The 72,089-nt window shown below is 41.9% G+C and overlaps 1 protein-coding gene across 2 annotated transcripts; it reads left to right on the forward strand.

Annotated features, from left to right (window-relative positions):
- Window positions 1-5,199: 5,199 nt before the first annotated feature.
- ptdss2 (phosphatidylserine synthase 2) lies at window positions 5,200-55,354 on the forward strand. 2 transcript variants are annotated; one of them, XM_014123837.3, is made up of 13 exons: window positions 5,200-5,288; window positions 7,258-7,603; window positions 29,700-29,801; window positions 31,221-31,303; window positions 44,219-44,286; window positions 45,394-45,528; window positions 46,130-46,180; window positions 46,355-46,468; window positions 47,012-47,130; window positions 47,347-47,461; window positions 47,805-47,950; window positions 48,060-48,245; window positions 53,295-55,354. In XM_014123837.3, the coding sequence occupies exons 2-13, from the start codon at window positions 7,362-7,364 to the stop codon at window positions 53,446-53,448; spliced, it is 1,515 nt and encodes a 504-aa protein (XP_013979312.1). In that variant the 5' UTR covers window positions 5,200-5,288; window positions 7,258-7,361; the 3' UTR covers window positions 53,449-55,354. The 2 variants fall into 2 exon arrangements, with proteins under 2 accessions (XP_013979312.1, XP_013979313.1); XM_014123838.3 differs by lacking the exon at window positions 53,295-55,354 and adding an exon at window positions 48,834-49,354.
- Window positions 55,355-72,089: the final 16,735 nt, after the last annotated feature.

Genomic DNA, 72,089 nt, shown 5'->3' on the forward strand with positions numbered 1-72,089 from the left:
GCCTTTTGCACACACTGTATATAGACTTTTTTTTTTACTGTGCCATTGACTTGTTTATTGTGTTATTGGCTTGTTTATTGTTTATTCCATGTTATTCCATGTGTAACTCTGTGTTGTTGTCTGTGTCACACTGCTTTGCTTTATCTTGGCCAGGTCACAGTTGTAAATGAGAACTTGCTCTCAACTAGCCTACCTGGTTAAATAAAGGTGAAATAAAAATAAATATCTCCCTCACCAACTTTAAACATCAGCTATCTGAGCAGCTAACTGATCGTTGCAGCTGTACACAGCCCATCTGTAAATAGCCCATCCAATCTACCGACCTCATCCCCATATTGTTATTTATTTACTTTTTTGCTCTTTTGTACACCATTATTTCTTCTTGCACATCATCATCTGCTCATCTATCACTCCAGTTTTAATTTGCTAAATTGTAATTACTTTGCCACTATGGCCTATTCATTGTCTTACCTAATCACACCATTTGCACACACTATATATAAATACTACTCAAAAAAATAAAGGGAACACTTAAACAACACAATGTAACTCCAAGTCAATCACACTTCTGTGAAATCAAACTGTCCACTTCGGAAGCAACACTGATTGACAATAAATTTCACATGCTGTTGTGCAAATGGAATAGACAACAGGTGGAAATTATAGGCAATTTGCAAGACACCCCCAATAAAGGAGCGGTTCTGCAGGTGGTGACCACAGATCACTTCTCAGTTCCTATGCTTCCTGGCTGATGTTTTGGTCACTTTTGAATGCTGGCGGTGCTTTCACTCTAGTGGTAGCATGAGACGGAGTCTACAACCCACACAAGTGGCTCAGGTAGTGCAGCTCATCCAGGATGGCACATCAATGCGAGCTGTGGCAAGAAGGTTTGCTGTGTCTGTCAGCGTAGTGTCCAGAGCATGGTGGCGCTACCAGGAGACAGGCCAGTACATCAGGAGACATGGAGGAGGCCGTAGGAGGGCAACAATCCAGCAGCAGGACCGCTACCTCCGCCTTTGTGCAAGGAGGAGCAGGAGGAGCACTGCCAGAGCCCTGCAAAATGACCTCCAGCAGGCCACAAATGTGCATGTGTCTGCTCAAACGGTCAGAAACAGACTCCATGAGAGTGGTATGAGTTCCGACGTCCACAGGTGGGGGTTGTGCTTACAGCCCAACACCGTGCAGGACGTTTGGCATTTGCCAGAGAACACCAAGATTGGCAAATTCGCCACTGGCGCCCTGTGCTCTTCACAGATGAAAGCAGGTTCACACTGAGCACATGTGACAGACGTGACAGTCTGGAGACGCCGTGGAGAACATTCTGCTGCCTGCAACATCCTCCAGCATGACCGGTTTGGCGGTGGGTCAGTCATGGTGTGGGGTGGCATTTCTTTGGGGGGGCCGCACAGCCCTCCATGTGCTCGCCAGAGGTAGCCTGACTGCCATTAGGTACCGAGATGAGATCCTCAGACCCCTTGTGAGACCATATGCTGGTGCGGTTGGCCCTGGGTTCCTCCTAATGCAAGACAATGCTAGACCTCATGTGGCTGGAGTGTGTCAGCAGTTCCTGCAAGAGGAAGGCATTGATGCTATGGACTGGCCCGCCCGTTCCCCAGACCTGAATCCAATTGAGCACATCTGGGACATCATGTCTCACTCCATCCACCAACGCCACGTTGCACCACAGACTGTCCAGGAGTTGGCGGATGCTTTAGTCCAGGTCTGGGAGGAGATCCCTCAGGAGACCATCCGCCACCTCATCAGGAGCATGCCCAGGCATTGTAGGGAGGTCATACAGGCACGTGGAGGCCACACACACTACTGAGCCTCATTTTGACTTGTTTTAAGGACATTACATCAAAGTTGGATCAGCCTGTAGTGTGGTTTTCCACTTGAATTTTGAGTGTGACTCCAAATCCAGACCTCCATGGGTTGATAAATTGGATTTCCATTGATTATTTTTGTGTGATTTTGTTGTCAGCACATTCAACTATGTAAAGAAAAAAGTATTTAATAAGATTATTTCTTTCATTCAGATCTAGGATGTGTTATTTTAGTGTTCCCTTTATTTTTTTGAGCAGTGTATATACTTTTTTTCTTTTGTGTTATTGACAATTATGTTTGTTTATTCCATGTGTAACTCTGTGTTGTTGTTTGTGTCGCACTGCTTTGCATTCTTTTGACCAGGTCACAGTTGTAAATGATAACTTGTTCTCAACTGGCCTACCTGGTTAAATAAAGGTGAAATAAAATAAAAAACACTCTGTAGTGCCTTGCGGTTGGAGGCCGAGCAGCTGCCATACCAGGCAGTGATGCAACCCGTCAGGATGCTCTCGATGGTGTAGCTGTAGAACCTTTTGAGGATCTGAGGACCCATGCCAAATCTTTTCAGTCTCCTGAGAGGGAATAGGTTTTGTCGTGCCCTCTTCACAACTGTCTTGGTGTGCTTGGACCATGTTAGTTTGTTGGTGATGTGGATGCCAATGATCTTGAAGCTCTCAACCTGCTCCACTACAATCCTGTCGATGAGAATGTAGTCCACAATCATCTCATTTTTTTTGATCACATTGAGGGAGAGGTTGTTGTCCTTGCACCACTTGGTCAGGTCACTGACCTCCTCTCTATATGCTGTCTTGTCATTGTCGGTGATCAGGCCTACCACTGTTGTGTCATCGGCAAACTTAATGATGGTGTTGAAGTCGTGTCTGGCCGTGCAGTCATGAGTGAACAGGGAGTACATGAGGGGACTGAGCACGCACCCCTGAGGGGCCCCCGTGTTAAGGATCAGCGTGGCGGATATGTTGTTGCCTACCCTTATCACCTGGGTGCGGCCCGTCAGGAAGTCCAGGATCCAGTTGCAGAGGGAGATGTTTAGTCCCAGGGTCCTTAGTTTAGTGATGAGCTTTGAGGGCACTATAGTGTTGAATGCTGACCAATAGTCAATTAATAGCATTCTCACATAGGTGTTCCTTTTGTCCAGGTGTGAAAGGGTAGTGTGTGGTGCAATAGAGATTGCATCATCTGTGGATCTGTTGGGGCGGTATGCAAATCGGAGTGGGTCAAGGGTTTCTGGGATAATGGTGTTGATGTGAGCCATGACCAGCCTTTCAAAGCACTTATGGCTACCAACGTGAGTGCTACGAGTCGGTAGTAATTTGGGCAGGTTAGCTTAGTGTTCTTGGGCACAGGGATTATGGTGGTCTGCTTGAAACATGTTGGTGTTACAGACTCAGACAGGGAGAGGTTGAAAATGTCAGTGAAGACACTTGCCAGTTAGTCAGCACATGCTCGGAGTACACATCCTGGTAATCCGTCTGGCCCTGCGGCCTTATGAATGTTGACCTGTTTAAAGGTCTTACTCACATCAGCTGCAGAGAGCGTGATCACACAGTCATCCGGAACAGCTGATGCTCTCATGCATGTTTCAGTGTTACTTGCCTCGAAGCGAGCGTAGAAGTAATTTAGCTCATCTGGTAGGCTCGTGTCACGGGGCAGCTCTCGGCTGTGCTTCCCTTTGTAGTCTGTAATAGTTTGCAAGCCCTGGGTTAACGTTAGGATTTAGGTTAAAGGGTTAAGGTTAGGGGAAGGGTTAGCTTATATGCTAAGTAGTTGAAAAGTAGCTAGAAAAAGTAGTAAGTAGTTGCAAAGTAATTTTTTTGGTAATAAGCTAAAATTTGAAAGTGGTCCAAGATTTGAGCATGCAACCTTTGGGTTGCTAGACGTTTATGTTATACGAGACCAGGCTGAACGATAGACAAGTTGATGAACAAATAAGCTACCAAAATGTCGGAATTTATAGGCAGAAACATATCTAAATCAGCAAAAAAAATATCCTGCACCTCCTGTCAAAAAAACGTTCCGCTGTCTCTGACTGTAGCCTACAGCATTTTTTCTATATTAGCGGGTCGGGTGTGAGCCTCAGATTTTCACTTGATCACATATAGTCCGGTGGTTGTGGATGGGTTATTAGCAATTGTGGGCAGCTGCAGGTGAACAAACAGCTGACCCATGCACCACTAGGAGGTATGGCTACACGAGAATAGCTGGAGATTAACTCCAGTTATACATTAACTCAAAGAAACTGTGTGGACGTAATTGTGTTGGGAAAGTTTGCTTTCTGTGTTGCACTGAAGAAATCCCCTCACACTGGCCCTCTGCCAAAGATCATATTTGCTCAGGTCTTCTATTTCTATTTGGTTTGTTTTACGTAGACTTTGGAGACCTCATATTAGTACCTCATTCATTTATTCTGGGACCGCAAGGCAAACAAAACAAAAAAACGTTTGAATTCATATGATATTGCAAAACTGTATGGATCAAAAGATAGGCTACATTATAGATTGACCATCTATCAGGCTATTATCAAATAAAACTAAGAGAAGAGCCAATAGTGTTAGTGGTTGGGTCAGCCAGTTGGACTGTGCAGTGGGTAAATGACCTTTGTGTTAAATCTCCAGCTCATCAGTGCTTGTTTGAATCCACACAAAAGGAAGATATAGATGGTGTGACACTTTTTGGAGATTTTTGCCAGGATTTCTGTAGGATATTCCATATTCAGTCTGGTGAACAGATGTTCGCTATGATAACCTTGTGCTATCTACACATTCAGTCAAAGATCACTCATGACAAGATCTATAACTTTTAGAAAAGTTTTTAACACTTTAGCCCAAGACATGTCATGGAGTGAGGTGGAGTGACTAAGTATAAAAGAAGACAGACTGATTTTGAGGCGCTTAATCTGTTTTAGGCTATAGGCTAAAGGGGAATCAATAACATTTGGGTTAATTTCAAATAGCTTTTGGCTATTCAGTTGTATTGTTGCCTGCCCTTAATTGTATTCACAAGAAATAAAGACAGACCTATTCTGCATTAATTGTAACCTGTCTTTTCTCCAGAATACATCTGAACACTCTTCAAATGTTCAAAAGAGAAACCATGGGGGAGATGTTTGAACCTGAAATTATGAATCACATAAAAAGAGTATTGGTGAAGCTATGAGCTATATAATATATTTGATAGTCTTTACTTATACAGATTAGAAAATCAATATCTATATAGATCTATGTCAGTAATATAGATATTCTTATTCACTATAAATATTCAAAAGAAAATCTTTGACACAGTGCAGTGGCACAGTTATATTTGAGTAAAATAAATGACGAAAACGACAAATTTGGTGACGCAATGGGATTATGTGTATGCTGATCTAGAAGGAAGTGACGACAAAAGCGGCCACCACAACATGTTCGTTCGCATCTCCTGAAATTATTTTCGAGGCAACGTTACAGGTAAGTTAGGTGGCAACAGTAGCTTTTCCACAAACTGGACGTTGCGTGGAGAGACAAGTATTTGTGGGGCACAACCTAAGAGGGGAGTCGCTTTATGTGATCAACCCGTCGTTTACAAGCCAATTATATGCGAATTTGACGACGCTCACATTTCATTTTTTTTGTTCGCCAGTCATCACTCTAGATCGATAGACGGAATGCCCATGTGTCCAGGTTGGATTAGCTAACGTTAGCTACAGTAGCTAACTTGGAGAGCTGTAGACACTGGGTCTGGTTTTATAGGCTATCATCAGTGGTTTGCAAATTGCGTAATGACTATCATTTATGTAACTATCCAGTTAGCCACAGTCTGCCGTTGAACTGATGTATTTAGCTATCTTATTTGCAGTGACATAACATTTGCGGTGTATGAACAGTTGGAATAAGTGATACATTTATTAGATTTGTGGTGGGTGGAAAATGGCTAGCTAGCGAGATGTTTTTTTTTTCTTCAGCAATGTATCAATACAACGTTATTATAGCATAATCGTTGAGACATTGGAACATTTGTAGCAAGTCATCGCGTTGATATAAATGTATACGTTGTGTGAAGTTTGCTTTTCGTGTTGGCGTGAAGTGTCTGGCCCGGGCATTTACAAGGTCAATTAGAGAGAAAAAAGCTCGCGGTATCACTGTGTTCTAACCTGTCATTCATGAAGGACCAGTGCTATCCGGGGTCCATTGGACGTCCCTACCCTAGCCCTCGATCGTGAATCTCAGTTCGATTACATACTATCCTCTCACCATTACAACAGGGGAGGTTCATTTGTCTATATCGGGTCCGGATGGGAAAGCCCCAGGTTAATTTCGGAACGGGTTCAATTTATATCTGTATTTGTGATAATGGTTTCCCTTTGTAGCCAATTCAATTGCAGTAATTCAATTTGGTAACAGAATTGTACGTTTTAATCACTTAATAGCTATCAGTAAAAACGCGAACTAATTGGAAGGTCTTAGTTCACACAAGTAAAGGTAGACTATCATTATCATCCCTGCGTGAGGGAGAGAAATGAGAAAATATCTTAAAGATATGTGGGTTTTTGGTAACAGAATTAAAGGGGATACTTCGGGATTTTGGCATTGAGGCCATTCATCTACTCCTCACGAGTCCGATGAACTCGTGGATACCATTTGTATGTATCTGTGTCCAGTATGACGGAAGTTACAGGTAGTTTCATGAGCCAATGCCAACTACCGTCAGCGCAATGAATGGAAGTCTATGGGTATATAGACTGTCAGTCATTGTGCTATCGCTTGTTAGCAATTGTGCTAGTTAGCAACTTCCTTCAAACTGCACGCAGATAAATAAAATGGTATCCATGAGTTCTTCTGACTGTGAGGAAGTAGATAAAGGTCCTCATTGCCAAAATCCCGAAGTATTCCTTTAAGGTCCAGGGCAAAGTTTCTTAAACGTACACAAGGCAAATAATTTCTCAATAACTAAATATAAGTCTTATTAGTTGGCAGGGGTCTTCAGCATTGTTATGTTTTGATGTATTTCTAGTACCTATTTAAAGGGATATTTAGGCAACGAGGCCCCTTTATCTACTTCCCCAGAGTCAGATGAACTCACGGATACTATTTTAATGTCTCTATGTACAGTAATGAAGGAACTTAGTGGTAGTTTTGCGAGCCAATCCTAACTAGCGTTTGTGCAATGACTCAAAGTATTATGGTATCTGCTATCATATTAGCCGATACCACAGACTTGACTGGAAATCTATGGCAGGGTTTCCCAAACTCGGTCCAGAAATCAAAGCCTTTGCTTATTCCTAACTTTTAGGATGGAAAATCTTTGAAATGGTTATATGCTTTAATTTCTCAAATATAGACTCCTAACTTTCATTTGACACCAGATTTAACATGCTCCCATGAACTTCACATGTGCTTTTCAATTAATGGTGTGTTTTACTATCTCAACCCGCTTCAGATGCTGACAGACTTGGGAGGGGCTGTTTTGGATGACACACAGTGAAATAACAGAAAGCTATTTCCTGAGAATATCATCTACTCAACCTAGGGATTCAGAACACAATGACCAAACCTGACTCGAAGAGGAGCAGCATGGCTCTTGTCACTGGCAGACCTGCCAATGCTGCGGAGGAGCAGGTCAATAATGGCTCATCTGACCCTTCAGTGTCCGGTTCTCCCCACCACGCAGTGACCCCGGCGACTCCAACCAAACACAAATCTGCTAAACAAGTCTCCCGAGACAACCTTTCTAGACGAAACACGGAGTCTGAAGTATTCGACGACGGAACCAACACCTTTTTCTGGTGAGTGCTGCTGATCAATGGCAGGTCATTTTATTCTCCCAAACTGAAGGCTATCATTGTTGGCTATTGACGTGACAGTGCCTGGGGCTCTTTAGAAAGTGACAGCTCTGCTTTTTATGTGGGCTATGAATTCAAGGTTAATTGTACATTTGTCACATGCCACTGGAATACAAGCTCAGACAGGTTTTTCATGCCCCCATGTATTTGTGATGGACATTGAGTATTTTTGGTGAGACAGATCTTTTGTCTCTGTTAAACTAAAAGCGACATGCCTAAAAAGTTACCTACCATTATCTCAGATTGTGAAATGTGAGTTCAATAAAAGAAAATAGAGCTTTTTTTTTTTAACACTTTGTAAAAATGAATATGGACCAGAATGAGGCTCTCTCCTGACTACCTATTGTTCCTGCAGTCAAGAATTACCATCTTCAGATAAGGTTTTTATAAGATATCTCCAGATTTATTGTTGTCTGGAGCTCAAAAAGTATTAGTAGCAGTATGCAAATCAGAGAGCCAAATGAACAGCTCTTTCACAGATGTGATTCGGATCTAAAATAAAATTATATTTGTCACATGCGCCGAATAAAACGGGTGTAGACTTAACTGTGAAATACTTATGAGCCCTTCCCAATGATGCAGAGTAAAATAAATTATAATAAAAGTAAATAGTAACACAAGGAATAAAATGCACAAGATGGAGCTATATACAGGGAGTACCAGATCAATGTGCAGGGGTATGAGGTGTTTGAGGTAGATTTGTACATTAAGGCAGGGTAAAGTGACGAGGCATCAGGATAGATGAGAGTCAAATGAAGAACGGCGTTGCAGCAGCATATGATAAGTGTAAACGTGTGTATTCAGGAAGTATTTATACCCCTTGAATTATTCCACATTTTGTTGTTACAGCCTGAATTCAAAATTGATAGATTATTTTCTCACCCCCATCTGCACACAATACCCCATAATGACAAAGTGAAAATCCTTTTCAATACATTTGCTAAAATGTCTAAAAACATAAATACAAAAATATCTCATTTAGATAAGTATTCAAACCCGTGAGTCAATACTTTTTAGAAGCACCTTTGGCAGTGATTACAGCCGTGAGTCTTTCTGGGTAAGTCTCTACACCTGGATTGTGCAACATTTGCCCATTTTATTAATTTAGAAAATCCTTCAGCTCTGTGTAAAATTTGTTTTCATTTAGAATGGACTATTATCATGCACCTGTCTTGAAACAGGGGCAGGGGAAAAATACATGTCATCTATGCACTTAAATAGCGAATAGAGGATGCTTTTCTTGTGGTTAATTTTCATGCCTGCTAGGTAGGCTATACTCATGTTGTAAAGATAAGCAATGTGATTTAATATTTGCTCAATATCAGGAAAGTTGAGAAATCAATATAGTAGGCCTAGCCTATAGAATTCTGATGGGACCCTCTTTTTAATAGAAGCCATCACTCTGTTTTCTCATGCAATTGCATAGCCTTTTCGATTACGTTTACATTGATGTCAAAGTGATTAGGGGGACAATGGAGTGCTGAGTACCAGGCAGTTGTCAAGTTTGGTAGGCTACTAATGACCATCGGCAGCATCCGAGCTTTGAGAAGTCTGATTACCGTGACTAAACGGTCACATGGAATTTGACTGCCTTCATGACTCGTGACTGGCGGTGTGACGGTAATAGTCACCGCCCTATGCCTGGCACCTACTACTATACCCCGTTCAAAGGCACTTCAATATTTTGTCTTGCCCATTCATCCTCTGAATGGTACACATACACAATCCATGTCTCAATTGTCTCGAGGCTTAAAAACTTTATTTAACCTGTCTCCTCCCCTTCATATACACTGATTTTGAAGTGGATTTAACAATTGACATCAATAAGGGATCATAGCTTTCACCTAGTCAGTCTGTCATGGAAAAAGGTGTGTTTTGTATATCTCTGTTATGCATGGGAATAATACATTTAATAACAATATGTTTACATACACCTTAGCCAAATACATTTGTTTTTGTAACCCAACCTTGATCTGTACTTCTCAAACTTTGTCCCTGACCTGTTTAGAGAGCTCCTTGGGCTTCATGGTGTCCCTTGCTTAATGGTGTGGCAGACTCTGGGGCCTTTCAGAACGTGTGTGTGTGTGTGTGTGTGTGTGTGTGTGTGTGTGTGTGTGTGTGTGTGTGTGTGTGTGTGTGTGTGTGTGTGTGTGTACGCGCACACACACACACACACACACACACGGTTGAAGTCGTAAGTTTACATGCACATTAGCCAAATACATTTAAACTCAGTCTTTCACAATTCCTGACATTTAATCCAAGTAAAAATTCCCTTTTTTGGTCAGTTAGATTCACCACTTTATTTTAAGAATGTGAAATGTCAGGATAATAAGTGATTTATTTTGGCTCTTATTTCTTTCATCACATTCACAGTGGGTCAGAAGTTTACATAAACTCAATTAGTATTTGGTAGCATTGCCTTTAAATTGTTTAACTTGGGTCAAACGTTTCGGGTAGCCTTCCACAAGCTTCCCCCATTCCTCCTGACAGAGCTGGTGTAACTGAGTCAGGTTTGTAAGCCTCCTTGCTCGCGCATGCTTTTTCAGTTCTGCCCACACATTTTCTGTAGGATTGAGGTCAGGGCATTGTGATGGCCCCTCCAATGTCTTGACTTTGTTGTCCTTAAGCCATTTTGCTCAACTTTGGAAGTATGCTTGGGGTCGTTGTACATTTGGTAGACCCATTTTCAACCAAGATTTAACTTCCTGACTGATGTCGTGAGATGTTGCTTCAATATATTCACATTTTCTTTCCTCATGATGCCATCTATTTTGTGAAGTGCACCAGTCCATCCTGCAGCAAAGCACCCCCGCAACATGATGCTGCCACCCCATGCTTCACGGTTGGGATGGTGTTCTTCAGCTTGCAAGCATCCCCCTTTTTCCTCCAAACATAACAGTGGTCATTATTAGAGGTCGACTGATTCATCGGAATGGACGATTTAGTTAGGGCCGATTTCAAGTTTTTGTAATCGGCATTGTTGGGCACCGATTATGGCCGATTACATTGCACTCTACGAGGAGACTGTGTGGCAGGCTGACTTCCTGTTATGCGAGTGCGGCAAGGAGCCAAGGTAAGGTGCTAGCTAGCATTAAACTTCTCATAAAAAACAATCTTAACATAATCACTAGTTAACTACACATGGTTGATGATATTACTAGTTTATCTAGCTTGTCCTGCGTTGCATATAATCGATGCGGTTTCTGTTAATTTATCATTGAATCACAGCCTACTTCGCCAAACGGGTGATTTAACAAGCGCATTTGCGAAAAAAGCACTGTCGTTGCACCAAGGTGTACCTAACCATAAACATCAACGCTTTTCTTAAAATCAATACACAAGTATATATTTTTAAACCTGCATATTTAGTTAATATTGCCTGCTAACATGAATTTCTTTTAACTAGGGAAATTGTGTCACTTCTCTTGCGTTCTGTGCAACAGAGTCAGGGTATATGCAGCAGTTTGGGCCGCCTGACTCATTGAGAACTGTATGAAGACAGTTCTCAACGAGAACTTCGCCAAACGGGGGAGGATTTAACAAAAGTGCATTTGTGCTTTATTTCCGCAATCGTTGCACGAATGTACCTAACCATAAACATCAATACCTTTCTTAAAATCAATACACAGAAGTCTATTTTTTTAAACCTGCATATTTACTTAAAAGAAATTCATGTTAGCAGGCAATATTAACTAGGGAAATTGTGTCACTTCTCTTGTGTTCATTGCACGCAGAGTCAGGGTATATGCAACAGTTTGGGCTGCCTGGCTCGTTGCAAACTAATTATGACATAACATTGAAGGTTGTGCAATGTAACAGCAATATTTAGACTTATGGATGCCACCCGTTAGATAAAATACGTAACGGTTCTGTATTTCACTGAAAGAATAAACGTTTTGTTTTCGAAAGGATAGTTTCCATTTGACCATATTAATGACCTAAGGCTCGTATTTCTGTGTTATAATTAAGTCTATGATTTGATAGAGCAGTCTGACTGAGCGGTGGTAGGCAGCAGCATGCTCGTAAGCATTCATTCAAACAGCACTTTCCTGCGTTTGCCAGCAGCTCTTCGCAATGCATTGCGCTGTTTGACTTCAAGCCTATCAACTCCCGAGATTAGGCTGGCAATACTAAAGTACCTATTAGAACATCCAATAGTCAAGGTATATGAAATATATATATATATATAATACAAATGGTGTAGAGAGAAATAGTCCTATAATAACTACAGCCAAAACTTCTTACCGGGTATACTGAAGACTCGTGTTAAAAGGAACCACCAGCTTTCATATGTTCTGAGCAAGAAACTTAAACGTTAGCTTTTTTACATGGCACATATTGCACTTTTACTTCACCAACACTTTGTTTTTGCTTTATTTAAACCAAATTGAACATGTTTCATTATTTATTTGAGACTAAATTGATTTTATTGATGTATTATATTAAGTTAAAATAAGTGTATATTGTTCATTCAGTATTGTTGTAATTGTCATATATATATCTCTCTCTCTCTCGTCTGATTTAATCGGTACCGGCTTTTTTTTGTCCTTCAATAATCGGCAGCGTGTTTTTTTTTTTTTTTTTGGTCCTTCAATAATCGACATCGGCGTTGAAAAATTATCATCGGTTGGCCTCTAGTCATTATGGCAAAACAGTTCTATTTTTGTTTCATCAGACCAGAGGACATTTCTCCAAAAAGTACGATCTTTGTCACTGTGTGCAGTTGCAAACCGTAGTCTGGCTTTTTTATGGCGGTTTTGGAGCAGTGGCTTCTTCCTTGCTGAGCGGCCTTTCAGGTTATGTCGCTATAGGACTCGTTTTACTGTGGATATAGATACTTTTGTACCTGTTTCCTACAGCTTCTTCACAAGGTCCTTGGCTGTTGTTCTGGGATTGATTTGCACTTTTAGCACCAAAGCATGTTCTACTCTAGGAGACAGAACGCGTCTCCTTCCTCAGTGGTATAACGGCTGCGTGGTCCCATGGTGTTTATATTTGCGTACTATTGTTTGTACAGATGAACATGGTACCTTCAGGTGTTTGGAAATTGCTCCCAAGGATGAACCAGACTTGTGGAGGTCTACATTTGTTTTCTTCTGAGGTCTTGGCTGATTTCTTTTGATTTTCCCTTGATGTCAAGCAAAGAGGCACTGAGTTTAAAGGTAGGCCTTGAAATACATCCACAGGTACACCTACAATTGACTCAAATGTTGTCAATTAGCCTGTCGGAAGCTTCTAAAGCCATGACATCATTTTCTGGAATTTTCCAAGCTGTTTAAAGGCACAGTCAACTTACTGGAATTGTTATACAGTGAAAAAGTCTGTCTGTAAACAATTGTTAGAAAAATTACGTGTCATGCACAAAGTAGATGTCCTAAACGGTGTGCCAAAACTATAGTTTGTTAACCCCTACTCGACAGCCAGTGTAATCCCGTGGCGCGATATTCAAATACCTTAGAAATGCTATTACTTCAATTTCTCAAACATATGACTATTTTACACCATTTTAAAGACAAGACACTCGTTAATCTAACCACACTGTCCGATTTCAAAAAGGCTTTACAACGAAAGCAAAACATTAGATTATGTCAGCAGAGTACCCAGCCAGAAATAATCAGACACCCATTTTTCAAGCTAGCATATAATGTCACATAAACCCAAACCACAGCTAAATGCAGCACTAACCTTTGATGATCTTCATCAGATGACACCCCTAGGACATTATGTTATACAATACATGCATGTTTTGTTCAATCAAGTTCTTATTTATATCAAAAACCAGCTTTTTACATTAGCATGTGACTAGCATTCCCACCGAACACTTCCGGTGAATTTACTAAATTACTCACGATAAACGTTCACAAAAAACATAATTATTTTAAGAATTATAGATACAGAACTCCTCTATGCACTCGATATGTCCGATTTTAAAATAGCTTTTCGGTGAAAGCACATTTTGCAATATTCTCAGTAGATAGCCCGGCATCACAGGGCTAGCTATTTAGACACCCAGCAAGTTTAGCACTCACCAAAGTCAGATTTACTATAAGAAAAATGTTATTACCTTTGCTGTCTTCGTCAGAATGCACTCCCAGGACTTCTACTTCAATAACAAATGTTGGTTTGGTTCAAAATAATCCATAGTTATATCCAAACAGCGGCGTTTTGTTCGTGCGTTCAAGACACTATCCGAAAGGGTAAATAAGGGTGACGAGCACGACGCATTTCGTGACAAAACATTTCTAAATATTCCATTACCGTACTTCGAAGCATGTCAACCGCTGTTTAAAATCAATTTTTATGCAATTTTTCTCGTAAAAAAGCGTTAATATTCCGACCGGGAGTGGTGGTTTTCGTTCAAAGAGAGAGAAAATAAAAACATCTCGTGCACGAGCCCCAGTCTGATCGTCCTCTGACAGGCCACTATCCAAACGCGCTAATGTGTTTCAGCCAGGGGCTGCCTCGATATCATTCAGCTTTTTCCCGGGTTCTGCGAGCCTATGGGAGCCGTAGGAAGTGTCACGTTACAGCAAAGATCCTAAATGTTCAATAAACAGAGGCAAGAAGCCCAAGGAATGGTCAGAGAGGGTACTTCCTGTTTGGAATCTTCTCAGGTTTTTGCCTGCCATATGAGTTCTGTTATACTTACAGACACCATTCAAACAGTTTTAAAAACTTTAGGGTGTTCTATCCAAAGCTAATAATTATATGCATATTCTAGTTTCTGGGCAGGAGTAGTAACCAGATTAAATCGGGTACGTTTTTTTATCCAGCCGTGCAAATACTTCCCCCTATCCCCAACAGGTTAACAAGACATTTGTGGAGTGGTTGAAAAATGAGTTTTAATGACTCCAACCTAACTGTATGTAAACTTCTGACTTCAACTGTATATCGACATAACCTGAAAGGCTGCTCAGCAAGGAAGAAGCCACTGCTCCAAAACCGGAATTAAAAAAGATATACTACGGTTTGCAACAGCACATGGGAAAAAGATCTTACTTTTTGGAGAAATGTCCTCTGGTCTGATGAAACAAAAATAGAACTGTTTGGCCATAAATGACCATTGTTATGTTTGGAGGAAAAATGGGGATGCTTGCAAGCGGAAGAACACCATCTCAACCGTGAAGCAAGGGGGTGGCAGCAGCATGTTGTGGGGGTGCTTTGCAGCAGGAAGGAGTGGTGCACTTCACAAAATAGATGGCATCATGAGGTAGAAAATTATGTGCATATATATTGAAGCAACATCTCAAGACATCAGTCAGTAAGTTAAAGCTTGGTCGCAAATGGGTCTTGCAAATGGACAATGACCCCAAGCATACTTCCAAAGTTGTGGCAAAATGGCTTAAGGACAACAAAGTCAAGGTATTGGAGTGGCCATCACAAAGCCCTGACCTCAATCCTATAGGACATTTGTGGGCATAACTGAAAAGGCGTGTGTGAGCAAGGAGGCCTACAAACCTGACTCAGTTACACCTGCTCTGTCAGGAGGAATGGGCCAAAATTCACCCAACTTATTGTGGAAGGCTACCCGAAACGATGTTTGATCCAAGTTAAACAATTTAAAGGCAATGTTACCAAATACTAATTGAGTGTACTGTATGTAAACTTCTTACCCACTGGGAATGTGATGAAAGAAATTATTCTCTACTATTCTGACATTTCACTTAAAATAAAGTGGTGTTCCTAACCGACCTAAGACAGGACATTTTTACTATGATTAAATGTCAGGAATTGTGAAACTGAGTTGAAATGTATTTGGCTAAGGTGTATGTAAACTTCTGACTTCAACTGTACCTGTGTGCGGTCTATATTATTTATATGTATATGAGATAATGTGACACTTAGATTGCACACAGTTGGACATTATTTAACTAATTCTGTGACTTCTGAAGGTAATTGTTTGCACCAGATCTTATTGAGGAGCTTCATAGCAATGGGGGTGAATACATATGCACGCACCACTTTTCAGTTTTTTATTTTTTAGAATAACTTTTTTCACTTCACCAATTTTGACTATTTTGTGTGTCCATTACATGAAATCCAAATAAAAATCTATTTAAATTACAGGTTGTAATGTGACAAAATAATAGGAAAAACGCCAAGGGGGATGAATAGTTTTGCAAGGCACTGTATAAACATTGCAATTCCTTTCGAATGAGCGGCTGATCATGTGCAAAGTATTAGCATTTCCATGAGCATAGTTACCAGCTGTATGTATGATGGTGAAGTGCTTTGTCTTTTCTCATGCTCTTTCTTACATGGCCCTCTCTCTTAATTTGGTTTTACAAGCTGTCATATCGGTTTAGTTCACTAGGGACCTTTCATTGCATTGGATTAGTAACCTATAACTATACTGTGTGTATGTAATTCTGTGTGATTATTTAGTTAGCTAGTAAATAAATAATTAAACCAATTTGTATCGCTGATTCATTTATGCTAGGGTTCTTGCAGATATCCAAGGATTTCGCGAAATTCAAAATGAGACTTATAGAAGATAACAATGCCTTGATGGCTGAATTGTAGGAGAGATCTTTTAGAGTTAATTCGAAAACGGTAACTCATGAAACAAACTTTTTCCTGGTGCCCCAAGATTGCTTATGTATTAATTGTTACATGAGTAATTTAATCATTGTTATAATGAAACATTGTTTTATCAATTCGATTAATTATCGTCATCACATTAATGATAGCCAAAGACACAACACTACCAAGTGAATAGTGGACTGTGAGATAGGCTAGGCCTTAAAGCTAGTCAATTGGAGTGTGCTGATCTTTGTTTGGTGCCTGCATGGAAGGATGTCCCAGCAAGCTTTTCTCCCCAGTGGTTTGTTGTTAGGCAGGAGTCATATAAGAGGCTCTCTCCTGCCAAACGGATTACAGAGGGAGAACAACAAAACCACATGCCCGCTCCATGACTCAACATCACCATCTTGTCATATCAGGCCTATGCGATCTGCATACAACACCTTCTTTATGGCATGCGGCAGCTCTCTTTACTCCCCTCCATGCTCCATGTATATTTATCGTTATCCCTTTCCCTCCCCCTCCTTCTATCACTTTACATTTCCAATTCAAGGATACTCTATTGATAGAACATTTTTGTAAATATTGCCAAAGCCAAATCGTTTGTTATTTTTCTCTCTGTCTCTCACAAACTCACTAGCTCACCTAGGGCTGGGCGATTTGGCCTAAAAATCTGATCAATTTTCTTTTCAAACTTATGGGCGTCTTATGATATGCAGTGCATTCTGAAAGTATTCAGACCCCTTCCTCTTTTCCACATTTTGTTACGTTACAGCCTTATTCTAAAATGGATTACACACCAAAAAATCCTCATCAATCTACAGTTGTGGCCAAAAGTTTTGAGAATTACAAAAATAATAATTTACAGAAAGTCTGCTGCCTCTGTCTTTAGATATTTTTGTCAGATGTTACTATGGAATACTGAAGTATAATTACAAGCATTTCACAAGTGTCATAGGGTTTTATTGCCAATTGCATGAAGTTGATGCAAAGAGTATTTGTAGTGTTGACACTTCTTTTTCAAGACCTCTGCAATCTGCCCTGGCTTGCTGTCAATTACCTTCTGGGCCACATCCTGACTGATGGTAGCCCATTCTTGCATAATCAATGCTTGGAGTTTGTCAGAATTTGTGGGTTTTGTTTGTCCACCCGCCTCTTGAGGATTGACCACAAGTTCTCAATGGGATTAATGTCTGGGGAGTTTCCTGGCCATGGACCCAAAATATCAATGTTTTGTTCCCCGAGCCACTTAGTTATCACTTTTGCCTTATGGCAAGGTGCTCCATCATGCTGGAAAAGGTATTGTTCGTCACCAAACTGTTCCTGGATGGTTGGGAGAAGTTGCTCTTGGAGGATGTGTTGGTACTATTCATGGCTGTGTTCTTAGGCGAAATTGTGAGTGAGCCCACTCCCTTGGCTGAGAAGCAACCCACACATGAATGATCTCAGGATGCTTTACTGTTGGCATGACACAGGACTGATAGTAGCGCTCACCTTGTCTTCTCCGGGCAAGCTTTTTTCCGGATGCCCCAAACAATCGGAAAGGGGATTCATCAGATGGAATGACTTTACCCCAGTCCTCAGCAGTCCAATCCCTGTACCTTTTGCAGAATCAGTCTGTCCCTGATGTTTTTCCTGGACAAAAGTGTCTTCTTTGCTGCCCTTCTTGACACCAGGCCATCCTCCAAAAGTCTTCGCCTCACTGTGCGTGCAGATGCACTCACACCTGCCTGCTGCCATTCCTGAGCAAGCTCTGTACTGGTGGTGCTCCGATCCTGCAGCTGAATCAACTTTAGGAGCTTGCTGGGCTTTCTTGGGCACCCTGAAGCTGCCTTCACAACAATTTAACTGCTCTCCTTGAAGTTCTTGATGATCCGATAAATGGTTGATTTAGGTACAATCTTACTGGCAGCAATATCCTTTCCTGTGAAGCTTTTTTGTGTGCAAAGCAATGATGACGGCACGTGTTTCCTTGCAGGTAACCATGGTTGACAGAGGAAGAACAATGATTCCATGCACCACCCTCCTTTTCAAGCTTCCAGTCTGTTATTCGAACTCAATCAGCATGAGAGAGTGATCTCCAGCCTTGTCCTCATCAACACTCACACCTGTGTTAACGAGAGAATCACTGACATGATGTCAGCTGGTCCTTTTGTGGCAGGGCTGAAATGCAGTGGAAATGTTTTTGTTGGGATTCAGTTCATTTGCATGGAAAAGAGGGACTTTGCAATTCATCTAATCACTCTTCGTAACATTCTGGAGTATATGCAAATTGCCATCATACAAACTGAGGCAGCAGACTTTGAAAATGTATATTTGTGTCATTCTCAAACCTTTTGGCCACGACTGTACATACAATACCCCATAATGACAAAGCAAAAACATATATTTTTTAAATTTTTTGCAAATGTATTAAAAATATAAAAACATACATTATTTACATAAGTATTCAGACCCTTTGCTATAAGACTTGAAATTGAGCTCAGGTGCATCCTGTTTTCAATTAATCATCCTTTCAGTTTCTACAATTTTATTGGGGTCCACCTGTGGTAAAGTACATTTATTGGACATGATTTTGGAAAGGCGCACACCTGTCTAAATAAGGTCCCACAGTTGACAGTGCACGTCAGAGCAAAAACCAAGCCATGAGGTTGAAGGAATTGTCCGTAGAGCTACGAGACATGATTGTGTCGAGGCACCGCTCTGGGGAAGGGTACCATTTAACATTTCTGCATCATTTAAGGTCCCCAAGAACACAGTGGCCTCCATTCTTGAATGGAAGAAGTTTGGAACCACCAAGACGCTTCCTAGAGCTGGCTGCCCTGCCAAACTGAGCAATCGGGGGAGAAGGACTTTGGTCAGGGAGATAACCAAGAGTCCAATGGTCAATCTGACGTATCTTCAGAGTTCCTCTGTGGAGATGGTTGTCCTTCTCCCATCTCTGCACCACTCCACCTATCAGGCCTTTGTGGTAGAGTGGCCAGACGGAAGCCACTCCTCAGTAAAAGGGACATGATAGCCTGCTTGGAGTTTGCCAAAAGCTACCTAAAGGACTTTAACCATGAGAAACCAAATTCTCTGGTCTGATTTAACGCAATGCCTTGAATGCCAAGCGTCACGTCTGGAGGAAACCTGGCACCATCCCTATGGTGAAGCATGGTGGTAGCAGTATCATGCTGTGGGATGTTTTTCAGTGGCAGGGACTGGGAGTCTAGTCAGGAAAGATTAACTGATCAAAGAACTGAGAGATCATTGATGAAGACCTCCAACTGGGGCGAAGGTTCACCTTCCAACAGGACAACGACCCTAAGACAATGCAGGAGCGGCTTCCGAACAAAATATTCCACTGATTTCAAATCTCGGTCCTCCAGAAAGTGGAGAGCTAAATATTTGCAGTTCTACTACATGATATCTTGTGGAGAGCTAAATGTCCTTGAGTGGCCTAGCCAGAGCCCGGACTTGAACCCAATCAAACATCTCTGGAGACGCTCCCCATCCAACCTGACGGAGCTTGAGAGGATCTGCAGAGAAGAATGGGAGAAACTCCCCAACTACAGGTGTGCCAAGCTTTTAGTGTCATATCCAAGAAGACTCAAGGCTGTAATCGCTGCCAAAGGTGCTTCTTCAAAGTTCTGAGTAAATGGTCAGATTACTTATGTAAATGTGACCCATTTCAGGAAACTAGGCATATGTTGCGTGTCACTACTTCACAGGAGAGCCATTTTGAATGTAAACTTTTTTTTTCTTCAGAAATGCCTTCTGGAACATGAACTTTCATGTGCCTTATAACAAACTTTTATTCCATCTGGAAATATGAATTACATTTTTTAATTGAGCCTAGTTGATTTAGTCACGGAAAAAGACAGGAATCTTCCCGCTAGCCATGATTGGCTGAGAATGCATTGACTGGACATGCAAAGATGAGTTTGGATTGATATGCCATGTATCACACTTCTGTCTATAACATGAGCTGGTCAGTATGTGTAGGTCATCCTTTCTAATGGGTATTTTTTTTGAAAGATATCATGTAGTAGAACTGCAAAAATTTAGCTCGTCACTTTCTGGAGGACCGAGTTCTGAAATCAGTGGAATCGGTGGAATTTTTTTGTATGATAGCCAAGGAGATGGAGAAAATTCTGCCGTTTTGATTGCAAAAATGCAAAGGGAGTCAGAACACACAAGGCTATTGTGTAAATCACCTGTGTCCGGATTACATCTTCAAACTAAGGTCATCCGTGACAGAGGGAGAAGCGTCTATCCGTGTAAGATATTATACTTATCTAATTTTGTCAGTCGTTTCAAGTTAAAGCGTACTGTTAGCTAGCAATCTTAACCCAGCTAGCTTTCTAGCTACCGTTACCTGTATGATCTGTGGGGTAATATTATTTGTATCTCAGATCCATTTGCATTGCTAGTTATAGCCTAATTTTAGCCAGCTACATGTCTAAACAAAACTCTACATGCAAGTAAACCGTTCACTACACCTTCGGGTTCCTGTGTATGTGACAAATCAACTTTTGATTTTACTTGATATAGTATGTGTTTACCAGAGACGTTAATGTGAAAAACATGACCTGCACCAAAGTCAAATTAGGATATAATGTTAGGCCAATGAGACAGTGTCCTAGAACTTGGACACTGTCTCATTGGCCTAACATTATATCCTAATTTGACTTTGGTGCAGGTCATGTTTTTCATATTCTCCGGTAGAATGTCCTACTTTTATTTCATCACACTCACAATCTTAAGCTTTTTTCTGTAATTGGCCCGCCATTAACTTGTAAATAATGTTGTACATTTATTTTCCTGTAATAAACAAGACAAATTAGCTAAATTGGAGACATCAGCTTTATGATATTGTAATTCTTTGATCTGGCTGACAAGCTAGAAACTAACCAAAACATTGTTTTGAAAGTTGCTTTTAGTTGCCTGGTTTGCTAGATTGACAGATACTAAATTCATTTTTAAACAGGTGGATTTATTAGTGTTAAAATACTGTGGTTATGCTATTTTGTGTTTTATACTTTTTCATAATGACAAGTTTGCTGTCGGACAACAATATAATGTTCATGATGTCACTGTGACAACTTTCGATAGATGTAGTATAAACCTGCCTTTTTAGTTTTGAAATCATAGCCTCTCAAACTTTATTTGTCACATGCGCCAGTCACGACCTTATCGTGAAATACTTAATTGCAAGCCCTTAACTCTTCTTGAACTGCATTGTTGGTTAAGAAAATATTTACCAAATAAACTAAAGTAAACATTTTTTTAAAGTAATACAATAACGAGGCTATATACAGGGTACCGAGTCAGTGTGCGGGGGTACAGGTTAGTCGAGGTAATTTGTACATGTAAGTAGGGGTAAAGTGACTATCCATAGATGGTAAATAGCAAGTAGCAGCAGTGTAAAAAAACTAATTGGGGGGGGGGGTAGTCAATGTAAATAGTCCGGTGGCTATTTGATTAATTGTTCAGCAGTCTTATGGCTTGGGGGTAGAAGCTGTTAAGGAGCCTTTTGGCCCTAGACTTTGCCCTCCGGTTCACCTACAACTTGGGTGACTGGAGTCTTTGACCATTTTTTTTGTTGGTATATACAGTACCAGTCAAAAGTTTGGACACCTTCTCATTCAAGTGTTTTTCTTTATTTTTACTATTGTTCTACATTGTAGAATAATAGTGAAGACATCAAAACTATGAAATAACACATTTTGAATCATGTAGGAACCAAAAGTGTTAATCAAAATATATTTATATTTGCCTTTCTTCAAAGTAGCCACCCTTTACCTTGACAGCTTTGCACACTCTTGGCATTTCTTCTAAACCAGCTTCATGAGGTAGTCACTTGGAATGCATTTCCATTAACAGGTGTGCCTTGTTAAAAGTTATTTTGTGGAATTTCTTTCCTCCTAAATGCATTTGAGCCAGTCAGTTCTGTTGTGACAAGGTGGGTGGGGGGTATACAAAAGATGGCCCTATTTGGTAAAAGACCAAGTCCATATTATGGCAAGAACAACTCAAATAAGCAAAGAGAAACGACAGTCCATCATTACTTTAAAACATGAAGGTCAGTCAATCCGGGACATTTCAAGAACTTTGAAAGTTTCTTCAAGTGTAGTCGCAAAAACCATCAAGCGCAATGTTGAAACTGGCTTTCATGAGGACCGCCACAAGAAAGGAAGACCCAGAGTCACCTCTGCTGCAGAGGAAAAGTTCATTAAAGTTACCCGCACCTCCAGAAATTGCAGCCCAAATAAATGCTTCACAGAGTTCAGGTAAGACACACCTCATCAACTGTTCAGAGGTGACTGTGTGAATCAGGTCTTCATGGTCCAATTGCTGCAAAGAAACCACTACTAAAGGACACCAATAATAAGAAGACTGGCTTGGGCCAGGAAACGCAACCAATGGACCAGTGGAAATCTATCCTTGTCTGATGAGTACAAATTTGAGATGGAAGAGGTGTGGGGGTGCTTTGCTGGTGACACTCAGCGACTCATTTAGAATTCAAGGCACACTTAACCAGCATAGATACCACAGTGGCAGGTAGCCTAGTGGTTAGAGCGTTGGACTAGTAATCGAAAGGTTGCAAGATCGAATCCCCGAGCTGACAAGGTAAAAATCTGTCGTTCTGCCCCTGAACAAGGCAGTTAACCCACTGTTCCTAGGCCGTCATTGAAAATAAGAATTTGTTCTTTAACTCACTTTCCTAGTTAAATAAAGGTAAAGTAACTGTTGGTTTTTCAACAGGACAATGACCCAAAACACACCTCCAGACTGTGGTAAGGGCTATTTGACCAAAGAGAGTGATGGCGTGCTGCATCAGATGACCTGGCCTCCACAATCACCCGACCTCAACCCAATTGAGATGGTTTGGGATGAGTTGGACCGCAGAGTGAAGGAAAAGCAGCCAACAAGTGCTCAGCATATGTGGGAACTCCTTCAAGACTGTTGGAAAAGCATTCCAGGTGAAGCTGTTTGAGAGATTGCCAAGAGTGTGCAAAGCTGTCATCAAGAATCTAAAATATATTTAGATTTTTTTGGGGTTACTACATGATTCCATATGTGTTATTTCATAGTTTTGATGTCTTCACTATAATTATACAATGTAGAAAATAGTAAAAGTAAAGAAAAACCCTTGAATGAGGTGTCCAAACTTTTGACTTCTACTGTAGGTCCTGGAATGCAGGAAGCTTGGCCCCAGTGATGTACTGGGCTGTACACACTACCCTCTGTAGCGCCTTATGGTCAGATGTCGAGAAGTTGATATAACAGGCGGGGATGCAACCGGTCAGGATGCTCTCTGGTGCATCTGTAGGACTATTTGAGGATCTGGAGACCCATGCCAAATCTTTTCAATCTCCTGAGGGGGAAAAGGCGTTGTCATGCCCTCTTCACGACTCTCTTGGTGTGTTTGGACCACGTTAGTTTGTTGGTGATGTGGACACTACAGCCCTGTTGACGTTAATGTGGGCCTGTTCGGCCCGCTTTTTCCTATGGTCCACGATCAGCTCCTTTGTCTTGCTCACGTTGAGGGAGAGGTTGTTTTCCTGGCACCACACTGCAGGTCTCTGACCTCCTCCCTACAGGCCGTCATCATTGTTGGTAATCCGGCCTACCAATGATGTGTCATCAGAAATCTTAATGATGGTGTTGGAGTCATGTTTGGCCACGCAGTCATGGGTGATCAGGGAGTACGGGAGGGGACTAAGCATTCACCCCTGAGGCCCCAGTGTTGAGGATTAGAGTTGTCTACCATTACCACCTGGTGGTGGCCCGTCAGGAAGTCTAGGATCCAGTTGCAGAGGGAGGTGTTTGGTCAAAGGGTCCTTAGCTTAGTGATGAGTTTTGTTGTCACTATGGTGTTGAAATGCTGAGCTGTAGTCAATAAACAGCATTCTCACATTGGTGTTTTCTTTTGTCCAGCTGGGAAAGGGCAGTGTGGAGTGTGATTGCCTCATCTGTGGATCTGTTGAGGCGGTATGTGAATTGGAGTGGGTCTAGGGTTCCGGGAGGATGCTGTTGATGTGAGCCATGACCAGCTTTTCAAAGCACTTCATGGCTACCGACGTGAGTGCCAAGGGCGGTAATCATTTAGGCAGGTTATCTTTGCTTCCTTGGGCACATGGACTATGCTGGTCTGCTTGAAACATGTAGGTATTATAGACTTGGTCAGGGAGAGGTTGAAAATGTCAGTGAAGACACATGCCAGTTGGTCCGCACATGCTTTGAGTACACGTCCTGGTAATCCGTCTGGCCCCACAGCTTTGAATTTTGACCTGATTAAAGGTCTTGCCCACATCGGCTATGGAGAGCGTGATCACGCAGTCGGCCGGAACAGCTGGTGTTCTCATGCATGCTTCAGTGTTGATTGCCGTATTTAGCTCGTCTGGTAGGTTCGTGTCACTGGGCAGCTCCCGGCTGGGTTTCCCTTCGTAGTCTATTCGTTTTCAAGCCCTGCCACATTCACTAATATTGACTAGAGGTTGACCGATTATGATTTTTCAACGCCGATACCGATTTATTGGAGGGCCAAAAAAGCCGCTACCGATTTTAATCGGCCAATTATTTTTTTTATTTTTTTGTAATAATGACAATTACAACAATACTGAATGAACACTTATTTTAACTTAATATAATACATCAATAAAATCAATTTAGCCTCAAATAAATAATGAAACATGTTCAATTTGGTTTAAATAATGCAAAACAAAGTGTTGGAGAAGAAAGTAAAAGTGCAATATGTGCCATGTAAGAAAGCTAATGTTTAAGTGCCTTGCTCAGAACATGAGAACATATGAAAGCTGGTGGTTCCTTTTAACATGAGTCTTCAATATTCCCAGGTAAGAAGTTTTAGGTTATAGGAATTATAGGACTATTTCTCTCTATACGATTTGTATTTCATATACCTTTGACTATTGGATGTTCTTATAGGCACTTTAGTATTGCCAGTGTAACAGTATAGCTTCCGTCCCTCTCCTCGCTCCTACCTGGGCTCAAACCAGGAACACATCGACAACAGCCACCCTCGAAGCAGCGTTACCCATGCAGAGGAAGGGAAACAACTACTCCAAGTCTCAGAGCGAGTGACATTTGAAACGCTATTAGCGTGCAACCGGCTAACTAGCTAGCCATTTCACATCGGTTACACCAGCCTAATCTTGGGAGTTGATAGGCTTGAAGGGGTGGGTATAATTTGTGGAACGTTCCAACAGGAATCTGTTCCAAAAAACGTAAAGTAAAAGGTTGCCAACCAACAACGCATACAAAGTAGCAACACATACAAACCTAGCTAACTAGCTGTTGAATAGGCATCAACTCACCACGTAGCTTATTCTTAATGTTTGTCCATAGTCAAACAGACATGTGAGGACAGACATTTTTCGGAATAAACGTGATAAGTGAAAAACGCTATGAAATAGACCACTCCCTACCCGGTATTTTATTCTGCCGCTATACAACTTTGTATGCGTTGTTTTTTGAAAACCTTGTTATTTACGAAGTTTTTGGAATAGATTCCTGTTGGAACGTTCCACAAATTATACCCACCCAGGTTGAAGTCATAAACAGCGCAATGCTTGAAGCACAGCGAAGGGCTGTTTGAATGAATGCTTACGAGCCTGCTGCTGCCTACCACCACTCAGACTGCTCTATCAAATCATAGATTTAATTATAATATAATAAACACACAGAAATACGAGCCTTAGGTCATTAATATGGTCGAATCCGGAAACTATCATCTCGAAAACACACTTTTTTTTCTTTCAGTGACATACGGAACCGTTCCGTATTTTATCTAACGGGTGGCTAAGTCTAAATATTCCTGTTAGGCATTGATGTTTATGGTTAGGTACATTGGTGCAACGACAGTACTTTTTTCGGAAATGCGCTTGTTAAATCAACACCGTTTGTCGAAGTAGGCTGTGATTCAATGAAAATTAACAGGCACCGCATCGATTATATGCAACGCAGGACACGTTAGATAAACTAGTAATATCATCAACCATGTGTAGTTAACTAGTGATTATGTTAAGATTGATAGTTTTTATAAGTATAATGCTAGCTAGCAACTTACCTTTGCTTCTTGCTGCCCTCGCGTAACAGGTAGTCAGCCTGTTAATCCTTGTGGAGTGCAATGTAAGGAAGGTGGTTAGAGCGTTGGACTGGTAACCGAAGGTTGCAAAAACGAATCCCCCCTGAACAAGGCAGTTAACCCCCGTTTCTAGGCCGTCATTGTAAATAAGAATGGTTTCTTAATCTGACTTGCCTAGTTAAATAAAGGTGTAAAAAAAAAAAAAAATATTAAAAAAAAAACGCCAAATCGGTGGCCAAAAATACCGATTACCGATTGTTATGAAAACTTGACTTCGGCCCTAATTAATCGGCCATTCCGATTAATCGGTCGACCTCTAATATTGACTCACTTCTTGCAGCAGGCATTATAGAAAATAGACAGTCCTCAAAACAATCTCTCAATCACAAGCCCACATGCTAATCAGTAGCTAGCTGATCTTTATGTTTCAAGTTTAGCCAACTTAGACATTTTTGCTAGCTAACATGGCAGAATAGTTGAATAGTCATACACACCCTTCTGTTTGAATAGCATGCTAGCCTGTCCACTTTGTTCAGATTTGAAATCAAGTGGCCTACCTTATTTCTCACAATGATTGCACATTTATAAAACAGACTTGACAGGTAGTATAACAGTCTTTGGCTAAAATGCTTCTAGCGGTACGTGGTACAGCAATGCCATGTGTGACAAATTAAGCATTAATTTTCCAGAATCAATGTTCATTGATTCTTCCCTTTTAGTAGTGTCTGCTTTGAGGAGTATCGTTATCTTCTGTTACAGTTAAATGTCTCAATGTGTTCCGGTGTCCATATGAGACCAAACCTCAAATGCAAATAGCCAGTTGAAACCACTTGTCAGTGAGGACGAAGTGTTCTCATCTTTGTTGTTTTGAGTGGCACAGGGAGGGGCTGTGTGTGTGAAGAGGCGGAAGGATTTCACTCTTGCCAAAATATGTCCAATGTGTTTCAATGGGCTTATTCTGTCCAATGTGTTTGACAGATCCAATGTGTTTAAATGGGCTTATTTTGGACCTAAGCTTGTCGCCTTCCTTTGGGACAATGATTCCCATTGTTTGGGCGAAAACATGAGAATCTCGTCAGTATACAGTGCCTTCAGAAAGTATTCACACCCCTTGACTTTTTCCAAGTTTTGTTACAAAGTGGGATTAAAATGGATTTGATTGTCTCATTTGTCAATGATCTACACTCAATACTCTAATGTCAAAGTGGAGAAAATGTGTATTTTTGTTTTCTTTATGGAAAAGTAAACCCCATCTTTATTTGATAAGTATTCAGCCTGTGAGCCAATACATGTTAGAATCACCTTTGGCAGAGATTACTGCTGCGAGTCTTTCTGGGTAAGTCTGTGTTTTGCAGACCTTGATTGTACAATATTTGCCCATTCTTTAAAAAATTATTCAAGATCTGTCAAGTTGGTTGTTATCATTGCGAAACAGTTATTTTATAGTCTTGCCATAGATTTGCAAGACGATTTTAAGTCAAAACTGTAACTAGGCTACTCAGGAACATTCAATGTTGTCTTGGTAAGCAGCTCCAGCGTAGATTTGGCTTTGTGTTTTAGGTAGTTCAAATCAAACTTTATTTGCCACCTGCGCTGAATACAACAAGTGCTAACTTTTACCGTGAAAGGTGTCCTGCTGAAAGGTGAATTTGTCTCCCCAGTGTCTGTTGGTTAAGTCTGCTTTCCAAGTTTTCCTCTAGGATTTTGCTTGTGCTTAGTTCTTTTTTTTTCTTATTTTTTTTTATCATAAAGAAACTCCCAGGTCCTTGCCGATGACAAGCATTCCCATAACATGATGCAGCCACCACCATGATTGAAAATATGAAGAGTGGTACTCGGCGATGTGTTGGATTTGCCTGAAGCATAACGCCTTGTATTCAGGACAGAAAGTACATTTCTTTGCCAAAATGTTTACAGTATTGCCTTATTGCAAACAGGATGCATGTGTTTTTTTTTTTTTGTAATGTTTATTCTGTACAGCTTTCATTTTCACTCTGTCATTTATGTTAGTATTGTGGAGTAACTACAATGTTGTTGATCCATCCTCCTTTATCTCTTAACACAGCCATTAAACTCTAACCGTTTTAATCATCATTGGCCTCATGGGGAAATCCCCGAGCGGTTTCCTCCTTCTCCGGCAACTGAGTTAGGAAGGGCACCTGTCTTTGTAGTGACTGGGTGTGTTGATACACCAGCCAAAGTGTAATTAACTGCACCATGCTCAAAGGGATATTCAATGTCTGCTTTTTTTTTTTTTTTTACCCATCTATCAATAGATGCCCTTTGTGGAAAACCTCCCTGGTCTTTGTGGTTTAAGCTGTGCTTGAAATTCACTGCTTGACTGAGGAACCTTTACAATTATCAGTATGTGTGAGGTGTAGAGCTGAGGTAGTCATTCAAAAGCATGTTAAACGCTATTAATGCACACCGAGTGAGTCCATGCAACTTATTTAGACTTTTGTTTTACTCTTGAACTTATTTAGGCTTGCCATAAGATTGAATACTTATTGACTCAAGATATTTCAGCTTTCATTTGTAAACACAATTTTTTTTTTTTTTTTTTTAAATCCACTTTGACATTCTGGGGTGTTGTGTATAGATCAGTGACACAATCTCAATTCAGTCGATTTTAAGTTAAGGCTGTTACACAACAAAATGCGGAGAAAGTCTAGGGGTGTGAACACTTTCTGAAGGTACTGTGTATGCAGATCTCTGGTGTAAATGGGGAAGGTACACCTAGCACAGAATTTTTTTTTTGTGTTTTGGAATATCGCGCTAAAACATAAGTCCAAATGAATTCAATATATCGCCTAGCCCTATTCTCACCCCCTCTCTCTCAAGAATGCTGGCAGACAGGCATCCTATCTCAGAGGGATTCTGTGACCCCTGCGCTCAATGTCCTCTCCTATTCTTCCACCCTTCTCCCTCCTTCCCCTATCGCTCTTTCACACCATTTACCCTCTTGAACAACCTCCAACCTATCATTCACATTCCCTCAGTGTTTTTTCTCTTCACTGCCCCGACCAGTCTTTTTAGTTAATCAGTGTCTGTAGATGGTGTGTGTGTGTGTGTGTGTGTGTGTGGTAGGTACATACTTGAAACATGCAATGTGGCCTGTTCATATGTAGCACACTGAACTGTGGAGAAAAGGGAACTCTCTTAAGTGTACTCAAACTAGGATGCTGTATGGAGGAATGGTATAACAGCCCAGTATCAGCACATGCATGGCAAAGTGGAGATTAACTATCTGTTGTCATTGAACTGAATTCGCCCAAGAATCTCAACACTCTTTCACACATACACACACTCTTAGTCACTTCTGCTCATTGCATGTCCAGCCAATGAATGTTACTGATTCTTCTTGCCACACTGTCATTGATTACCATTCTCTCTCCTCACCCTCCCTCTCTCTCATTGCAGGAGAGCACATACAGTCACTGTGCTTTTCATTCTCACATGCGTGTTGGTCTATGTCACTCTGTTGGAGGAGACACCCCAGGATACAACGTACAACACTAAAAGGTCAGCCATTCAGTTACGCACTCACGATGTCTCTTCCATGACGTCTTATATAATCATGCAGCACACACACACACACACACACTTAGTCATGACTGCTTGTGTGAAATGAATCGCTTCCACCTCCAACAGCCAGTCACCTTCAGCCCAGCTGGCTTGTAGCACAGTCAGCACACAGACTTTTAGGTTCCTCCTTTATTTTTAGCTTTGACTGTTCCATTCTTGAGCACTTTTGTGAAATGTCAAAATATATATTGCACGGTAATAAGTACTCAACTCTTACTAGGTTCTGTAGCGTAAAGATGCTGTGAAACCTAGTAGAAATCGCACTATTATGAAAGAGATGGCCAGCATTTAAGCAAATTAAATATTAACGGCTGTTGGAGAATACATCTAAGATTGCAAGGCATAGATATAATGTAGGAAAAAGCTAGGTATTGACTAATGGATGCTTTGGAGAGCAAAGGACTGTTTCTATTCCCCCCTGCTTTTGTACTAGTCATTAACATACTTTTTTTTGTACATTTTGGTACTATAATGGAAGTAAGAACTTTAAGCGCCTTTGCAAGGTCTTACGCCATTTCAGTGAGTTTTGCGAGCAGAGGAATTTGGCAGCATTGGGGAGTCTTCAGACGGAGGAAGTGTGTTTGCACGTGTGTTTCTGTGTGTTGGTGTTACTTAGGAAGGCATTAACCCCAACCAGCTATTCCTGTTATCTGTACTGACAATCCGACGGTCATTAACGGGATTTGCCGTTGTCAGCGAGGCCCAGCTCGCCTGGGAGATTAGAGCCCACTACATCTTCTTCCCCCCGGGTCACAACCAACGGCACTGCCCTACTGCATGCCTGGCTGAACGCCTTCACCTGAATGTACTGATCCCCTGGGGGTGGTTGTCTCACTCACCTTGGCTTTCTCACCTTATCGCCTCTTTAGTCATGTGCACTGATCTGAAAAGACATGATAGGTAAAAGCACACATGCCCTCCTAGGCACAATGCCGTTTGCAATATTGTTTGTGTCGATCCAGGTCTCTCAGATGGGTGTGGTGAAAGAAGAGGAGGCTGTGTAGATTGAGATACAACCCAGAAGACCTTATAGCTAGCATGCCACGTATACTCAGCTTGCCTGGGCCCTGTCCTTAACTTGCCTGGTCTTCGACCTCTAAAACTTGTTCTTTCACCCACCTTGACCTACAGAAAAAAACCTCTGAGGGTTGAAAGTAAAATTATTATTTATGCTCTCTAGCCAAAACATTGGTCAAATAATGATATTTCAATGCAAACCATGAATTCCAGTCCATGTATATAGATGTCATAATCTTATAAATGTATCTTTTAGTCGTCCTGTAAAGAGGACTGAGCTGTGTGTGAGTTTTTCATTAGTTATTATATTTACTTAAGTCTGCTTGTGTTTTCTACCAGAGGGATTGTGGCCAGCATCCTAGTGTTCCTCTGCTTTGGAGTGACACAAGCCAAAGATGGCCCATTCACCAGACCACATCCAGGTAACACAACCTCCACCCGCAGTGCAAATACTCTTCACATTTCTGCTTCTTTGTGCTGTTGTGCTTCAGTTAATACGAGCCTGCCAGTCCTTAGAAGTTGCAGACAGTGTAAGCCTTTTTCATACGTAGGCTAAGTGCATTGACATATGATATGGGACACGCTCTCAGCAAAACTACATCCTGTCCAAAGAGACACCGTTAGTGAGTCAACATGGTCACTTTTACACTTTGAAAGAAGAAAAGAGGGAGTTAATGCTTTTGTGAAACCGAAAAGCGGCATCCCTATAATATTCATCCCAAGATATGGCTTGCGGTGAATCACTGCTTTCAAAGGTGGGGGTGCTGCAGCAGCACTGTGTACATGTCGAACATAAAAAGTTGTCAACTGCCGTGGCACGCACAGGTGTCAAATCAAACTCTGGAATGGAGTATTGCTCTCCGGTCTTTTATTTTTATATTTCACCTTTATTTAACCAGGTAGGCCAGTTGAGAACAAGTTCTCATTTACAACTGGGACCTGGACAAGATAAAGCAAAGCAGTGCGACACAACAACAGAGTTACACATGGTATAAACAAACATAGTCAATAACGCAATAGAAAAATCTATATAGTGTGTCCAAATGTAGTAAGATTAGGGAGGTAAGGCAATAAATAGGCCGTAGTGGCGAAGTAATTACAATTTAGCAATTAAACAGTGAAGTGATAGATGTGCAGAAGATGAATGTGCAAGTAGAGATACTGGGGTGTAAAGAGCAGGTCTGTTCTTCTTCCTCTGAAAATGTCTTTAGTGGGGAGAGAAAGAATGCCTGTCTGCTTTTAGATCAATATAGATGTTTGGAGGCACAGCAATGGAGTGGGCAATGAAGACCATCCCGATTTTTTTTTTTTTTGTGTGTGTGAAGTACATACAGATTACATACACTGCATCAGATTACATTACAATGGAGTGGGCCATGAAGACTATCCCGACTGTGTGTGGTAGTGAGTGCTGCAACCGAGGACAGACGATTTTTACACGCTTCAGCACTCTGCGGTCCCGTCCTGTGAGCTTGTTACCTACCACTTTGCGGTTGAGCTGTTGTTGCACCTAGATGTTTCCATTTCACAATAACAGCACTTACAGTTGACCGAGGCAGCTCTAGCAGGGCATACATTTTACAAAGTGACTTGTTGGAAAGGTGGCATCCTATGACGGTGCCACATTGAAAGTCACTGAGCTCTTCACTAAGGCCATTCTACAGCCAATGTTTGTCTATGGAGATTGCATGGCGGTGTGCTCAATTTTATACATTGTCAGCGACGGGTGTGGCTGAAATAGCCAAATCCACTAATTTTAAGGGGTGTTCACATGCTTTTGTGTGTGTATATGTATCTATCTATCTCTGTGTGTATATGTAGTGTGTCTATACTGAACAAAAAATGTTATTTCCCTCAAATCTTGTGCACAAATTTGTTTATATTCCTGTTAGTGAGCATTTCTCCTTTACCAAGATAATCCATCCACCTGACAGGTGTGGCATATCAAGAAGCTGATTAAACACATTATCATTACACAGGTGCACCGAGTGCTGGGGACAATAAAAGGCTACTCTAAAATGTGCAGGTGCACACAAGTCAATGCCACAGATGTTTTGAGGGAATTGGCATGCTGACTGCAGGAATGTCCACCAGAGCTGTTGCCAGAGAATTTAATGTTCATTTCTCTACCATAAGTTGCCTCCAATGTCGTTTTTGAGAATTTGGCAATATGTTCAACCTCAGTGTAACCAAGCCAGCCCAGGACATCCACTTCCGGCTTCTTCACCTGTGGCATGCGGCATGGTCTGAGACCAGCCACCCGGACAGCTGATGAAACTGTGGGTTTGCACACCAAAGAATTTCTGCACAAACTGTCAGGAACCGTCTCTGGGAAGTTCATCTGCGTGCTAGTCATCCTCACCAGGGTCTTGACCTGACTGCAGATTGGCGTCGTAACCAACTTCAGTGGGCAAATGCTCACCTTCAATGGCCACTGGTACGCTGGAGAAGTGTGCTCTTTACAGATGAATCCTGATTCCAGACATGTCACCTATTGAGTACGTTTTGGATGCTCTGAATCGACGTGTACAGCAGCGTGTTCCAGTTCCCGCCAATATCCAGCAACTTTGCACAGCCATTGAAGAGGAGTGGGGCCACAATCAACAGCCTGATCAACTCTATGCAAAGGAGATGTCGTGCTGCATGAGGCAAATGGTGGTTACACCAGATACTGACTGATCCATGCCCCTACTTTTTTATTTATTTATCTGTGACCAACGGATGCATATGTATTCTGTCAAGTGAAATCCATAGATTAGGGCCAAATCTATTTCTTTCGGTTGACTGATTTCCTCATATCAACTGTAACTAGCATGTTTATTTCTGTTTAGAGTACGTTGCATTACGTTACCTTTCAGTCCTTTGGCAAATGCTTTTATCCAAAGTGACTGACTAGCAGTCAGTACAGCTGGACAATGCATTTCAAACATATTTTTTTCATAGACTGTTGCTTTGTTTGGTTTTGACTTTGTTTAGCGTTGCTTGGAGCCCAACAACTGAGCTGGGGAGCTTCTAAAAAAGAACATATTGTATCACAATGCCTCTGCTCTTTCTAAAGATCTAATTGAACTGTACTGTATATAAGAATACCAATATGTCCAGTGCATTCAGAAAGTATTCAGACCCCTTGCCTTTTTCCACATTTTAAGTTACAGCCTTATTCTAAATCTTTTTTTTTCTTATCAATCTACACACAATAACCCATAATGACAAAGCGAAAATAGGTCTTTTGACATTTTTGAAAGTGTTTAAATATTCAGACCCTTTTAATTAAAGTTCAATTTGTACCTAATTTGTTTTTTATTTCTTTTGGAGGTATTAATCATTTGCAATGTCTACTTATGATAATGTAAACAGTTTCTGTCTACTTATGATATGGTAAATATATCCACTGCAAAAAACATCTACATTTAAATGGTATTAATATTCATTTGGATATATTGCCGTTAATTCCCACGGAAAGTTTCCACCTCTGAGTAGTCCCCAAAATGTGCAACCCTAGGGTCATTGTCCTGTTGAAAAACAAATGATAGTCCCACTAAGCGCAAACCAGATGGAATGGCGTGTCTTGTCTTGAATTCTAAATAAATCAGCGTCACCAGCAAAGCACCCCTCACACCATCTCACCACCTCCATGCTTCACGGTGGGAACTACACATGCAGAGATCATCCTTTCACCTACTCTGCGTCTCACATAGACATGGCAGTTGGACCCAAAAATCTCAAATTTAGACTCATCAAACCAAAGGACAGATTTCCACCGGTCTGTCCATTGCTTGTGTTTCTTGGCCCAAGCAAGTCTCGTCTTCTTATTGGTGTCCTTTAGTAGTGGTTTCTTTGCAGGAATTTGACCATGAAGACCTGATTCACGCAGTCTCTGAACATTTGATGTTGCGATGTGTCCGTTACTTGAACTCTGAAGCATTTATTTGGGCTGCAATTTCTGACATGCCGTTAACTCTAATGAACTTATCCTCTGCAGCAGAGGTGACTCTGGGTCGTCCTTTTTAATCATAGCGCTTGGTTTTTGTGACTGCACTTTAACACAACTTTCAAAGTTCTTAATGTTCCTGATTGACCTTCATGTTATGATGGACTGTTTGTCTTTTCTTTTTTGAGCTGTTCTTGCCATAATATGGACTTGGTCTTTTACCAAATAGGTCTATCTTCTGTATACCACCCTTATATTGTCACAACACAACTAATTGGTTGAAACGCATTAAGCAGGAAATAAATTCCACAAATTAACTTTTAACAAGGCACACCTGTTTAATTGAAATGCATTCCAATTGACTACCACGTGAAGCTGGTTGAGAGAATGCCAAGAGTGTGCAAAGCTGTCAAGGCAAAGGGTGGCTACTTTGAAGAATCTCAAAAGTAAAATATTTTCATTTGTTTAACTTTTTTGGTTACTACATGATTCCAAATGTGTTATTTCATTCGTTTTTGTCTTCACTATTCATCAAAAATGTAGAAAATAGCAAAAAAATAAATGAAACACCGGAATGAATAGGTGTCAAACTTTTGACTGGTACTGTAGACCAATTCCAAATGAATTTGAATTTACCATAGGTGGACTATAATCAAGTTGTAGAAACATCAAGGATGGTCAATGGAAACAGGATGCACCTGAGCTCAATTTGAGTCACGTTTTTGTATTTTTTCCAAATTTGCTAAAATTTTAAACCTGTTTTTTGCTTCGTCATTATGTGGTATTGTGGGTAGATTGAGGATTTTTTTTTAAAATAACATTTTAGGAGAAGGGTGTAACGATGTGGAAAAAGTCAAAGGGTGTTAATACTTTCTGTATGCACTGTATATATGAATAGTGTGTAAATAATATTTTTGTTGTCGCTTTGTTTCATATTTTGTATTTAACTCATATTTTTTATTTGGAATTTAATATCTTATTCTGTTCTGTACTTTCATGTTTGTACGTTTTAATGTGGACCCCAGGAAGAGTAGCTGCTGCATGTGCAGTAGCTAATGGGAATCCTAATAAATTATACTACCGCAGCCAATCAGATACTTCTTGGATTTATACATTGAGAAACGTTCTTATTGCAGACATTCACCTGAAGCTATGCTTGGGAATGAAACACATTTAAATGATTCAGAGGGGTTGGGTTAAATGCTGAAGACACATTTCAGTTCAATGCATTGTTGTGCAACTGACTAGATATCCCATTTCCCTAACACCTGCATAAGTACAGTCATTCTCAATATTGTGAGCGGCATTCTGATTTGAGATTGCAACCCTAATTCTTGACCTACTAACACAGAACAAGCCAAATACCAGTGAAGATTGAAATAAATTGTGGTTTGCAGAGCTGTGATCAAGTAGATGACATTCCCAACCAGCACATATACAGTAAGAAATTCACACCCTTGATAAAGATGAGCAAAATTGAGTGTATAAAATGATTCAAATACTGAGCTATATTGTATGCTAAAAATATATTGGGAAATTACATTATTTTATACAAATGCTCAGATTAAGTCATATTTTTTCAAAGGTCGGGGTGAAAATGATTGAACCCATTGTCGTGTCTTTGGCTATGCCGGATTAAGTGATATGACATGCTAACCTATAAAATCCTTTCTCTGTAATTAATATTACCTGATTAAGCTAATCATGTAAATGTAATTAACTAGAAAGTCGGGGCACCACGGAAGAACGTTTATAGAGCTGTTATCTTCCGACTAAACTCTTAAAATACTTAGTCATATTTTACATCGATAGCAGTCAATATTAACCCTTATCTTATTTTCAGTCTCATAATGAAAGTTGTAAATTCTTGGCTATCTTCACGAACCCTGGCTAACAAGTTGAATCAGCAATACAAAATTGGGTTTAATTATTTATTTACTAAATACCTAAACTAATCACACAGAATTACAAATACACCGAATACAAATGATGTCATACATGATGGCTGGTTACACAAAGGAAAGGGGGTTGGGCTTGAATGAAACAGCGGGAAGATTTAGGAACAAAGAAACAGCAGCTATGCTATCGTAAATACATTATCTTATGCATTCTAAATTACCGCCCATTTGGAAAAGGAAAATGCAATAAATATTTACTCTGAGCTGCGCTTCGGTAGATTGGTCGTAGATGCTGGCCGGGTTGGCCAACAGATCTTCCTGTCCTCGGAAGAATGTCAATGGTGGTAAAGTGGATACGTGGTGGTATCTTCGTCTGGTTGTTAGACTGGATCTGTCGTCCGTCCTTTCCTAGCCCACGTCTACAGCGGCCGCTGCCAACTCAACGGCTAGGAAGTATCACTTCTGTAGTGAATAAGCTCAAAGTTCATACCATTCGCCATCAAAGCTCACGCTGAGGTTGGCTTAGTTCTGTACTTGACGTGTGTCCTTCTAACGTAGAGGCTGCAGACCTCACGTACTGGAACATGTGGTTATCTTTTCATCAAAGGCTTATATAGTGGAGAGGGGGAAGGATGTGTTTCATCGTTTATAACCCCTGTCTCTTCACAGGGGTGGGCCACTGATCAAGCAGGGCACTTTCCTTATGAAAACCCAATTCTCTCATTTGGAAGTTAAAATTACATTTAATCTCCTAACAATTTCAATATCAAACATTTCAATTGCATAACAATTCCATGTGACTCTGATAAATCGAGGGTGTATACTTTCTCAGGTACAGTTTGTCGTCCTGTCATCAGTCATGTCTCAGATGACAACCGAACTGACATCCATACTCATTACGTTCCCAAGCATATTTCCAATTGGTTTTATTACCAAAATATGGTTCCTTTTCCCCATTTGTTTGATGTTCCCAGACTCTATATTTAACACAGGCTATTCAAGTCCTTCAGTAGGGTCAGAAAGAGAGGGGAAGGGAGAAAGGTATTTATGGGGGGGGGGTCATAAACCTTACCCACAGGCCAATGTCATGACACCATGTTTTCATTATATTTCAATACCTCACCTTCCGATGATTAACAGCACTAAACCTCTTTTCCAAAACTATATTTAATGAACTGGAGAACACATTGGAAGGGATCTTGAACCATTACAGAATCCTTCAAGCCACAGATATCCTTCATCTGCGCTTATGGACTGCCCTCTTCAATTCAAACCACATATTTTGATGCAGGCTTGGGGTTATTGTCTTGCAGGAAGATCCACTTGCGACCAAGGTTCAGCCTCCTGGTAGAGGCAACCAGGTTTTTGGCAAAAATATCCTGGTACTGGGTAAGTTCAACATTTCGTTGACTAGGGCTGCGCGATATGGGCAAATCTAATTGCGTTTAAAACAAAATTCCAAATATTGCGATTTTACTTGTGATTTTGCTCAAACCACTTAGGTGAACTGTTGGAATCATAGAATCAGAATACAAATTGTATTTCTATGGTTGGTGTTTGGAATGACGGCTAATGAAAACACCAGGTACAGTAGAATTTGTCGTGACCTGGTAGGAGCTGAAGTGTTGGTCGGATTTTCCCAGGGGACCCTTTTTCCAAAAATTGCAGCCTGTTGCGATATGGAAATTGCACATGGCAACATTTGCAATTTCGATTAATTGTGCAGTCCGACTATTCACCCGTTCACGAGGAGTATTGAACAGAATCCCCCAGTTTCTGTCACACACTCACTCCTGGGTCTGTTTTGTACACTCTTTTGCAAACTACTATTGGCCTGTTTAGGAACCACCTGGGGTTCCACTGTGAAACGGTTCAGTCTGAACACAGAGACCGAGGAACTGGCTTCATCCTCCGGCTGCCCTGGCCTCTGCTGAGCCAGACCCAGCAGTGTGACTTAAACAGACACTGGAAAGTTCCGTTCACGACTCTAATGTAAAACTCGAGGGGTGGAGGTGAGCCTTTCATAGCCTTTTGCGGTGGGGAGTGGCAGGCGCAGGGCAGGAATTTGGGCTGGTGTTGAGACACCCGGCCTTGGATTCTTGCTCTCTCCACCACCCACCCCTCGGTCGTCTGCCAACACCCACATTTTCTGACTCGTTGAGCCTGCAGAGTAAGGCTGCACGGTAAATCTAATTCAGATTGAAATTGACATGTGCTGTGATTTTTCTCCTTTGACCCTCCTTTATTACAACAAGAGGCCTCTCTTACTCTCTGCATGGCATGCACATGATGGCTAGTCACAAGTCTCCCCACTTAGAGCGCGCAGTTAGATGCTGGTGAGGAGAGAGAGGGCTTTACCAAAGACAGTACAGTATGACGTTTAGGAACTCTGCGGCTTTACATCAGTGAGTGTTCGAAACATGAGTGCTGCTAGTGCTAGCAAGAATGTCAATTTTGTGCCAAAAGCGGCGCATCTTCCGTGGTGTGGCAGTATTTCTGCTACACGTCAACTAAATGCAAGTGTTGTGCAAAAAGTGCCTCAGTTGTGGCGGCGACAAGACACATTTAGTCAATCCTTTGAAGAAAACCATCCCCTGCTTCACGACGATTATGTGATGAAAAAAGCCCCTCAGCCACAACCAGCCACCTACGTTAAACAGGCAAAAATTACCAAGGTTATCCATCGCAAAGCCAAAGAAGTGGTTCCTATTTACACAGTCAGCAAAGACGGCTTCAAGAAGATGATAAACAAGCTGGACCGGAGATACAAGATTCCATCTCACACACATTTCTCCCAAGTTGCCTCCCAACACTGTATAACAAAATTAAAGAGAAGTTGAAACGTCACGTTGAGTGACTGGACTCCAATGTTTTGGACACAGGCAGCACCTTGCAATCATTAGGCTACGCGTTACATGTTTTTATGGAACTTTGACTAACAATTTCAATTATAATGATTTGAGCCTACTTCTAAATAATTACACAATCATAAGCTTCCTATTCCATCTGCAGCCTATGGCTGCCCGCCTGCCTGAATAAATAATTAACTTAGGTTGTTTAAAAACAAACGCTAAAATAAGAAAAAAAAATTGCAGTTCAAGATCACAACTGCAATATCTGGCCCCCAAAAAATCACAATTTGTTGTTTTGTCCAAATCGTGCAGCCTTACTGCATAGCCAGATTTGTCCTTTTCCTGTGTGTCGTTTTCAAGCACCACCAGTTTAACAATTTTTTTACATTTAAAAAAAAAATTTAATCGCAGCATGTGCGTTGGTCAGGAACAGTGGAAACTGGGCGCATATTTTTCCAAGGCAATACCCAATCTTAGGAGTTCAGATCATAACATAGTTACGCTCATCTGACTCTACAAACCGCGTTTGTAGCGAGAGAAGGCTAAAAAGGGGAGATTTAAAAGCTGGGCTCCTGAAGCCCTCCATCACTATTTTGAGTCCACTGACTTGGCGGCCCTGATGGACATTGCCGATGACCTGGAAGAGCCAGCGGATAGTGTCTGAGTACATCCGTTTCTGTGAGGATCTCGTTATTCCCAAAAATAAAGTCTCAACGTCTTCCCCAATAATAAACCGTGTGTAACTCTGGAATTGAAAAAAACAAATGTTTTTGAATCAGGTGGCACTAAAAGAGAAAATGGAAAAATATTCAGAGGCAACTCAAAAGCAAAATCAAGTAGTGCAAGGCAGCATACAAAGACAAATATGAAAACCTTTTCAAGGACAGTAGGAAAGCCTGGCAAGGGCTACAAACCAAAGAGGCATTGTAAACTCAGAAAATAAAGAAAAGTCCCTTTTTCAGGACCCGGTCTTTCAAAGATAATTAGTAAAAATCCAAATAACTTCACAGATCTTCATTGTAAAGGGTTTAAACACTTTCCCCATGCTTGTTCAATGAACCATAAACAATTAATGAACATGCACCTGTGGAACGGTTGTTAACCTCCCTGGGCAAGGTGGGACGCCTAGTCAACAGCCAGTGGAATCGTGTGGCACGAAATACAAATGCCTCATAAATGCTATAACTTGAATTTCTCAAAAATATGACTATTTTACACCATTTTAAAGACAAGACTCTCGTTAATCTAACCACATTGTCCAATTTCAAAAAGGCTTTACAGCGAAAGTAAAACATTAGATTATGTCAGGAGAGTACCCTGCCAAAAATAATCACACAGCCATTTTCAAAGCAAGCATATATGTCACAAAAACCAAAACCACAGCTAAATGCAGCACTAACCTTTGATCTTCATCAGATGACACTCCTAGGACATTGTTATACAATACATGCATGTTTTGTTCAATCAAGGTCATATTTATATAAAAAAACAGCTTTTTACATTAGCATGTGATGTTCAGAACTAGCATACCCACCGTAAACCTCCGGGGAATTTACTAAATTACTCACGATTAACATTCACAAAATACATAATTATTTTAAGAATTATAGATACGGAACTCCTTTATGCAATCGCGGTGTCAGATTTTAAAATAGCTTTTTGGCGAAAGCACATTTTGCAATATTCTGAGTCGATATCACGGCTAGCTAATTTGACACCCACCAAGTTTGGCCCTCACCAAACTCAGATTTCCTATAAGAAAAATTTGATTACCTTTGCTGTTCTTCGTCAGAATGCACTCCCAGGACTTCTACTTCAACAACAAATGTTGTTTTGGTTCCAAATAATCCATAGTTATATTCAAATAGCTCCGTTTTGTTCGTGCGTTCAGGTCGTGACAAAAAATGTCAAAATATTCCATTACCGTACTTCGAAGCATGTCAAACGCTGTTTAAAATCAATTTTGATGCGATTTTCTCGTAAAATAGCGATAATATTCCAACCGGGCGATGTCGTATTCATTCAAAGACTGAAAGAAAAACATGGAGTTGTCTCGTGGACGCGCATCTCCAGTGTCATTGTTCCCTGCCTGACCACAAACAAAAACTCCTGTTTTTCGCCCAGAGACTGCAGAGACGTCATTCCACTTTCTGGCGCCTTCTGAGAACCAATGGAAGCCTTAGAAAATGTCACGTTACAGCAGAGATGCTGTATTTTTGATAGAGATGCCACAGAAGGAGAACAAATTGTCAGACAGGGCACTTCCTGTATGGAATCTTCTCAGGTTTTGGCCTGCCATATGAGTTCTGTTATACTCACAGACACCATTGAAACAGTTTTAGAAACTTTAGAGTGTTTTCTATCCAAATCTACTAATTATATGCATATTTTCGTTTCTGGGCAAGAGTAGTAACCAGTTTAAATCGGGTACATTTTTTTATCCGGCCGTGCAAATACTGCCCCCTAGCCCCAACAGGTTAAGCACATTTTTACTCCTAAATGTATTTAGGCTTGCCATAAAGTGTTTTATACTTATTGACTCAACATTTCAGATGTAATTTTTTTATTAATGTGTAAGAATTTTTTAAAACATAATATTGTCACAAATCAAAATGTAATGTATTTTAAATTCTGGCTGTAACACAACAAAAACATTTAAGTCGAGGGGTGTGAGTACTTTCTGAAGGCACTGTATTAGTGTTTAAATCCCTTATCCATTACTGGAAGCAGAGTACTTCAAGCACCAATGTAATGCCTAAATCTGAGCTCTCACTGCACTGCCAGCGGGATTTCGGCAGGGCTAGGAGGTCACACCAATGGGACTGGTTAGAGCATGGTTTCTCAGCCCCTTTTTCTGTGTATATTCACCATGTATGATGGATTTAGCTACGGTTTAGCATTTTAGATAGCGACCAGCAGTACCACCTTTTGTTTGCACAGCACATTTCTCATCCTTTAACAGACTGATCTTTCGTACTGTAGTCAAGAAGCCCTCAGATAAGCTTTATTTTCAATCAACAGTTGTCATTTGTGGATGTTTATCAGAAATGCTCAGATTCTCAGACGATCATTTTAACCCGATGGCTCTTATCCAGATTCTACAACACCATCTTGCCTCTTCAGATAGTTCTAAGTAGAGTACGACTTCCTTTTATCATGGAAGTGTGCATTATGCCCGTGTGTATGCACTGTTGGTGCCATGTTCCTTAGGGCCGTGAAATGACTGTCACAACCATAGCAGGCTTCCTAGCGAGGGAGAGGAGAGCAGATGCTTGACTGCAAGCCTTTTGGGGAAGTTAAATGCCTTGCAAGCGCTTTCCCAAAAATGCAGTTATCAATATCTGTAGTACTATAAAGGAAAGTTAACCAAAAAGCCCCAAGAAATCGAAATGAGAAGAACACGAGAAAGTAAGTAAGCTATATAAAGGGTCAGTTCCAGGGTCGATGCCAATAACATATTTCCAATGTGAAGGGATACTGGAGTGGTAGGGTTAGATATGTATAGGCATCAGGATATATGATAAACAGTAGCTCACTATGTGAGTGCGTGTGTGTTGTGCGTGTGTGTTGTGCGTGTGTGTTGTGCGTGTGTGTGTGTGTGTGTGTGTGTGTGTGTGTGTGTGTGTGTGTGTGTGTGAATTTGAGTGTGCAGTCACTAAAAATAAAATGGTCAATGCAGATGGTCCATTTAACCATTTTTGTTAGCTATTTAAGCAGTCCTACTCATACCTGCCCATTCGTTTCCTACAGGTGATGGATAGTAAAGTGCAAACACGACAACACTTGTCATGCTACAACACTACTTGTGGTTTGCAGGCATTGTCATCTTGTTGCCAGGTGTTTCTATTTTGCAAAACAAATGGCCCATTGTAGGAGACTAAAGTCTTGTATAGGACTGGATGGTGTGAAGGTTACTCCAGGGTTTTAGACTGGAGAAACTGGAGCTACGGTATGTATCCCAGCCCCACTACACTGTCAATAAACAAAACAAACAAAATGGATGCTGTGCAGTAATGTTTCCTTGCGGTCCTTATTAGTGACTCAGTTTTGTGGTGGTTTACTGTTTTCCGTTAACCCCCTAGAGTCGATTGACTCACCAGTGCATCAATCTAAGTTACATTTAAAAAATCCCATCAAAATCTGTCAGTTTAAACTGAAGATATCTGTCACGGGACTCATCTGAAGGTAACCGGTACCGGTAAAAAAAAAGGAATGGCAGTATGAAGGTAGTTTTGTGAGTTATTTTTATATCTGCTAGATTTAGGACAATGTGTTAACCTGGTTTCTTATGATACATTTTTGGGCTGTCCTTTTTGCCATTTATGAATGTGTTATTCAATGTGTTTCTGTGGGATTTAGTAGTAAAGGCCAAAATCTATATATTTTTTGGATACCTGAGGGGGTCCTAAAATTCTAAATCAAATCGCTTAATGATCGATAGTATGACCATCTTAAAACAATTCCATATGTGAACTTAGCACTCCCGCCTCCTCCGTTTTAGACTAAAGAATTAACAGGGAAAGCACCTTGTGGATGTCCCAGGAGTGTAGATTATGCTAAAATGTATAATATTTTGATATCTCTCTTTTTCTCTCCAGCATACTGGCGCTTATGCTAAAATGTATAATATTTTGATATCTCTCTTTTTCTCTCCAGCATACTGGCGCTTCTGGCTATGTGTCTCCGTTGTCTACGAGTTATTCCTTATCTTTGTGCTGTTCCAGGTGGGTCGATTGCACCAACACACACACACACACACACACACCCGAGCACTGAATTGTTTGTGCTATTATAGTTGCAATAGAATTGTTGTTTCAATGAATAATCACTCCAATCAGCTTTGAAATACAGAGGCAAGTTCTCTCTGGGAGCACTGACAACTAGGTCTTTTTAGTAAAGCGGGACAATCAAAAGGGAAAAGGATCAATGACACGATTAGATGCGGAATGGATCTGAAGGGACTTAAAGGGAATGAAAGAAAACACATCTTCCAGAAACTAGTTAACTTCTCTATCTATGTACATTGAGAAGTTATGTTCAAAGTATACTGAACAGAAATCTAAACGCAACTGCAGCAATTTTACTGAGTTAAAGTTCATATAAGGAAATCAGTCAATTGAAATAAATAAATTAGGCACTATCTATGGATTTCACATGACAGGGCAGGTGTGCAGCCATGGGTGGGCCTGGGAGTCAAGCCCAGCCAATCGGAATGAGTTTTTCCCCACAAAAGGGCTTGATTACAGATAGCATTGCTCCTCAGTTTCATCAGCCGTCTGGGAGGCTAGTCTCAGATGATCCCGCAGGTAAAGAAACCAGATGTGGAGGTCCTGGGCTGGCGTGGTTACACGTGGTCTGCGGTTGCAATTCAATTCTCTGTCAACAGCTCTGGTGGACATTCGTTCAGTCTGCATGCCAATTGCACGCTTCCGCAAAACTTGAGACATCTGTGGCATTGTGCTGTGTGACAAAACAGTACATTTTAAAGTGGCCTTTTATTGTCCCCAGCACAAGGTGCACCTGTGTAATGATCATGCTGTTTAGTCAGCTTCTTGATATGCCACACCTGTCAGGCAGATGGATTATCTTCGCAAAGGAGAAATGTTCACACACAGGAATGTAAAAAATAAAATGTGTGCACTACATTTGAGAGAAGTAAGCTTTTTGTGCGTCTGAAACATTTCTGGGATCTTTTATTTCAGCTCATGAAACATGGGACCAACACTTTACATGCTGCGTTTTGTTTTTGTTCAGTATACATAGACAAGTACATATAGACAAGCACTAAATACTATCTATTTGTGTATACTTAATTTGCCCTCATTCATTAGACGGTCCGTGATGGGAGACAGTTTATGAAGTACATTGACCCCAAACTGGGGGTAGCCCTGCCGGAGAGGGACTATGGCGGCAACTGCCTCATATACGACCCGGGGAACACCACCGACCCCTGGCATAACATCTGGGTAAGACGCGTGCGCACACATTAACCTGTAGCACAACAGCAATGGTGGCACCTACAGGGGCTGTGACACTAAAGACATTTCTCTCTCTCGCGCATTTCTCTCTCTCTCGCATTTCTCTCTCTCTTTCTCTTGCACTCTCTCGCTCTCTTGATGTGTGTGTCTCGCTCTTTCTCGCTCTCTCGGTGTGTTTGTGTCTCTCGCTCTCTCGGTGTGTGTCTCTTTCGCTTTCTCTTGCTTTCTAGGTGTCTCTCTCGCTTGTTCTCGCTCTCTCGGTGTGTGTGTGTGTGTCTCTCTCTCTGTCTCTGTCTCTGTCTTGCTCGACAGAGTAATACTTCACTCAGGGCTCCTACTGGGTTCCCTTAAGCCAACAGACTGCCCTAGTGGACTGTACACTCCAAAATGCTGGCTTTCTGTGGACTTGTTAATTTTGTAACCATAAATTCCACTCATTAATCACTCTAATTTCCACAGATATTTCAATCCACTGTTGTTCGCGTCAAACAAGGTTCTCAGTTACTTGTTAACATGGTTGTAAAAGGGCTGTCCCAAAGGTCACTGCTGACAAAGGTTAAAAAATATTACATGAATGCTATTTTTGCAGGACAAGATGGATGGCTTTGTCCCCGCTCACTTTCTTGGCTGGTATATTAAGGTGGGTCTGAGTAGTGTACTGTATTTTAAGCCTATATTTCATACTTGATTAGCATTAATACTGGATTAAAGGTAGAGTTAGAAATATGACATCATCATACACAGTGGTGGGCAACTGCTTACAGAAATCCACAACAACCGAATTCACGTCTCCATCTCCCTCTTCTTCTGTCAGACACTTGTGATCAGAGACTGGTGGATGTGTATGATCATCAGCGTGATGTTTGAGTTCCTGGAGTACAGTCTGGAGCACCAGCTCCCCAACTTCTCTGAGTGCTGGTGGGACCATGTATGTACCTCTTCTTCATAACACACAGTTGTGTCTGACAAGGATATGTGTGTTCCCTGTTGATTTTGTTATTGATTACAGTTTGGATAATGGATGTTTGGTCAGGTTTGATACTGGGAGGCAATTGAAAAGCAACTGGCTTTATTGAATTTCAAGTGTCTGTCAGTTGAATGCTAATTATTCTTTTTACCTTTTATTTAACTAGGCAAGTTAAGAACAAATTCTTATTTACAATGACGGCCTAGGAACAGTGGGTTAACTGCCTTGTTCAGGGGCAGAACGACAGATTTTTACCTTGTCAGCTCGGGGCTTCTATCTAGCAACCATTCGGTTACTGGCCCAACACTCTAACCACTAGGCTACCTGCCGCCCCGTCAGTACATCTGTCTCGCTGTGCCTGTCAGTTGATGTTGAATGCTATGTCTCCCTGTAAGTAGATACTGAATGTTATGTGCAGAAAGCTTGAGTTAGGATTTTGTCTTTAGAGAATGCTGAATGCCATGTCTTGTTCTGTGAATCCTAAATGTCATGTCTGTCTTTCAGTGGATAATGGATGTGCTGGTGTGTAATGGCCTGGGGATCTACGCTGGGATGAAGACCTTAGGCTGGCTGTCTATGAAGCCCTACCAGTGGCAGGGACTGTGGAACATCCCCACATACAAGTACGCTGCCCATCTCCTGCCACCTTGGTTACGCTTCATTAAGCTTGTACACAAAGAAGTTCCAAGTCCCAATGTCATAAGTTATAGATATGGCCATTGTTTACTTAACTAATATTCTCCTATCAAAGAGTTTGTAGTAGTATTTTTTTTTTATAGAATGTTCTCATTTCTTATTAGGGATGGATTGTATACGATATGTGTGTGTCTGTTAATCAGGGGGAAGATCAAGCGCATGGCCTTCCAGTTCACACCCTACAGCTGGGTCAAGTTTGAGTGGAAGCCTGCCTCCAACCTACGCAGGTGGCTGGCTGTCCTGGGAATCATCTTCATGGTGAGACTCAATCTCTCTCTCTCACTGTTGCTGTCTCTCTCATTTCTCTCTCACTGTTGCTGTCTCTCTCATTTCTCTCTCACTGTTGCTGTCTCTCTCATTTCTCTCTCACTGTTGCTGTCTCTCTCATTTCTCTCTCACTGTTGCTGTCTCTCTCATTTCTCTCTCACTTAACTCTCTTTGTCGACTGTCACTCTGTCTATGTTGCGCTCTCACTTTCGCCCACACTAATCTGTCGCTTATCTCCCTACTCAAGTTTTCCTCCCCTCTGACCTGTAATCTCTCTGCAATCTCCCTGCCTGTCTCCATCTCGCTCTCCCTTCTCTCTTGCTCTCTCTGTTAGTTCCTGCTGGCGGAGCTGAACACCTTCTACCTGAAGTTTGTGCTGTGGATGCCTCCGGAGCACTACCTGGTGTTGCTTCGCCTCGTCTTCTTTGTCAACGTGGGCGGAGTGGCCATGAGGGAGATCTACGACTTCATGGATGACCCGTGAGTATTAGTAACACTATGTATTGTGTAGTGTGTCTTTACAACTGACTAGGTATCCCCCTTTCCCTTTCTAGCAATTCAATCATCTGTCTCCTCCTTCCTCCCTCAGGAAGTTCTATAGGAAGCTGGGGCAGCAGGCGTGGCTGGTGGCAGCCATCACAGTGACCGAGTTCCTCATCGTGGTCAAATACGACCCCAGGACCATCATGCTGCCCATCCCCTTCTTCGTCACCCAATGCTGGTTCCTGGGCATCGTCCTCATCCTCAGCTGGACATTGTGGCGCTTCTTCATCCGGTAAGCTGCCAACCAGTCTACCTGTCTCCTCCTCTGAGTTCTCTGTTGTAGAACATTGCAATAATGACAGGAATGTGGATATACCGTAACATGTTTGGAGTAAAAGAGGTCTTCAGCAGTGTTAGGGTCATGAACTGGAGTCGTTCTGGTCTCTTCTGTTACCTGTGCCATGTAGACATGCTTTGGCAACACTTAACATTCCGATTCCATCAACATTAATGAATTGTTAATTGATAAGAAATGCCTTGCATGAAATTCATGTTTATGAAGACATACAGTTATGTTGATTCTTCATGGAACCTTATGTTCAGTAGTTGCCCATTTATTATTTTAGTAATTTAATGTTTATCTATTTCTTTAATATGCATCTTTTTTTTTTGTAGATTTTTTTTGGTTTCCTTTTTTTTCCCCTCCCACCTCCCCATCATGGTTGTTGTATGTTTTTTTTTTTACGTGGCTGTGTGCGCAAGTTTTCTTTTATGTTGCCCCCCTCCCCCCATGCTGGACGTGACTGGGTATATTAGCCCTGCATGTTAAAGCTTCTCGTCTGTTTTCTCCACCCCTCCTCCTGTCCCTTCTCGTTCTTAGCGGCAATGTTCATGTCCAGTGAGGTAGGTGTAGGAGCGAGGCTGTGTCTCTTCTCCTACGTAGCTGTGGTCTGCCGTGGTGCCATTATCATCACCCGCCACCTCACCTTCTCTGGATCCAAAATAGATCCATGTTTTCCTCTACAGAATCAATCCATCTCATGATGCATGTTGTTTTCGGTTATGCCGTGTCGTACTACCATCCTCTTCCTGTTTTTTTGTTTTGTTTTCTGACCTCACACTCCTTTTTCTTTTCTCTCTGATTGTTCCTCAAGTAGAAAAGGGTTTGATCAGTGAAAACACTTTAAATGAAGTGGAAGTTGTCAACTGCACACTTCAAAGTGCCGTTCTGGAACATTTGGAAAGCTATGACTACAGTGCATTCAGAAGTATTCAGACCCCTTTTTCCACAATTTGTTACGTTACAGCCTACTTCTGAAATTTGATAAAATAAATCCTCATCAATTTACACACAATGGCCCATAATGACAAAGTGAAAACGGTTTTAGTAATTTTGGCAAATGTGTGTGTGTGTATATATATATATATATATATATATAAACATATATATATAAACATACCTTATTTAAGTATTCACAACCTTGGCTATTAGTCTCGAAATTGAGCTCAGGTGCATCCTGTTTCTATTGATCATCCTTGATGTTTCTACAACTTGATTGGAGTCCATCTGTGGTAAATTCAATTGATTCGACATGATTTGGAAAGGCACACACCTGTTTATATAAGGTCCCACAGTTGACAGTGCATGTCAGCGGAAAACCCAAGCCATAAGGTCAAATAAATTGTCTGTAGAGTGCCGAGACAGGATTGTGTCGAGGCACAGATATGGGGAAGGGTACCAAAAAATTTCTGCAGCATTTAAGGTCCCCAAGAACACAGTGGCCTCCATCAGTCTTAAATGGAAGAAGATTGGAACCACCAAGACTCTTCCTAGATCTGGCTGCCCGGCCAAACTGAGCAATCGGGGGAGAAGGGCCTTGGTCAGGGAGGTGACCAGGAACCTGATAGTCACTCTGACAGAGCTCCAGAGTTCCTCTGTGGATATGGGAGAACCTTCCAGAAGGACAACCATCTCTGCAGCACTCCAGCAATCAGGCCTTTATTTTTAGTGGCCAGACGGAAGCCCCTCAGTAAAAGGCACGACAGCCCGCTTGGAGTTTGCTAAAAGGCACTAAAGGACTCTCAGACCATGAGAAACAAGATTCTCTGGTCTGATTAAACCAAGATTGAACTCTTTGGGTTGAATACCAAGTGTCACGTCTGCAGGAAACCTGGCACCATCCCTACAGTGAAGCATGGTGGTGGCAGCATCATGCTGTGGGGATGTTTTTCAGCGGCAGGGACAGGGAGACTAGTCAGGATCGAAGGAAAGATGAACGGAGCAAAGTACAGAGAGATCCTTGATGAAAACCTGCTCGAGAGCACTCAGGACCTCAGGCTGGGGTAAAGGTTAACCTTCTAACAGGACAATAACCCTAAGCACACAGCCAAGACAATGCAGGAGTGGCTTCGGGACAAGTCTCTGAATGTCCTTGAGTGGCCCAGCCAGAGTCCGGACTTGAGCCCGATCGAACATCTCTGGAGAGGTCTGAAAATATCTGTGCAGTGACGCTCCCTATCCAACCTGATGGAGCTTGAGAGGATCTGCAGAGAAGAACGGGAGAAACTCCCCAAATACAGGTGTGCCAAACTTATAGCGTCATACCCAAGAAGACTTGAGGCTGTAATCGCTGCCAAAGGTGCTTCAACAAAGTACTGAGTAAAGGGTCTGAGTACTTATGTATATGTGATATTTTTTTTTTTAATACATTTGCAACAAATTCTAAACCTGTTTTTGCTTTGTCATTGTGTGTGGATTGATGGGGGGGGGGGGGGGGGACAATTTAATCAATTTTAGAATAAGGCTGTAACTTAATGAAATGTGAAAAAAGTGAAGGGGTCTGAATACTTTCCGAATGCACTGTATGACTCATACCTCAGCCACCAACACGGTTTATAAAGTATGACATGGCATGAGCTGGTGGTGTGAGATGCTGTGTCAATGATTATTTCCTGTAACATGCCATGTCACCCTGCAAGACGTGTCATGTTATCTCTGAGGGCTTTTCTAACGATTCTCCCTGGCAAATCCAGTGTGGCCAACCTTCTTTCTGGAGAGCTACCCTCTTTCTGGAGAGCTACCCTCTTTCTGGAGAGCTACCCTCTTTCTGGAGAGCTACCCTCTTTCTGGAGAGCTACCCTCTTTCTGGAGAGCTACCCTCTTTCTGGAGAGCTACCCTCTTTCTGGAGAGCTACCCTCCTTCTGGAGAGCGAGCTACCCTCTTTGGGTGCATGCAGTTTCTCAACTCTAGTCCTTTAGTACTCTCAGTGGTCAACATTTTAGCTTGAACACACAATTGTACTAATCATTAGCTCAGGAGTCGGGTAAGCTTGATTAACTGAATCAGGTGTGTTAACCTCTATGGTGCACTCCATCAACAGCAGGTGCATTTCAAGAGCGGCAAATTTGAATCCAAATAAATGTCAAAATTCAAATTTTTCAAACATACAACTATTTTACACCCTTTGAAAGATAAACATCTCCTTAATCTCACCACGTTTTACGATTTCAAAAAGGTTTTACGGCGAAAGCATAAATTTAGAGTATGTTAGGACAGTACATTTACAAGAGTTGTGTGTAATGTTTTGTCAATTCAAAGACAGGGTCACCAAAACCATAAAACCAGCTAAAATGATGCACTAACCTTTTACAATCTCCATCAGATGACACTCCTAGGACATTATGTTAGACAATGCATGCATTTTTAGTTCTATCAAGTTCATATTTATATCCAAAAACAGCGTTTTACTATGGCATTGATGTTGAGGAAATCGTTTCCCTCCAATAACCGGCAGTCAAGTCAACACCACAAATTAAATAATTAAAATTAGAAAACATTGGTAAAATATTATATTGTCATTTAAAGAATTATAGATTTACATCTCTTGAACGCAATCAACTTGCCAGATTTAAAAATAACCTTACTGGGAAATCACACTTTGCAATAATCTGAGCACTGCGCCCAGAAAAATGCGCGTTGCGATACAGACTAGACGTCATGTTGGGGAGATCTAAAATCGAAAATACTATGTAAATAATCCATTACCTTTGATTCTCTTCATCAGATGTCACTTCCAGGTATCACAGGTCCATAACGAATGTAGTTTTGTTCAAAAAAGCTCATCATTTATGTCCAAAAATCTCCGTCTTGTTAGCACATGATCTAAGCCAGCCGGACTTCTCGTCATGAACGAGGGGAAAAAATATATTTACGTTCGTTCAAACATGTCAAACGTTGTATAGCATAAATCATTAGGGCCTTTTTTAACCAGAACATGAATAATATTCAAGGTGGACGAATGCATACTCTTTTATAACGTATTGGAACGAGGGTACCCAACATGAACTCGCGCGCCAGGTGTCTAATGGGCCATCATCGTTCCATGGCTCTTGTTCGGTCAGATCTCCCTCCAGAAGACTCAAAACACTTTGTAAAGGCTGGTGACATCTAGTGGAAGCAATAGGAAGTGCCAAAATATTCCTCAGCCCCTGTGTTTTTCAATGGGATAGGTTTAAAGTCAATACAACACATCAGGTATCCACTTCCTGTCAGAAAATGTCTCAGGGTTTTGCCTGCCAAATGAGTTCTGTTATACTCACAGACACCATTCAAACAGTTTTAGAAACTTTAGAGTGTTTTCTATCCATATATAATAAGTATATGCATATTCTAGTTACTGGGTAGGATTAGTAACCAGATTAAATCGGGTACATTTTTTTTATCCAGCCGTGCAAATACTGCCCCCTAGCCCTAACAGGTTAAAACAGGGCCGGAACACACCCAGTAGCTCTCTAGAAGAGGGTTGGCCGTCCTGGCTGTATTATTGGCCGTTTTTAAAGTGTGGCCAAGGGTTTCTTCACAGGGAACTGTTGCTATGAAAATAGGGAGATCGTTGCTATGAGACTGTTGCCCTTCAACCTGTCAGTCAGCATGCTCTGATAGCCAATCAGATCAACAGCTCTTCACCCTGCACCTTCCACCAACTGTCTTCAGTCATGGTTCTGAAGTGCACAGAGGAATATAGCTGCATGTAGTCTGGACATGCCATCTTTTAAACAGAGACTTGAAAAGTGGTGTCCTCCTCCCCAGCTGTTTGACAAACACACAACCTATGTATGTCTTACTATTCTACACTGTCCCTTAGGAGGATGGGGGTGAGTGTGTTCATAACCATTGGGGGTGCTTTAGAATCAGGATATTTGTAAGTTTGTGTGAAGACGTGCTAACGTTTAGCCTATATAGGCTGGTGAACATCCTTACACGTGTGTGTGTGTGTGTGTGTGTGCGTGTGTGTTTGCCACTGTGTCCCCCTTGACTCTCCTCCTCTGCTCTACCCGCAGTGACATCACTCTCCGCTACAAAGACGCTCGCCGACGGAAGCAGGAGGTTACAGGGGACTGCGGCCGTCCCCATGGCAATGGTGGCACGGCAACCCCGTCGGGACGCAGCAAACTCAACGGCATCTCCGAGTCACTCCGACACAGGAAGTCCTGAGAGGCGGAGCCTGCCGCTGCGCCGCTGGTAGGGGGTGGGGAAAGGGACAAAAAAAAGAGCCGCAAAGCGCTGCAGCGCCATACACATGTAGGTCACCTGGATCACAAGTGTAGAGGTGTTAGGGGAGGTGTGTCTGGGGGAAGGGGGATGTTGTTCTTGTGCCTACCTGAACAGTGTCATAGTCATTCCTGTGCTGGCTTTTCACTGTTAACACTAATCACAGAACAAAACACTGAACAGGGATTTGGGGTTGTGGTGTCAGCTAGCTATCCCATACTACAGGGATTTACCTCATGTACGTTTATTGTGTAATCGTGCTGGGAACTTTACGGGGACGATTTATTATTCTGTTATGTGTTGAAATTTAATTGGGTCAAATATTATAAAAAAATATTTTAATTTTTTGCAAAACTGGGATCACAAAGGGTATTGGGTTGGGACAGATGATAGATTTTGTTTTCACCATGGCAGAATTATGTTAACTTAAATGTAATCAGGATGAAGCAATGGTTGGGAGGGAGAGGAACCGAACCCCCAAGGGGCCAGCAGACATGCTTACTTACAAGCTAAATAACAGCCAAAGCTTTGAACTCGTCCCTGCTAAAGCAGGGTTTCCCAAACTCGGACCTGGGACCCCCCTGGGTGCATGTTTAGTTTTTCCCACTAACACTACACAGCTGACTCAAATGATCACAGCTTGATGATGAGTTATTTGAATCAGCTGTGTAGTGCTATGGCAAAAACAAATCGGGAGGCGCACCAGGATCGAGTTTGGGATCCCTATGCTAAACCATTTGGGCTGTGCCACTCAACCTGCGCTAGGGCAATTAAGTTTACAAAGTCCCAATGCCGTGGAGGTCCAATGCAATCGTTATATCCTAGCAACATGTGGTAATGATGGCTGTAAAATGACAGATGATGGTTTTCAAACCAAATTGGATGCAAAGGAGGGATGCAAAGCCGGCCAAAAAAAGCTTTAAATACAGAATGAACATCTGTGCAATTGTAAATATGCTTAAAGAATGCAGGGCACGCATAGCCACCGGAGAAATGTTACCCACGTCTGACACCTGTTTTTAATAGGCTCTTTAACGTCTTAGTTCATCACACTGGCGTCATTCATGGGAAATGCGTCTCAGAATAGCCAAAAGCCAGGTAACAATTAGTGTGGGCTTTGAAGTTGAAGTGGTAGCTACAGTATTACATAACCCTTTGCCCCTCACTGCACTGTTCATCATGGGCGAATATCAAGCCTAGATGACATGACGGGACTTCTTTTGCGTTGAAGAGTTGTCCACATTGTGGATGTTGGCTACAGACTTAATCCACTTGTGTTGGTGATCACCCTCCCAATAAATAAGGGAGAAGAAAAGCACATCACAAAGTTGAGACTAAAATTGGCAGCCTTTGGACTGCTCAGGATTTTTGACTCTTGCTGGGGCATGAACTTCGGCACCTTGATTCCATGTGTAATTACAAGCACCATCCAATGTAAAATAACTAGTTGTGAGTCGCAGTAGGTATTACAGTGTGTATGTCACTGGATGGAGAGTAGAAGACTTTTGCTAAATAGTTCCAAGCTACCTGATGTGACCTAGAACATGCTTAATGCCATTTTATAATATATTGTGAATGGAAACCAGCAGCTCTAAACCTTAAAAGAAGGCGGCTTCTCATTAAACACCAATTATTTAACATGTTATGTGGTGGTTATAAACTGGGCTGTAGTACAACGTAGAATCAGAGAGGAGTTTATTGCCATTGAAGTCTACATATATATTTCTCAAAAGTTTCCTTTTTTAATTGTAATGCTTTTCCTCTCTCCTTCCAGAAATGTTTCTGGAAATTATGGCATATATAAGTGTATGTATATATATATATATATGTGTATATATATGTGTATATATATATGTGTATATATATATATATATATATATATATATATATCTCGCTCTCGCGCTCTCGCGCTCTCGCGCTCTCGCGCTCTCGCGCTCTCGCGCTCTCTCGCTCTCGCGCTCTCTCGCTCTCTCGCTCTCGCGCTCTCGCGCTCTCTCGCTCTCGCGCTCGCTCGCGCTCTCTCGCTCTCGCGCTCTCTCTCGCGCTCTCGCGCTCGCTCTCGCGCTCTCTCTCGCGCTCTCTCTCGCGCTCTCTCTCGCGCTCTCTCTCGCGCTCTCTCTCGCGCTCTCTCGCTCTCTCTCTCTCATATATTTATATAAGTCTGTGCACAGTACCATTCAAAAGTTTGGACACACCGACTCAGTCGAGGGTTTTTCTTTAGTTTTACCATTTTCTACATTGTAGAATAATAGTGAAGACATCGAACTATGAATTAACGCATATGGAATCATGTAGTAACCCATTTTTCTTTTAACAAATCAAAATATATTTTAGATTCTTCAAAGTAGCCACCCTTTGCCTTGATGACAGCTTTGCACACTCTTGGCATTCTCTCAACCAGCTTTTCCAACAGTTTTGAAGGAGTTCCCACATATGCTGAGCACTTGTTGGCTGCTTTTCCTTCACTCTGCGGTCCAACTCATCCCAAACCATCTCAATTGGGTTGAGGTCAGGTGATTGTGGAGGCCAGGTCATCTGATGCAGCACTCCATCACTGTCCTTCTTGTTCAAATAGCCCTTACACAGCCTGCAGGTATGTGTTGCGTTGTTTGTCCTGTTGAAAAACAAATGATAGTCCCGCTAAGCCCAAACAAGATGGGATGGCGTATCACTGCAGAATGCTGTTGTAGCCATGCTGGTTAAGTGTGCCTTGAATTTTTAAATAAATCGGACAGTGTCACCAGCAAAGCACCATAACACCAGTTCCGTGCTTTACGGTGGGAAATACACATGCGTAGATAATCCGGTCACCCACACCGCGTCTCACAAAGACACGGCGGTTGGAATCAAAAATCTCAAATTTGGACTCCAGACCAAAGGACACATTTCTACGGGTCTAATGTCCATTGTTCATGTTTCTTGGCCCAAGCAAGTCTCTAGTTTGTATTTGTCCTTTAGTAGTGGTTTATTGACACCAATTTGACCATGAAGGCCTGAAGTTGATGTTGATGTCTGTTACTTGAACTCTGAAGCATTTATTTGGGCTGCAATTTCTGAGGCTGGTAACACTCAGGGTCGTCCATTCCTGTGGTGGTCCTCATGAGAGCCAGTTTCATCATAGATCTTGATGGTTTTTACGACTGCACTTGAAGAAACTTTTAAAGTTCTTGAAATGTTCCGTATTGACTGACCTTCATGTCTTAAAGTAATGATGGACTGTCGTTTCTCTTTGCTTATTTGAGCTGTTCTTGCCATAATATGGACTTGGTCTTTTACCAAATAGGGCTATCTTTTGTATACCACCCCTACCTTGTCACAACACAACTGATTGGCTCAAAGGCATTAAAGGAAAGAGATTCCACAAATTAACTTTTAACAAGGCACCCATGTTAATGTAAATGCATTCCAGGTGACTACCTCATGAAGCTGGTTGAGAGAATGCCAAGTGTGTGCAAAGCTGTCATCAAGGCTACTTTGAAGAGTCTCAAATATAAAATATTTTGATTTGTTTGACAGTTTTGGTTACTACATGATTCCATGTGTTATTTCATAGTTTTGATGTCTTCATTATTATTCTACAATGTAAAAAATAAAGAAAAACCCTTGTATGAGTATGATGTTCTAAAACTTTTTACCGGTAGTGTGTGTACAGTGCCTTTGGAAAGTATTCAGACCCCTTGACCTTTTCCACATTTTGTGTTACGGCCCTATTCTAAAATGGATTAAACATTTTTATTTTGCAATCTACACACAATACCTCAATGTCAAGGCGAAACGTGTTTATTTATTTTTTTTGCAAATAAAAAAAACTGCCTTATTTACCTAAGTATTCAGACCCTTTTCTATGAGACTCGAAATTGAGCTCAGGTGCATTCTGTTTCCATTGATCATCCTTGATATTTCTACAACTTGATTGGAGTCCACCTGTGGGAGATTTAAATTGATTGGACATGATTTGGAAAGGCGCACACCTGTCTATATAAGGTCCCATAGTTGACAGTGCATGTCAGAGCAAAAACCAAACCATGAGGTCGAAGTAATTGTCCGTAGAGCTCCGAGACAGGATTGTGTCAAGGCACAGATCTGGTGGAAGAGTATCAAACAATGTTTGGAGGATTGTAGATCCCCAAGAACACAGTGACCATCATTCTTAAATGGAGAAAGTTTGGAACCACCCAGATTTCCTAGAGGCTCTAGAGTTCCTCTGTGGAAATGGGAGAACCTTCCAGAAGGACAACCATCTCTGCAGCACTCCACCAATCAGACTTTTATGGTAGAGTGGCCAGACAGAAGCCACTCCTCAGTAAAAGGCACATAACAGCCCGCTGTCAGACCATGAGAAACAAGATTATCTGGTCTGATTGAACCAAGATTGACCCTTTACTCAGTACTTTGTTGAAGCACCTTTGGCAGCAATTACAGCCTCAAGTCTTTTTTGGTATGACGCAACAAGCTTGACACACGTGTATTTTGGGAGTTTCTTCCCCTCTGCAGATCATCTAAAGCTCTGTCAGGTTGGATGGGGAGCATCACGGCACAGCTATTTTTAGGTCTCTTCAGAGATGTTCGATCAGGTTCAAGTCCAGGCTCTGGCTGAACTACTCAAGGACATTTAGATACTTGTCCCAAATCCACTCCTGCGTTGTCTTGGCTGTGTGCTTAGGGTCGTTGTCCTGTTAGATGGTGAACCTTCACCCCCAATCTGAGGCCATAATCGCTCTGGAGCAGGGTTTCATCAAGGATCTCTGTACTTTGCTCTGTTCATCTTTGCCTTGATCCTAACGAGACTCCCAGTCCTTGCTGCAGAAGAACATCCCACAGCATGATGCTGTCACCACCATGCTTCACCGTAATGATGGTGCCAGGTGTCCTCCAGACGTGATGCTCGGCATTCAGCCCAAAGAGTGCCATTTTGGTTTCATCAGACCAGAGAATCTTTAGGTGCCTTTTGGCAAACTCCAAGCGGGCTGTCGTGCCTTTTACTGAGGAGGGGCTTCATCTGGCCGCGCGATCATATATGCCTGCTTGGTGGAGTGCTTCAGAGATGGTTGTCCTTCTGGAAGGTTCTCCCATCTCCAGAGGTACTTTGGGGCTCTGTCGGAGTGACTGTCGGGTTCTTGTTCACCTCCCTGACCAAGGCCCTTCTCCCCCAATTGCTCAGTTTGGTCGGGTGGCCAGCTCTTTCTTGTAAGAGTCTTGGTGGTTCCAAACTTCTTCCATTTGAGAATGATGGAGGCCACTGTGTTCTTGGGGACCTTAAATGCTGCAGAAATGTTTTGGTACCCTTCCCTAGATCTGTGCCTTGACACAATCCTGTCTCGGAGCTCTACAGTCAATTCCTTCGACCTCATGGCTTGGTTTTTGCTCTGACATGCACTGTCAACTGTGGGACCTTATATAGACAGGTGTGTGCCTTTTTCAATGTCCAATCATGTCCAATTAATTGAATTTACCACCGGTGGACTCCAATCAAGTTGTAGAAACATTGAGGATGATCAATGGAAACAGGGTTCAGCTGAGCTCAATTTCGTGTCTCGTAGCTAATGGTCTAAATAGTTATGTAAATAAGGTATTTTGTTTTTTATTTGTAATACATTTGCAAACATTTCTGAAAACCTGTTTTCACTTTGTCATTAGGGGGTATTGTGAGTGTGTGTTACATTTCAGCCTTCATCAATCTACAATGTGAAAAAAGTCAAGGGCTCTGAATACTTTCCAAATTGGGGGGAGGGGTATGTTTTTAAATTGGTTTCAGAACATTTTGCCCCCTTTGAATGTGCAGGCTGCCTGTACAAAGTACAACAAAAAAATACTGTTTAGGTGAAGTATCCCTAAGTCTGTACCTGTTTTCTTGTACTATGTTATATGTTGGAGTGTCTTGAAGATGACACTAAGAATTTTGTTTTATTTTTTATTATTTAAGACGTGGGCCTGGGAATTCAGTCTACCGTGCCCGTTGAAGGATCAGGATTTCGGGCCAATTCTATTTCAATTCAGGAAACTGACGATGATTTGAAATTCAAAGTAATGGCTTGATAATTGTTCATTGTTTTCTTTTCATTTTCACGCTGACGGCACTGAAATGGGATTGATCCCCTAACCTGCTTATTCTCCAAAACCCGACCCCAAGCAACAGAGACTAGAGTCTGGTTTCAACGATGGATTCTTTTGGCATAGAGGAACTATGTCACTGCCTACGTTGATAGGGAGGGGGGGGGGCTGGTGACTCTCCCAACAAATCATGAGGCAGACATGCCAAAACCTTGTGAATCCAAGGTTGCAGCCAAAATATATTTAGTATTTTATTCAAGTGGATAAAGTAGTGGCATAAGCAGTGATGTAGTCCCTCTATGCCAAACGAGTCCATCATTGAAACCAGAACCTAGTCATTGACCACATTTACATGCACACCAATATCCCGTTATTATTCGGTATAATGAAGTATACTGTTTTTGAGTTTATGCATATGAACATCATATCCCATTTATAATAACCTGAAAAGGCTTGTATCCCGGTTATGAGAAACCCGGATAAGATGTCTGGGATATGCTGATCTTAGGCGGGATACTGTGGCATGTATCCCGTTTACTGTTGTTTTTCGTGGAGTGCGCAGGCTCAATTTTGCAAATCATGGGTGTTGTGTGATATTTGATTTGTCAAACAAGTCACTTCCAAAATGTAGGCTACCTGCACAGTTCGTACAACCAAAATAATTCAATAATCATTTATTTAGCTGATTCTCCATACTGGACTTGAGAGAGAAGGAAAAAAAGGAAAGTAGTATAATATTAACATTTACATTTTAGGCATTTAGCAGACGCTCTTATCCAGAGCGACTTACAGTAGTGAATGCATACATTTCATAATTTTTTTTCTTCTCCGAACTGGTCCCCCGTGGGAATCGAACCCACAACCCTGGCGTTGCACACACCATGCTCTACCAACTGAGCCACGCGGGCTTTTGTTGTATAATGTTACTGCTAGAGTTAGTATTATATTACACTGCATGTGAGAGGTTATAGGCCCTACTGTCAGTCCGTGTTTCTGTTACAATTCCATTTAACCTATAACTTAAATGAGGAATATTCACTTTATTCATTCCAGATTAAGACCTTAAGCAGGTTATGAGCTACTATCCGGAATACTGTGCGCATGTAAATTCGGTCACTGTGCTACCTAGGGTGGGGTTTCTGAGACTAAAATCTGTTTGACTTGCCTAGTTAAATAAAGGTAAAAAATAAAAAAAGGCCTATAGTGTGGTGTTGGGTAAGTGAACTCCCACTCTTAGCCACAAGAGGGCAGCAGATCCCTTGTCACAGCCTCTGCCTGTGCAGTTGGTCTGAGAGGGCTGTTAACGCCATTTTCTACAGTTTGAATAAATGTGAACATGTAAAGGATAGTAAACAAAAAATGAAATGCTGCTGTAGCATGTTATTTTATAAAGTTTTCAATAAAATCTAATGAAAAATGTGAACATTTGTTATCCTGGCTTTATTTGTGACTCATCAGTTATGCATGGTGCAGCTCACACATCTCAATTTCCATTGAGAATTTACACCGGTGTTTTACCAAAAAGGCACAGACGTTTGTGTTTCCACCTACACGGCCCGGCTCCAGTGACACACTTGGCCATGGCCTCAGCAGTCCTGCTCTGACATGACCAAAGCGGGGTCGCTGGTACTTTTCAGCTGGCATTGATATAACACTGGAATAACTGTGAACATGGGTTCACACCTCTCACGGTTTACACCATCTCACAAAGCAACTCCACCAACACTGCTCTCCCAGTTCTCCCCCTGCATCCAGCAACTTGAGGGAGGTCTGTCAAATGTGCAGACTGCTCTGCTGTCACGTGGTTGGCCAGGGACTTTATCGAAGTCTCATCTCACTCAACAAATAGCTGCAGATGACCCTATGCCTGTTAGCTCTTAAGGCAATGACCTTAATACCCTCTCTGACTTTACAATTCATAGGGGCCTCACGCTTATGCAACTAAATGTGACAAGTATGATAGAAAAAAAGGACACAATTGACACTCAGGTTTAGGGCTCATGACTGACATTCTGGTTCTCTAGGAAACATGGTTAAATGGTTCCTTCTCTGATAGACATTGAAGTAAGTGATTCATGTATTTAGATGTGACAGATTAAAGGAAGGAGGGGCCATATGTAAAATCAAATTTCATGGTGTCTAAGTCTTTCTGTTCCCAAGAAATTTGAGCTCCTGGTTGTAGATGTTCATAAACCAGAATGAACATCTTAACTGAACAAAAATATAAACAAGTTTCAAAGATTTTACTGAGTTACAGTTCATATAAGGAAATCACTCGTGCATTGTCCGTAGCTTATGCCTGCCCATACCAATAACCCCACCTCCATGGGGCACTCTTCACAATGTTGACGTCAACAAACCGCTCACCCACACACGCTACACTGTCTGCCATCTACCTGGTACAGTTGAAACCAGGATTCATACCCAAAGAGCACACTTCTTCAGTGGCCATCGAAGGTGAGCATTTTCCCACTGAAGTCTGTTTTGGCGCCGAACTGCAGACATGAGGACGACGAATACACAAAAGAGCTTCCCTGAGACTGTTTCTGACAGTTTGTGCAGAAATTCTTTGGTTGTGCAAACCCACAGTTTCATCAGTTGTCCGGGAGGCTAGTGTCAGATGATCCCGCAAGTGAAGGAGTCGGATGAGGAGGTCCTGGGCTGGCTTGGTTACACATGGTCTGCAGTTGTGAGGCCGGTTGGCTGTAGGGCTGTTGCAGTGACCATATTACCGGCAGTCATGAGTCATGATTGCAGTAAAATTCCACGTGATCCAAATTACAGGTGACCGTTGAGTCACGGTAATCTCCTTTTTATGCACTCTGGACATACTTTGGTAGTACCCAACTTGCTACTGTAACTACCATCAGGTCCTAATGGCCTCGTACTCAGGGCTCTATTGTCCCTCTAACCACTTTGACATCATTGCAAATGCAATTGAAAATAACATCAAACACTTATCAAAACAGTAGGCCTATCGAACATTTTACAACTCACCTCGCTGTGATGATCAGTTTGAAGAAAGAAGTTCAACAGCAGGTAAAACATTGTTGTGGATGTTGTTTCAAAGCCTAACACAAAGAAATGCACAGCCTTTCAAAGGTGACTCATTCAAAACACTCATGCATATTAGAACATATGCATCAAAGTATTCAGAACCTTTGACTTTTTACACACTTTATGTTTTACAGCCTTATTCTAAAATGGATTCAATTGTTTTTCCTCACCCATCTACACACAATACCCCGTAATGACAAAGCAAAAACAGGTTTTTCAAAATTGTGCAAATTTATTACAATTTTTTTTTTAAAACATCACATTTACAGAAGTATTCAGACCCTTTACTCAGTACTTTGTTACAGCCTTGAGTCTACTTGAGTACGATGCTACAAGCTTGGCACACCTGTATTTGGGGAGTTTCTCCCATTCTCTTCAGATCCTCTCAAGCTCTGTCAGGTTGGTCACAAGAGTCACCACCTTTGTGAATGGGAGTACATAGGGTGCCTTCCATACCTTGGGGATAGTACCAGATATATAATCGTCAGGTAAAACATATGGGTTAATAATTCAGCAATCGGGGGCAGAGGGCTGCAGCAAAAATGGATCAAGCATATCAGCTCCAGTGGATTTTTATTTGTATTAATGCAGGGCAGGGATCTAGCACATCACAGATAGTAAATTCTTGAAATGAAAACAAAGATTCACCAGAAGTTGAAGGGGTTAAACCGACAAGTCAGCTAGAGGCTGGCAGAGGGAAGAGCAGTCGATTAACTGACCAAGGTCAACTACCCCACTGTTTCTCTCAAATAAAAAGCCTGCCGAGATAAAAGGACGACCACTTATCCCATTCTTCTCAGTTTTAATGCCAGAGTCAGGCATGCAGTGCATTCGGAAAGTATTCAGGCCCCTTGTCTTCTCCTCATTTTGTTACATTACAGCCTATACTAAAATGGATGATATATTTCTTTAAATCAGTCTACACACAATACCCATATTGACAAAGCGAAAACAGATTTAGAAATTTTGTAATTTTTTTTTTTTTTTTTTAAGTATTCAGACCCTTTGCTATGAGACTCAATTGATCTCAGGTGCATCCTGTTTCCATTGACCATCCTTGATGTTTCTACAACTTGATTGAAGTCCACCTGTGGTAAATGCAATTGATAGGACATGATTTGGAAAGGCACACACCTGTCTATATAAGGTCCCACAGTTAACAGTGCATGGGAGTCTGAATACTTTCCGAATGCAGTGCTTTTTCAAAATTATGTTACAGCCTTATTCTAAAATCTATTAAATGTGATATCACATTTACATAAACTCTTTACTCAGTACTTTGTTGAAGCAACTATGGCAGCAATTAGACTCGTCTTCTTGGGTATGACGCTACAAGCTTGGCACACCTGTATTTGGGGAGTTTCTCCCATTCTTCTCTGCAGATCATCTCAAGCTGTCAGGTTGGATGGGGAGCGTTGCTGCACAGCTATTTTCAGGCATCTCCAGAGATGTTTGATCAGTTTCAAGTCAGGGCTCTGTTTGAACCACTCAAGGACATTGTCCCAAAGCTACTCCTGCTTTGTCTTGGCCATGTGCTTAGGATCGTAGTCCTGTTGAAGGTAAACCTTCACCCCAGTCTGGAGCGCTCTGGAGCAGGTTTTCATCAAGGATCTCTCTGTACTTTGCTCCATTCATCTTTCCCTCGATCCTGACTAGTCTTCCTGTCCCTGCCACTGAAAAACATCCCCACAGCATGATGCTACCACCACCATGCTTCACTGTAGGGATGGTGCCAGGTTTCCTCCAGACGTGACACTTGGCATTCAGCCTAAAGAGTTCAATCTTGGTTTCATCAGACCAGAGAATCTTGTTTCTCATGGTCTGAGAGTCTTTAGGCCGTTTGGAGTTTGCCAAAAGGCACCTGTCACGTGCCTTTTTACTGAGGAGTGGCTTCCGTCTGGCCACTCTACCATAAAGTCCTGATTGGTGGTGTCACGTCTACTCCCGCTCCCCCTCTCTGGCACTTGTTGTTGACAGTTGTCTTATTATTACACACACCTGCCACCATCGTTACGCGCACCTGCTCCTCATGAGACTCACCTGGACTCCATCACTTCTGTGATTACCTCTCCTATATCTGTCACTCCCTTTGGTTCTTTCCTCAGGCAGTATTAGTTAAGTTTCTCATGTTCCGACGCTACTCTTGTTTTGTATTGTTCTATTTATTGTTAAATTCACCCCCTGTACTTACTTCCTGACTCCCAGCGTCTGCGTTACAGGTGGAGTGCTGCATAGATGGTTGTCCTCCTGGAAGATTCTCCCATCGCCCCTGAGGAACTCTGGAGCTCTTTCAGAGTGACCATCAGGTTCTTGGACACCTCCCTGACTAAGGCCCTTCTCAGTTTGGTCGGGTGGCCAGCTCTAGGAAGAATCTTGGTGGTTCCAACTTGCTTCCATTTAATTAAGACTGATGGAGGCCTCTGTGTTCTTGGGGACCTTCAATACCGAATAAATGTTTTGGTACTCTTCCCCAAATCTGTGCCTCGACACAATACTGTCTCAGAGCTCTATGGACAATTCCAACTCAGGTGAGTTCTGTGGCTCTGTCCTCTGCTTCGAGACACGGCAGAGGCTGGATCATTCCGGCGATTGTGATACGGAGTTCGATGGTGAGTCATATAGCTGTACCTGGGGGCAAATACTGTGTTTTTAACTTGTGGCAAAAGTTCAGGATATCACCTGGTTGCTTCCCGAGGCTGTGAGTCAGTCACTGGGAGCTGATACTGTCATGGTTCATGTGGGGTCAAATTACATTATGAAGGTCAGCTCAGAACAGCTGAAGATGGATTTTAAAGTCCCTACTTAACACCAACAAACGGCCCAAAATACTATACTGGCCCTCTGCCCTCCCTAAATCGTGTCATTGAACGGTTCAGCAAACCTTTAGCCCCCCTTAACTGGCTAGGAGACTATTGCAGCTCTGTGTGTAACATTCATTAACAATTTTGATACCTTCTGGAAACAAAGCTCGTATTATAAGGAGGATAGGATCCACCCAAATCATTTGGGTTTCTGGATCCTTTCACAGCATTTTAAGGCTGCGTTGAGTCAATGACCCAAGTCCAGCTCATTCAATCCCTACGATTGTGTCGCTGAGTTGTCATAATGCTTCAGCAAATGTACATTATCCCAGGGGCGTTGGAAGACACAATGTAAATAACCAAATTTATGTCCCTCTTACTGCCCTGAATGCCTCTGCTGATCCTACAGCTATTGTATGCCGTAATCATGAGCCTATGAACCAGAGTTATACTGTTAGCATTGAGGTGGTGTGCCCTACCAGGAAGTCCACTGTGTGCAGCTCGCCATGCACTAACATAAATAACCAGAGTATGTCTACCTCTTCTAAGCTTCCCAGTAAAGCAAGAAAAATAATCAACCACGTTAACATATGTAGCTTAAGAAACAAGGTTCATGAAATCAATAATTTGCTAACAGATGACATTCATATTTTGACAATCTCTGAAACTCACTTAGATAACACCTTTGATACAGTGGTAGCAATACATGGTTATAAGATCTACAGAAAATACAGAAATTCCAAAGGTGGAGGTGTGGATGTTTATATTCAGAACCACATTCCTGTAAAGCTTAGAGAGGATCTCATGTTAAATACTGTTGAAGTAATATGTATACAGGTTCAACTGCCTCACTTGAAGCCCATTCTGTTAGGAAGCTGCTATAGACCACCAAGTGCTAACAGTCAGTATCTGGATAAAGTGTGAAATGCTTGATAATGTATGTGATGTCAATAGAGTTATACTTTCTGGTTGATTTAAATATTGATTGGCTTTCATCAGCCTGCCCATCCAAGAGAAAGCTTCAAACTGTACCCAGTGCCTGCAACCTGGTTCAGGTTATCAGTCAACCTATAAACAGTACAGGAATGAAATCATCAACATGTATTCATCATATCTTTACTAATGCTGCAGACATTTTTTGAAGCAGTATCCAAATCCATCGGATGCAGTGATCACAATATTGTAGCCATATCTAGCATAACCAAAGTTCCAAAGGCTGGGCCTAATATTGTGTATAAAAGATCATACAATAAGTTATGTAGTGATTCCTATGTTGTTGATGTGAATAATATTTGTTGGTCTGTGGTGTGTAATGACGAGCAACCAGACCCTGCACTTGACACATTTATGAAATTGCTTATCCCAGTTTACTAATAAGCATGCACCCATTAGGAAAATTACTGTAAAAACTGTTAAATCGACGTGGATTGATGAGGAATTAAAAAATTGTATGGTTGAGAGGGATGAGGCAAAAAAGATGGCAAATAGGGCTGGCTGTAAAACCGATTGGCAAACGTACTGCAAATTGAGAAATCATGTGACTAAACTGAATAAAAAGAAGAAACTACACTATGAAACAAAGATAAATGACAAAGAATGATAGTAAAAAGCTTTGGAGTAGCTTAAATTAAATTTTGAGCAAAAAGGCAAACTCCGATCCATCATTCATTGAATCAGATGGCTCATTAATCACAAAATCCACTAATATTGCCAACTATATACACCAAGTCACTTGGCTCTGTCATATCCTCACATGGTCTCTCATATCATTGCTATGCAGATGACACACAATTAATCTTCTCCTTTCCCCCTTCTGACAACCAGGTGGCGAATCGCATCTCTGCATGTCTGGCAGACATATCAGTGTGGATGACGGATCACCACCTCAAGCTGAACCTCGGCAAGACGGAGCTGCTCTTCCTCCCGGGGAAGGACTGCCCGTTCCATGATCTCGCCATCACGGTTGACAACTCCCTTGTGTCCTCCTCCCAGAGTGCTAAGAGCCTCGGCGTGACCCTGGACAACACCCTGTCGTTCTCCACTAACATCAAGGCGGTGACCCGATCCTGTAGGTTCATGCTCTACAACATTCGCAGAGTACGACCCTGCCTCACACAGGAAGCGGCGCAGGTCCTAATCCAGGCACTTGTCATCTCCCGTCTGGATTACTGCAACTCGTTGGTGGCTGGGCTCCCTGCTTGTGCCATTAAACCCCTACAACTCATCCAGAACGCCGCAGCCCGTCTGGTGTTCAACCTTCCCAAGTTCTCTCACGTCACCCCGCTCCTCCGCTCTCTTCACTGGCTTCCAGTCGAAGCTCGCATCCGCTACAAGACCATGGTGCTTGCCTATGGAGCTGTGAGGGGAACGGCACCTCCGTACCTTCAGGCTCTGATCAGGCCCTACACCCAAACAAGGGCACTGCGTTCATCCACCTCTGGCCTGCTCGCCTCCCTACCTCTGAGGAAGCACAGTTCCCGCTCAGCCCAGTCTAAACTGTTCGCTGCTCTGGCACCCCAATGGTGGAACAAGCTCCCTCACGACGCCAGGACAGCGGAGTCAATCACCACCTTCCGGAGACACCTGAAACCCCACCTCTTTAAGGAATACCTGGGATAGGATAAAGTAATCCTTCTAACCCCCCCTTAAAAGATTTAGATGCACTATTGTAAAGTGGTTGTTCCACTGGATATTATAAGGTGAATGCACCAATTTGTAAGTCGCTCTGGATAAGAGCGTCTGCTAAATGACTTAAATGTAAATGTAAATGTAACTGCTTTAATGCTTTTTTCATTGACAAGATTAGCAAACTTCGGCATGACATGCCAGCAACAAACGCTGACACTATCTGACCAAATTATGAAAGACAAGCATTGCAATTTTGAATTATGTAAAGTGAGTGTGGAAGAGGTGAATTTTTGTTGTTGTGTATCAACAATGACAAGCCAACAAGGTCTGACAATTTGGATGGAAAATTACTGAGGATAATAGCGGACGATGTTGCCACTCCTATTTGCCATATCATCAATTTAACCCTGCTAGAAAGGGTGTGCCCTCACGCCTGGAGGGAAGCAAAAGTTTTTCCTCTACCTAAGAATAGTAAAGCCCCCTTAATTGGCTCAAATAGATGATACAAATGTTGCCAACCCTTAGTAAACCTTTGGAAAAAATGGTGTTTGACCAGATACAATGATATTTTCCAGTAAACAAATTGATCGACTTTCAGCACGCTTATAGGTACTGCAGTTTAACTGAATCACTTCCGAGAAAGACAATTCCTATTGATGACCCCATAGAGAAGTTAAATTTGAAAATTCCTAATATGACACTTTAGTCATCACCTTAGTGCACAAAACAGCCATTTAATTATTCAAATTGTTGTCGCCGAGGACGTTTTTTTTATTCCCATCACTCTCAGCCAAAGATATTTACATTTTATATTCATGCTCTGAGGTCAAGACCCCAGCTAGCCAGGGGAAGTGCCGGTTGTCCACATGCTCTGACAGAGTATGTTCGCACGATACTGCTATCCAGCGCAGGTAAGGTAATCCCAGTAAGAAAGAAAGCAGCAACCATGAAATGGCGTGTGCGAACGTGAGTAGATTACGTTGAAAACAAAGGTCAGCCATCATGGAGGCAGTCTTTAGTTCTTATTATACCCAAAGATTATGGATATACTGACAAGATGCATGTCTCTCCTCCCTAATAATGGGATTCGTTGTCCACAAAGCGGAACAGCGGGCTGTCTAGTTCGCGCCTATCCTTTCTTTGGATTGGTGGAGTCATCTCATTATTGAAATCCTTTTTTGAAAATTAAATGAGGGTTGTTGACGTCAACCGCCTGCATTCAATATAGAGAGATGCTATGCTACTAGCCTCATGCCATGAATATGCATAGCCATCTCGATACAACTGATAGTGTTTTTCTTTTATCAAAGTTGCCGGGGTGTCCAATGTTCCCTCTAAGCTGCAGTAGAAATATCATAATGTTCAGAGAAGCACAAGATTGAATTCAACTTTCTGGAGTTTTCACTGTTAACACTGTTAACGTTTCCCTTTACTGTGGGAATTGTGATCGATTCAACACAATATTAGCAACTTTCAAAGCAACATACCGAACCAAAACGACTATGCAAAACTTAGTATGTTAAACTAACTATACAAGATATTTTGTTGTAAGCAGAATGCATCGGAGTAGGATTCTATTGCATTGACAGGCGCGACTCAAGCACAACTCTTACCCTACGCGGTCCGGAGCCTGCTGGTTTTCTGTTCTACCTGATAATTGCATACGCCTGGTGTCCCAGGTCTAAATCAGTCCCTGATTAGAGGGTGACAATGAAAAAATGCAGTGGAACTGGCTTCGAGGTCCAGTTTGAGGGCTCTACGCAGACCGGTGCGCCATACCCAATCGGAGCTTCAGTAGGACTATATGCAAATAAACCATTGCCATATATGGATCTGTGCCATTCACTTTGAACTGGACTGTTTACAGCATCAGCGGTTGAGAGTAGATGCGCTTGTTTTGAGATCAAAGCGAGAGCTACATGTAGCCACATGTGCACATTTGTTCATGTCCTTCGCAAGTTAGTGCGTTATTAGCCCAGTTATAGATAATTTGTCATCAGCAATTGGGGAGTGATTGCTTCCTACAAGAGCACAACGTGTATTTCTAGACATTTTTGAAAAGTGAGTCAGGTAGAGCTTTTTTTTGTATTGAAGGGGCAGTGTTGTATTTTGAGTCAGGCTTGAATAAGCTAAGTAGCCAATAGGCAGAGGGTAGCATAATTTGTCTGATTCTATAATAATGGTATGGGAATAATAATGCATTTTATTTTGTGGTTTCTTGTATCAAACAAAAACATTTTTCAGTCACCTCCTTGTCCAAAGGACAAGTGGATGAACAGGTTAATGTCAAGCTCTGCATGTTTTTTTCAAAAGTCTCATGAAATGTAGGCCTACGTTGAACACCAGACATTGGCTGATACTGTAGGCTGAACGATAGAACTGCTCTTTCCAATTTAAAGTGTTATTGGATGCATTTTCTCCATTGTTTTTGATGGTAGGCCACTGTTATGCCTATATTATGATCAAATAGCCACAGTAGCCTACATGAAAAGTCCCAGAATCACAAAACTAGGTGCATTGAAACCGCCTCGGCCCATAGAGACTGACCCTACACGTTTCTGGCCGATAGCTCGTCCAGGGACCCCGTAGCAACCCCCGAAATAAGTGAATTTTCATCACTAATTAAGGTCGCTGCTTGGGCTCCGAATGACCTATTAACCCGAAACTCGGGATTCGGGGTTGCCTCAGCTTGGCCTACACATGGACCTGCAGCTCGAATGTAACTGTTTTTGAAAGTTTTTATATGGTTTTAACAGAAGGTGCTATGAATGGTGGGCCGGCTCTGAAATATGTGAGTTGGCTTCTAAAAGAGTTGGTCAAAATGAGTTTGGTTTCAGTATGTATACGTTTGGTGTCAGTATGATATCTTAAATGGCTGACTTGATGGAAATATAATATACTGCTCAAAAAAATAAAGGGAACACTTAAACAACACATCCTAGATCTGAATGAAAGAAATAATCTTATTAAATACTTTTTTCTTTACATAGTTGAATGTGCTGACAACAAAATCACACAAAAAGAATCAATGGAAATCCAATTTATCAACCCATGGAGGTCTGGATTTGGAGTCACACTCAAAATTAAAGTGGAAATCCACATTACAGGCTTATCCAACTTTGATGTAATGTCCTTAAAACAAGTCAAAATGAGGCTCAGTAGTGTGTGTGGCCTCCACGTGCCTGTATGACCTCCCTACAACGCATGGGCATGCTCCTGATGAGGTGGCGGATGGTCTCCTGAGGGATCTCCTCCCAGACCTGGACTAAAGCATCCGCCAACTCCTGGACAGTCTGTGGTGCAACGTGGCGTTGGTGGATGGAGCGAGACATGATGTCCCAGATGTGCTCAATTGGATTCAGGTCTGGGGAATGGGTGGGCCAGTCCATAGCATCAATGCCTTCCTCTTGCAGGAACTGCTGACACACTCCAGCCACATGAGGTCTAGCATTGTCTTGCATTAGGAGGAACCCAGGGCCAACCGCACCAGTATATGGTCTCACAAGGGGTCTGAGGATCTCATCTCGGTACCTAATGGCAGTCAGGCTACCTCTGGCGAGCACATGGAGGGCTGTGCGGCCCCCCAAAGAAATGCCACCCCACACCATGACTGACCCACCGCCAAACCGGTCATGCTGGAGGATGTTGCAGGCAGCAGAACGTTCTCCACGGTGTCTCCAGACTCTGTCACGTCTGTCACGTGCTCAGTGTGAACCTGCTTTCATCTGTGAAGAGCACAGGGTGCCAGTGGAGAATTTGCCAATCTTGGTGTTCTCTGGCAAATGCCAAACGTCCTGCACGGTGTTTGGCTGTAAGCACAACCCCCACCTGTGGACGTCGGGCCCTCATACCACCCTCATGGAGTCTGTTTCTGACCGTTTGAGCAGACACATGCACATTTGTGGCCTGCTGGAGGTCATTTTGCAGGGCTCTGGCAGTGCTTCTCCTGCTCCTCCTTGCACAAAGGCGGAGGTAGCGGTCCTGCTGCTGGGTTGTTGCCCTCCTACGACCTCCTCCACGTCTCCTGATGTACTGGCCTGTCTCCTG

Source organism: Salmo salar, chromosome 10, assembly GCF_965601325.2.
Source record: "Salmo salar chromosome 10, fSalSal1, whole genome shotgun sequence".
Lineage (NCBI taxonomy): Eukaryota > Metazoa > Chordata > Actinopteri > Salmoniformes > Salmonidae > Salmo > Salmo salar.

Excerpts from the sequence above, each read along its gene's own strand:
- ptdss2 (XM_014123837.3), top strand. The coding sequence starts at position 7,362 with ATGACCAAACCTGACTCGAAGAGGAGCAGCATGGCTCTTGTCACTGGC. Across the intron at positions 7,604-29,699 it reads GGAACCAACACCTTTTTCTG|GAGAGCACATACAGTCACTG; the intron begins GTGAGTGCTGCT and ends CTCTCATTGCAG. Across the intron at positions 47,951-48,059 it reads TACGACTTCATGGATGACCC|GAAGTTCTATAGGAAGCTGG; the intron begins GTGAGTATTAGT and ends TTCCTCCCTCAG.